The following is a 72,089-nucleotide window of genomic DNA, read 5'->3' on the forward strand; positions in this document are numbered from 1 at the left end:
CAATAAATATGATCTCTCCATCTCAACCTCTATGTACTTAAGTCTTCCATCATAAATGATCTTTTCATCATCACCATCAAATTTTCTAGATTGAATCTCAACCCTTGATTCCATGCCACCTCACTCTTGGCCTTGGAAAGTCTATTAATAGAGCCACTTCTAGCATGTAAATCATCTCTTGTTTTTGCATCAAACTAATGCTTAATTTCATCTATCTTGTGCATCCATTTAGTATCATTTAGCTTATTTAGCATCCTTTTAGCCTAACATCTTGTTTATATCATGTTTATATCTATATTTTAGCTTCATACTAGCTTGCATATCTTGCATTTAGCCCTCATGTTAGCTTAATTTCACATCATCCTAGTAATCTCATTCTCTAAGTCATCATTTAGTTGAATCTTGTGCATAATTTAAGAGCACTAACAATGCAGATTCACTAAATCCTTGGGGATAGGGGACAATGGGATGCTCTTGAAAGATTTTTGTATATTCTTGCTTATATGCTTTATTTGAATCTCTTGAAATAATGTCTCATTGGTATACTAGGTGCATAACCCTCCTTTTTGTGTGTACAATATTCTCTTTGATAATCCTTTCAATATTGCCTTGGTTGTTCCTCAAATTCAAAATTCATTCTTTGTCGTGGCATGAATATAGAACATATGATATTTCAAGAAAATTAATATATGCATTATAATTTAAATAATATTAATATTGTAGATAAAAACTTAATATATTATGATTGTGAAAAAAGTTATAAATACAATATTTCACACAACGATATATATAATTGATGCGATTATTAAAGAAAAAATCCAAAAAAGATTTTTAATCATACATCCAATTAAATCTACATATTTTATGTATACATTTTATCGATATATGTAAGAGATATACAAATAAAAATATACATATGAAATTATCCAATTGACATCCTAAAGTGCAATATAAATTATAGTATAACAAATTAGCCAATTTCATCACATTCATAATGCTCGAGTTTTATAAGCCTATTGTGAATGAGTATGATTGAGAATTACAAAAAGGATCTCAAGGATTTAATATGTAACAATAGTAAAATACAAAATGTATCACATATTTTGTGGAAAGTTTGGAAATCATTGCATTTGGAGCCATGTGATATTTCAACTTAATCCTTTGAGAGAAAACTTTTTGTTTGATCTTGTTTGGAAACTCTACACTTAGTCTTCTTCGAACTTGACTAAAGTATCCTTTCTCTTCATCATATAACCCATACCTTCTTCACACATTTTCATATGAAGAGATGATATGAACTCTTGTATGATAAATGTTGTTGTATGAACCACTGGGGATGTTTCCCAAAAAGTGCATTGCAGATCTTTGACAAAATTTTCTATGCTGGCCATTATCTTATCACTGGAGTCCTTGATCTTGTTCAACTTGTCCTTGCATTTTTTAAGTGTCTTCATCCTTAATTTTCTAGGTTTGAACCATTAAGGCATCAACTCTTCATCTTATTTCTAAAAAATAGTCAACTTGGCCAATTCAGTGTAAGCAGTGGCATTCATTTTTTCAAAAATTTGGATGCGCTCATCCCACATCAACAATTATTTATCAATTGTTTTTATCAATTCAATTGTTAGATTGGTATAATTACTAATGATGTGACAAGTTTGTACTTTTTTCATTATTACTCTTTCACCAAGAGCCTCCAATCCTTTTCTCCATTTTGTAATTACATTCAGAACTCCTTCTGGGTTTGTTTGTTGAGGATCCTTGTTTAATGCACCCAACAAATTTAGAGAAGGTGTAGCTAAATCTATAGGTCCAACCAACTGATTGATAAATGAAGTTAGTTGTGCCACTTGATATTTTAATTCTTCTTTTGTGTTTTCATCTTTCTTCATCCTTTCAAGTATGGTTGAGATGGCTAACTGTAGTGATTCCTTCTCATTTTCTCTGGTTAAAAATCCCAAGTTAACTTGCTCCATTGTGTAGTCTGCAACTATCATCTCTATTTCTAATTTGTCAACCACAAGCAAGGCTATGTTAGCTATTCTCACATTTTGATCATCTACTATTTTTTGTGTAGTCTCCTTGATCTCTTATTGCTCTATTGGGTTTTAAATAATTCTACTATTGATGAAAAATCTTCTTCCTTGTCTACATATGTTCTATTTCTATTTTGTACAACATGATTAAGTCAAAGTGGAAGACTTGGCAATGCAAGTTTTGAAGAATGTTGAGGAGTGGAATGTTCACAAGAAGAAGATGGTATTGAAGGAGAGTAATGAGTTGGTGAAACATGTGGTGGAGATAGTGGATTTGACACGTGTTGGGGAGATGATGGAGGTGAAGGATGCAAAGTAGAATTTGTTGACATCAACGGAGATGGTGTAGCTGATATCTTTTTGAGGAGATGATGCAGGTGAAGGATGTAAAGGTGATTTTGGGGACATTACCTTACGAGAAGTTTTTCTAGCAAATGATTTTCTTCTTATGAGAGGGACATTATCTTCTTGACTATCACTCCCACTTTCTTGCACAGGAATATTTTTTTCTTCATCTGTTTTTCTCTTTGTTGCACAAAACATAGATTCACTTTTGTCTTCCACTTCTTGTAATGTTGGAGTTGAACATAGTCCCTATTCTGGATTTTTCAATAGTTTCTCATAGGATAACATAAGAGAAGCCACTCCATTGACTCGACTACAACATTTATAGATCTTCTACAATAGACCAATCCACTCCATCTATTGGTTTATCATAAATCCTCTCTATGTTGTATTTTGAATTTAAAAGGTTTCCATCATCTTCCAAATCTTCTAGTATTTGACCAAAATTATTTCCTCTCGTCATGTTTACACTTAATCTAGAAAATATTTGATTCTTACTTCATGGTCATCCAAATAGTTATCCCAATGATCCTCAATGGTAGGTTCATGTTCAAAGTGTGCTCCTATTATTGGACTCATTCTCCCATTTAGATCAAATCTTGTTCTCACATATCCAAGTAAATCAATGGCTAGAGGAGCCATATCAAGTTCAAATGTCTTTTTTGCTTGCATGTTTGGACAAGAGTATACACTGACCTTGATGGGGAACACAGATGCTGACTTATGCTTGTTGGAAATCAACTTATAAATCTCTACCACTTGTCTATAAATCTCTAGCAATAATCTATTTGAGGGGTACCTTGGTAGCTTGTAAGGTTCTTTTTCATAGCCAACAAATCTAATGTATGTGAATGTTTTAAATTGCACATACCAATTTGCCAAATTGACTAATGCCATTGTTGCTTCCAAAGATAACCTTTTTCCCAAATCATTATCAAGTGTCCTTATTATATGGAAAATGAAAGCATCATTAACTATGTAGTAGTTTTTCTCGCTTTTTTTTAGCTCAAGTTTTGGATAATGTTGATAATTTTTTTGTCTCTAAAGTAGATGTTTCCAACTCTTTTCAACCCTGGAAAGTTGGCTTGATAAGGCAATAAATACACTAAATAATAATTCCTTAAAAACTTCTTGGTCTCAATCATGTTCATTAATTGTTGATGCAAGTTATCACTTGTTGGAATAATGTCGCAAATATATGTGCTTGGGAGATGTTTGTAAAATGTGTTGTCTGAGACAATGATGTAGTGAATTTTAGTGAGTTAGTTTGTTTACCATGATGAAGATCAGAGCTTGCAGATTAATCAGTTTGTAGAGAGTTGTCTATAGTTGATTCGGTTCAATCCTTAAAGGTCTGCATGAAGATTTGATTGAGTTATGGGTATCTGTGTTTTGGTCATTTTTTCAATTGTTCAGTGGTGACAAAGTGTTAGTATTTTGATCTACATTTCTCTACATTCTAATATCTTTTTTAGCGGATTTGGTGGTATGTTTGGGATGTTGGTGTGTCTCCTCAATTCAAATGGTTCATGGTTTGGAGGTCCCCAAGTGATTTTTCAAGGTTGACAATCATTGTAGTTAGTGTTCTTGAGGTCCGATATGAAGATGTTGGTGATTCTAGTAATTTCTGTTGATGTAGATGTTGCTATGGTAATCCATGATTTTTGTGGATATCTCTTGATCATGTGCCTTTTGTGTTGGTGGTCGTCATTGATCATTGATCTTATAATTGATGATTTTCTTTGGTATATTGGTGTTCTTCGTCTTCTTGGTCGATCAAATGTTTGTAATGTGTTGCGGATGTTCAAGGCACAATTCTTGGAGGTGTAGCCTATTCAAGGAGATTGATTTGGGTCTGTGCCATGTCTTGACTGACATTACTTGGTCTGCATGTGATATTGTATTGAGTGTGATTAGATTTTTGTAATTAGATGGTGAGTGTTGGGCCAACCTTAGAGAAATTATAACAAGGTTGATGCCATGTATAAATAAGTGTAATAATATTGTATTCACGATGATGGAGAGAGTGTGGATGAGTGTATGCACACTGAATGTATACATATTTTGAAGGTAGAGAAGAAGTGCGAAGAAGAAAGTTGTTTTGTGCTTCAATAAAATTGAATCAGATATTAAAGAGATGTTGTTTTCCAGATGATTATTTCTAGATGTGATCTGTGACTATTTGTACAAGTATTGAGCCTTTTTATTTTGAGCAGTGAGCTGTAGGTAGTATGCCTAAATGCATGTGCATTCCCCATTGTAATACTTCTAATAGAGAAATACCTATTTTGTGGGTTCATCCCCACCATGGTTTTTCCCTTGACCCAGATTACACATCAAAATTATTGGTGTTATGTGTATTTATAATTTATGCTTTCATGTTTAATTATCAAATCTAAGAATAAGTTTAATTTGTGTAAGTTTTTGTGAAAAATGATTCACTCCCCTCTCCCTCTTAGTTGTCTACCCTATTTCCATCAATTGGTATTAGAGAAAGGTTCCTTCAAAGAAGCTTAATCATTTGAGGTGATCCAGGATGGAAACTTTACAAGCATAGTTTGAGATTTGATGGTACCAACTACTCTCTTTGGAAGAGTCACATGGAGTGTCATCTAACATGCATTAGTGAACCTTATTGGGATATTACTAAAATCAAGTATACCATTCCTACAAATGGTCCTTCAACTCCAGATGAGATCAAAAGTGTTGAATAAAATATTAGGGCTAAGGAAGCATTGTTGAGTTCTTTAACTAACTCTGAGATGACAAATTCTATGGAATTGCAGACTACTCATGAGATTTGGAAGAATTTGGAAACCATGTATGAAGGTGACAGTTATGTGAAGATTGCCAAGTTGGAAATTTGAAAGGGAAAATATAAGATGTTGAGGAAGAGAGAAGATGAGAACATCACTTCTTACATGCGAAAGGTGAATGATCTTGTGTGCAATATCATATGTGCCAGTGGAAAGTTGGAAGATCTAGAGATTGTTGCTAAAGTGCTCAGATCTTTATCTGCATCCTACAAGCATAAATTTGTTTCTATTGAGCAGATCAGTACCATGATAGATGTAACCAGGGACATGTTGACTGGTATGCTTTTAGCCTTTGAGATGAGTGAGTTTTGTGATTCTCTTCCTAAGGTAGAATCTACATCCAAAGCTACTATTTCCACAAAGGATAAGCAGAGATATGATCCAAGATAAATTTCTTCAAGGGTGTCTATATATGAGAATGAGAGGAAGGAAATTGAAGATGAAGAGCGGGAGCTTGAGGAGCTTGAAGCCCTTATTGCCAAGAGATTACCCAAAGGAGCTGATAAATATGAAGGAAAAATGCCTTTTAAATGTTTTTTCTTGAAACAAGATACGTCATTTTGCCTCAAGGTGTTTGGAAAGAGTTCCTAAGTGAAGACATAAAAAACCTATATTTTAGAAGAGGTGTTATTATGTTGCTGATGAAGGTGTGACAAATGGTGAATCTGATAAAACAGGTTCAAGTGATAATGAATGGGTGTTTATTTCTATCAAGGAAGATGATCGAATACCTACTAATTCTGCTAGCTGCATGAATGTGGTAAGAGCTTTAGCTGCACAAATTTAAGAGAAAGATGAATGGGTGATTGACAATGGATGCACTCTCACCATATGACAGGTGATAAGAGTAAGTTTTTGAGTTTGGAAAAGTATGAAGCTGGCGTTGTGAAGTTTGGTGATGATAAAGATAGTATAATCCATGTTAGAGGATCCATTTCTCTTGATGGTAATCACAATACTGATGATGTCTTATATATAGAAGGTCTAAAGCATAATATATTGAGTGTTGGAAAGATGGTTGACAAGGGATATGATCTTCAATTCAAGAATGGCAAGTGTATAATCTTGGGTAGTTCTGGAATTGAGATTGCATTAGGTACAAAGACTAAAGGTAATATCTTTCATTTAAATAATTCTAGTAAAACAAGTTTGATTGCTCAGGTTGATGAAAGTTGGTTCTGGCATATAAGAATGTGTCAAGTGATTTTTGATAGCATTATCAAGATAAGTGTAATGCGAAGAGAAAATAACTAAACTAACTAACAAATAGAGAATTTTTTTTAAATCATCTTATGTAGGGGAAAAAGCGAGACTAGGCTAACATGTCCTAATCCTACCTTTTGACACACATTATGGAATACGAAAGAGCCTAGAGGTATCACACAATTGGCTACTTCTTTTTGGTGAAAGAGAGAGCCACAGGCTACCTATGAGGATTTCTATTCCTTTGTTGTAATTAAAAGTTAAAATTATGCAAGTTCAATTCCCAACCCCAAAATGCAAGTATGAACTAATAACAAGATTGCAGAATTGAAGTTAAACAATGGAAAGCTACAAACACAAGGACAAGACAAGAACGTAGATGCGTACCCGGGGTTAAAATATGAGTGAAAATGTTTGGGACGGGGGCGCTGGTGCCACTGTCCTGATTCTGTTCCTGAAATTGCACCTAAAACTGCTACTTTGCAACCTGGAAAACTGTCGGATATGCTAAAAATTGCTGTCTATCAGGAGGACTAGGGCACCCAGCGCCCCTATCCTAGGGACCAGGGCGCCTAGTGCCCCTATCCCGGTAGGACCAGGGCGCCCCACGCCCCTATCCTGGCAGGACCAGGGCACCCCACGCCCCTGTCCTAGTCTTCTGCTCTGAAACTTGGTGTATGGTTCAGCCTCTGTCTGCTTCTTTCGGATCTGCAACTTGCGGTGTCGTCTGAATCCCGAAATCTGCACTTATATCTGAAAAGGTGTTTTGGGCGGCTATATAGGGTTTTTCCTTAGTCAAACCCCCGCTTTGGTGATTTCCACCTCCACGAATAGCCAAGTTGTATTGTAAAAGTAGTGTGTGTGCAGACCTTGTGTGTGTGCAAGATCCTAAAATGCAAGTAAGCAAACTAGAGCAACCTAGAAAGTAAACCCTAATTGCTTGTAAATGATAATGTAAATGCTCCAAATCGAGATGTAAAGAGATCTAAAGCATGAATGCAAGTGATATAATGAGACTTATGCAAAAACATGAAAACAACATGAAATCATACCCAACCCCAAGGGAGGGGTACAAGCCAATCTTCAGTCGGTGATCCCTTATTGCTCTTCAATGCCTTCAAAGCCCTAAATGGATGAATGAAATTGATAGATGCTTGATAGATGGATGTTGAATGTTGTTGAAGTCTTCAAAGATTGGCTCTTTCGCTGCATAGAAGGTCTTGAAAACAAATTTCAGATCCTCTCAAATGAAGAAAGAGAGCTCTTATATATGAAACCCTAGGTCTTAATTCCAACTTTTGGCCGACCTAGAGTTTGAATATCCCACCAATTTCTTGGGGTTAAGCTTTATTTTATGATTGGATCGCGCTCCTAAAATTTCAGGAAAAATGTTCGGGACCGTGTGCACTCCGGGCGCCATGGTCCCGGCAACTTTTCACCAAATTTTCAAGGCCGTCGGATATGATGATTTTAGAGAGAATCCCGAAGTTACAGGTGATTTCGAGATGTTTTGACCCCCGAAATCAAGCGCCCAAGTTCAAAATAGGGCCTAATTAGGGTTTTTGATTAAATGATGTATTAGAGGAATAAAATGAAAGGGGCACATTTTAATGAAAGGGCCCAACTTTACGATGTGGAGGATGATGAAATAGGACCTTAGACCTAATTAATTTGATTAATTAAGTGGTAAAGGAGAAATGCAATGCAAAATGCAAACTGCGCCAAGGCAGGTGCTAAACTAGGTATGAAATTGTACTGCTTTAGCAATTGCGTACAATTTACGACGCTACATTTAGCCCCCACTTTAGCGGTCATATGAGTACTACGTGCATATGCAAGCTAAAGTACAGGAAAGTAAACATTATTTGAAAAAGGATATATCCATAAGTCTGTCGAACGAAGCCCCCAGTGGTATCTGCAGTACACAGTTAGGAACCGCACCATACAAAACACACGTTAGATCACAAAATCACCTAATGCTTACTAAGGAAAGTAATGAAATTTGTGAGTAGCTATATGCCCCCCCTGTTTCGGCTTGCTTGTTAGGGAGGTGAAATAGGGTAGCATGTTTACTTACAACAAATTGTGTGAGCGATTATTGATGAGAGATGTTCACTACAAAGGCTTCATCAGGGCACATTATGGAACATCAAGGGAGTAAGGGAACGAAAATATGATTCCTACACAACAAACGGTTTGAAAATCGCATCTCCCAAACTCAAGTTATGACAAAATGAGTGATAGAGGAAAATTAGGGTTTTGAAAGTAAAGGTAAAGAAGTGAAAGTATATACCTTGAAAGTGACTATTGCATTTCTCACTTTGTTGATTCTGAGTATTGTTCATTGCAGTGGAGCCCACATAGCCATCATCATGCCTTCACGATGACCGGAGCATCCCATGAGGATTGAGATCATGCGACAGGCCGTGATCGACGACGAGCCATTGGACGAGGTGAGTTGACTAAACTTTGACTTTGACTTTCTGCATTTCTGTTGACTCTGATTTTCTGTGATCGAATGCAGGCCCTGGAATCTGACCCTGGGTCCCACCCAGGGCGCCATGGTCCCATCAGGGCGCCATGGTCCCTGAAAGGCACCATGGTCCTTTCAGGGTGCCATGGTCCCTATGGGGCACCATGGTCCCTAAAGGGCGCCATGGTCCTCTCAGGGTGCCATGGTCCCCTCAAGGCGCCATGGTCCTCTCAGGGCACCATGGTCCTAATCAGGACTTGGCGAGGGTGAGCTTTCAATGTTCGACAATTTTTGCTTTTGGCATAGATGATTGTGATGATTGATTACTGATTACACTGACATTTTCTGAATTGCAGGGTCTCCCATACATGAGAGAGCATATGGCGGGGCAGATTCTTCATAGTTTGCGAGATCAGATTCCCCGGCTAACTCAAGCAGAGAGAGACACATTATCTATAGTATGTTTGTGGTATATGATTCTTATGTCGGCCATTCGATTTCATCCTGCGATGCTGATGGCACTCATGGAGCGATGGGATCCTGACACATGTACATTCCAGCTTCCATTAGGGGAGATGATAGTGACACTTGAGGATGTGTACCGCATACTTTGCCTACCGATCAGAGGAGCTACCATTACATATGCAACCAATTGGTCAGTAGAGGATCATCAGAGGGAGTAGGTATACTGCATAGGGAGAGTCATGCCGAGTGAGACGAGAGGTCACATCATGGTCAGGTGGCTCTTACATCCTATAGGAGAGGTGCCCCTCATGAGATGTCTTATGATAGCCATCATTGCACTAGCCATCTGCCCTAATGGGCGAGGTACACACATGCATGGGGGTCTCACATGGTGCATCAGGGCTATGGAGAGACATAGGAGAGTATACGCCTGGGGTCAGAGTATGCTTGCACATCTCTATCACAACCTCAAGGAGTATGTCTTTGGACAGGGTTGCAGCTTGATGACATGCACACTTCTGCAGGTGTGGATATTCGAGCACTTTACATGCACCAGGCCTGTCGGCTATCCAATGAGTGTGGCTAGCGAGCGACCTAGGGTATTTGCTTATCCACTTACCAGCGAGTGGAGATTTGGGGATCTACTATATTAGAGAGTGACATTTGATAGATTGACAGCTGAGGTGACTGTATGGAGACCATATCTACGGATGCACAGATGGGATGGGATGGAGAGACAGCTAGCATGCTCATAGAGGAACTGCCTACTAAGAGGACGATATCCACATATCATAGTCCCATTCTATTTTGATCGAGTACGGAGGTAGTTTGGGCTAGAGCAGTGTGTTCCAGCTGATGTACCCATCTACACTCGACACTCACGACTCCTTCCCAGACCCAGAGCAGTAGTGAGACCTACGATAGATGATATCGAGATCACAGATATAGAGGGGTCCGACCAGGATGTGGTTACTGATTATGCCGCAGATCCCGGAGCATAGAGCAGGTATCTCTCATGGTTTGTGAGGACATACCCGGGGCCTATCTTTCCACCAGATCACCCGACAGGCCATGCAGGTCCATGGAGACATGGAGACCGAGATGAGGATCAGGGATCCAGATCAGAGGAGCCAGAGGAGGAAGAGGGTCATGAGGAGGTAGGAGATCCTGATCCACCCATAGGAGATCGGCCTAGTGCCGAGGAGGAGGAGGAAGGAGAGGAGGATGACACAGATAGAGATGATGATGAGGAGAACGAGGATGTGGATGAGGATGAGGATGACGAGGAGGAGGAGGATAGAGATGATGAGGAGGAGTCAGATGCAGCTCCCCACCATTCAGGAGATGATACCATAGCCTTGGATCCTCCTCTTATTCCCCAAAAGGGGGAACATGAGGCGATACGGAGACCTGTACCCATCGTGCATAGATCATTCGAGCGTGGGGAGCCTAGTAGTTCCCAGTCACAGATGCTACCATATCATGATCCCTACTGGCATGAGGGAGATCCAGGTATAGTAGGTTTATATTGCTTGATTAATGTTTTGATGATATAAAATGATATTAATACAAAATCTGTTCTACTGCTATAGCTAATGTGCAGGAGTGGCATTCCTTGATCCAGCAAGCAGTGACAGATATCTCCATGATGGCATAGATCCCTAGTTCCTCACAGGTTTCCTGTAGGCCTCAAGGGAACGCGGGTTGGCATGATGACTTGTTTTCCCCATTTCGAGTACAGGTGGAGATATGGAGGGAGAGAGAGAGAGTCCTATCAGAGAACCTTCAGTGGGCATAGCGTGATCTAGCAGTAGCTCAGGCCGAGGCTACCTCGTATCACATGATCCTTATGGATAGGGATCGTAGGAGTTCCTCACGGAGCCATTCACGGTCTATATCACGCTATACACCTATGGGTCCACCTGCACGGCCGGATCAGGAGGGAGCATCTAGTCGTCACTCTCCAGCCACCAGCCCTAAGGATAGGAGATGATCTTATGATGTAGAGTAGGTCACATTTTGGATGTATAGTGACATACCTTTGTATATTGATCCACATATATATATATATACATGCTTCTTTGTCTCAAATGTGTTATCTTTAACGCCTAAAACAATGTGTATTTTGATTAAAGTTAATACATTTGGTAGATGTACATGTATGTTCTGAATTTAATTTTCATGTGATTGATTTCTCAATGCTCCATGATTAAATTGATACATGTGTGACTTAATAAAAATAAAATATTTAATCAAGTACTACATTGATGATAGAGAAGAAATATGTGTTAAGCCTAAGAATCATATAAGTAACATGATACAACTCTACTTAACACATAAAGACATTGTATAATATGCCAACATAATGAAAATTTAAATCTTTTGCAATTTACATAAATGAATTCAAGACAAACCATAAAGTAAAGAAACACGCTTGTCAGGAACAAAGCAATATAGATTAAACAAAAATCATTTAATTCTATTTGCTTTAACAAAGATATGCTAACATATTATCCAATTCTGAAGAACTGCAAAGAAGATACATGAAATAAAAGATAGGAAATGAGGAATTAAGCATAGTATCTATGCAAGTGCATAGCATTTATAGGTTCTTTAAGAGGCGTACCATCTACACCCACTATTTTATAAGCACCTGATCCATAATCTTCAATAACAATATACGGTCCAAGCCAATTAGGACTAAATTTTCCCTTTTCTTCAAGTAAGGCATTCACATTGCGCTGATTCTCATAGAGAACTAAGTCACCCACTGAGAAGGAACGTTGAATAACCTTATCATTATAGCTTCATTGTAGAGTTTTGTGATATGCTTGAGTATGCTCAAGAGCATTTATACGCTGTTCATCAAGCATCTCAAGCTGTTGAAGTCTTTGTTCTCTATAAGCATCATCATCTACTATACCTTTGAGAGAAACTCTAAGTGATGGAATCTCTAATTCTAAAGGCATAATAGCATCAACACCATAAACAATATTAAAAGGAGTGGTTCCTGTAGCAATTCGTACAGTCATTCGGTAGGCCCAAAGAGCATAGATTAGCTGAGTACTCCAATCCTTACCATGCTTATTCATGTTTTTGTGAAGAATTTGTTCAATTATCTTATTGGATGATTCGGCTTGACCATTTGATTGAGGATAGTATGGTGTAGAAAATCGATGTTTCATATGATACTTCACGAGGAATTTCTTCACGTCCTTGTTCTTAAATGATGTCCCATTATCAGAGATTATAGTGGAAGGTATCCCAAATAGAGAAATAATGTTTTCTAGAAGAAATCGACAAATCACTTCAGTAGTAGTAGAGCGAAGGGGAATAGCTTCTACCCACTTTGTAAAGTAATCTGTTGTGGTTATAATGAAAGTATGTCCTTGAGATGAAGGAGGAGAGATTTTACCGATGAGATCCAACCCCCATGCAGAGAAAAGCCAAGAAGCTACATGAGAATGAAGTTCTTGGGCAGGAGCATGAATCAAATTATTTTGTTGTTGACATTGATGACATTTCTTAACAAATGAAAAAGAATCCTGCTGCATAGTTTGCGAATAATATCCCATACGGAGCAACCTTTGAACCAAGGATTTGCCTCCAAAATGCCCCCCACAGGCACTTGAATGCGTCTCTTCAAGAGCAATAGGGATTTCCGATTTGTTAAGACAGCGAAGGAGAATACCGTTATAACCCCTTCGGTAAAGAACATTAGAAAGAATGATATATCTAGCAGATAGCTTGTGGATTCTAGCCCTAGTGTTCCTATTGGCGGAATCAGGAAAGGTACCATCGGTCAAGTATCTTACGATATGCGAATACCATTCATCTAAGTCTATAAAGTCATAATATGTCACCAGGCTAGAATCATCTATAATAGCTAGAGAAATAAGGTTGTGAATAACAAATTTAAGATCAACCACAGGGTCCTCTAAAGATACCAGAGAAGCCACACATGCCATTGCATCCGCATGTCGATTATCTTTTCGAGGAACAGGTTCCATGGTGTAAGAATCAAATTTTTGTAACAAAGAGATAGCAAGGTCTTTATATTGTGATAATTTGTCTTGTTTTGCTTGATACAGTCCTGTTACTTGTCTTATAATCAGTTGAGAATCTCCAAAAATATGTATGTGTTTTACATTCAAAGCCAAGGCTGCCTTTATTCCTGTTATAAGAGCCTCATACTCAGCAATGTTATTGGTACATAGGAAATTGAGACGATAAGATAAGGGAATGGACTTCTTTGTAGGAGAAATCAAAACAACACCTGCCTCCGATCCCATACGACACTTAGAGCCATCAAAGTATAACTCCCAAGTTTCATCTTTCTCTGTACAAAGAATGAAGTCGTCAGGAAAAGACTCAGGGTTAGGGAAGGAGAAAGGTGAAGGGGCCTCAACTAAGTGATTGGTCAACGCTTGCCCTTTAATTTCTCTTTGTGAAACAAATTTAAGGTCAAATTCAGTTAACATCATAACCCACTTAGCTAGGCATCCTGATAAATCAGTTTTAGAGAAAAGATGCTTCAAAGGATCAAACTTTACCATGACGTGGACTTCTGAATTTAAAAGATAATGTCTCAATTTCTGAGTCGCAAACACCAAGGCCAAGCATTGTCTTTCTATCGTAGAATATCGGGTCTCATAATCGAGTAAGGTACGACTTATATAATAAAATGGACACTCCTTACCATCTTTATCATGTTGTGCCAATAATGCTGCGAGAGCATGAGAGGAAGCAACTATATAAAGAAGAACGGGTTTAGAAGGTTTGGCTGGTTGAAGGATAGGAGGATTAGCCAAATATACTTTTAAATCTTCAAATGCTTGCTGACAATCTTCGTTCCATTGAAAAGTGATATTCTTTTTGAGAAGTTGAGTAAAAGGAAAAGTACGATCTGCAAGTTGAGATACAAACCTATGAATAGCTTGAATCTTTCCTTGTAAGCTTTTGAGTTGAGACACATTTCTAGGAGGTGGCATGTTGACAATAGCATCTATTTTATTAGTATCCACCTCAATCCCATGATGCAAAACTATGAATCCTAATAGTTTTCCACTATCCACACCAAAGACGCATTTTTGGGGATTCAAGCGCATGTGATATTTATGAATCCTTTCAAAGATTTGACGAAGGATCTTAATATGATCTATGCGGAGAATGGATTTGGTTAAAATATCATCAACATAATCTTCTAAAATCTTATGCATGTAATCATGAAAGATAAGGGTCATCGCTCACTAATAAGTTGCCCCGACATTTTTAAGTCCGAAAGGCATCATTACCCAATAAAATATACCCCAAGGAGTGGTGAAAGCCGTTTTGAATTGATCTTGAGGATTAATGAAAATTTGATTGTATCTTGAAAACCCATCTATGAAGGATAACAAAGCACGTCCTGCTGTAGAATCAACTATCATGTCAATGTTTGGGAGGGGAAAATCATCTTTCAAAGAAGCTTTATTTAAATCTCGAAAGTCAGTACACATTCTTATTTTATTATCTGATTTAGCCACAGTGACAATATTTGAAATCCATGGGGAATAATCAATAGGGTGGATAAATCTAGCCTCCAATAATTTTTCAATCTCAACCTTAACAAGCAAAGCTACCTTAGGATTCATTTTTTGAATCTTTTGTTTCACGGGCTTAGCATCAAGAACTAAGACGATATTATGAGTGACAATCTTAGGATCTATACCAGGCGTGTCAGAATATGTCCAAGCAAAGATCTCAGGGAATTCACGCAATAAATCTTCATATTGCTTTTGTTCTTCTTCGTCCAGAAATTTTCCAATTTTAATAACTTTTTCTTCATTGCCAGAATCCATCTTAACATCAATGGTGTTGCTTATAAGAAGATTACTTTGTTGAGGAGTATCCTTTAATTGAGGAAATTCTTTCACAATCTCATCGTTATCAGTCTCTTTTCCAAAATAGGCTTTAGTGTTCAAACAATAAGGGAATCCCCTATTGTGATGATAACGAGGAAGAGTATCATATGCTCCTAAAAACTCAACTAAAGCATCATCGGTAGGAAAGACATCCAAAGCACAGGCACATGAAGGATCAATATACTCAGGGTGTCTCATTGGTAGAGATGTAGAAATAACATTAACACTAATACATGGTCTCTTAGAAGCTTTAGTGCGTTTGCAGGGATTATAACCAAGTCCAAAGGCATAATCATAAAGATTATTCTCTAGAGGAACCTTTATCCCTTGTTCGTGAGAATATGAAAACCATGACCATAATGATCAGCCATTTCAGAAAGAGAAGGTGGTTTTTCATAAGACAAAGAATCAAACTCTTCAGAATTAGAAGTGTGAGGAGAAGAAGTTTGAGAAGCGGCCACAAAATTATTGCTCATAGGTTTAGGTAAGATTGATTGATTTTTAGCTTCTTCCTTCTTTTCAATTTTAAGCTCTCTATAAGGAACCTTATATTCACCTACAAAGGTGGGATTAAAATCAAGAGATCCCCAATCATCTTCTGCGAGAACCTTCTCAGGATCAAAATCCTTCTTATGTGTAGATTCAAGTCGAGAAGAATCTTCTTCAGGAGCTCCAGACTCATCCAAAGAATTTTGATCATCAGAGAGTGAGGATTCATCGATAGGTATCTTTTTTAAAGAGTCATCACTAGATGAGGAAGGCTTAGAAGAACCCCCTTTGGAAGTAGATGTTTGTAAACAAGCTTGGAAATTTTTATGACCTATCAAGGTATATGCCTTATTGTTATAAATAAATTTAACTTGTCTATGCAATGTAGAGGGGACAGCTTGCATACTATGAATCCAAGGTCTCCCTAATAGCAAGTTGTATGTTAGATTTCCCGACATAACATGGATAGGAGTAGGCAAAGTAACAGGCCCCACTGTGATGGGTAAGGTGATAATACCTAATGAAGTCTTAGCCACATTATCAAAGCCTCGAATAGGACGAGAGTCGGGCTCAATTAGGGATGTATCCACATTCATCTTATGCAAGAGATTAATGCTACACACATTAAGACCAGAGCCATTATCTACTAGTGTTCGTCTTATAGCAGTATCATTTATGATAACCACAATCATCAAAGGATCATATTGATGTTGAATTTCACTAGTAGGTAACTCATCTTGAGTAAACACAATATGAGCTTTAGGATTCATCACAGAGTTAACCAAAGACACTACATTACTAGATGGTGGAGGAACATTCAAATCTTTCAAGGCATCTTGTAACATTCTGTGATGAGCAGAAGAAGTTTGAATCAAATCCCAAAGGGATATCTTAGCAGGGGTAGCTTTAAGTTGTTCTATGAGATCGTATTCCTTGCCAAGAATTTGTGAAATACATGGAGCTTGCGGAAGAATTGGTTGAGGATTAGGAAGAGAAAATGGAGTAACAGGAGGAGGGTTAGGCTGCCTATTATTTCTAGTATGATAAGTATGGGCAACCACATGATAACTCTCTCTAGTTAATTGCTTGGCATAACTATAAGGACTTATAGGTTTTCTTCCTTGTACAGTGATGATAGGTTTATTCGGAGTAAGAAAGGAATCATAAAATCCTTGGATAGTAAGGAGAGGTGATTTAGGAACCTGAAAGGTGGGAGAAGGACAAGCACCTTGGACTTCAAAGAGAGGCTTATTATGCTCATTCAGGTTTATCATGTTAACTAATTTAGAAGTTTTGTTCTTGTTTAGAGATTTCGATAAAGCCACAAAGTCATCAAGAGCATCATCCAACAAAGCATGATCATATCTATTAAAAGGTTTATCTTTTGATTCAAAAGGAGACATCTCTTCATAGAGGGGATCATTGAAAACAACCATGTTACTAGATTTAGTGGAAGAGTTGATAGGAATGTACCCTTGAGAGGAATCATTCAACTTATCTTTCTCATCACAACGAAATGGCATAGTAACAAGGTTTATGAGTTTTTGGTAAAATGAAGGTTTGACATCTTTAGGTTTCAAAAACTCATTTAAAGCTTCATCTAATTCATCTTGGCTATACTCATAATCGGCATAATTGCATACATCATCATAAATATGAACATCTTGCAAATAAAAATCCGACATTTTGAAATAAAAGTTGCATAAAACTTAGACACACAATGCAAAGAAACAAAGAAGCACACTCTTTTTTTTTTTTTTTTGAAAATGGACTTAAATGAAACACGCTAAATCTAGATCTAGATCTAACAAATGCAATGCAAGAGAAAGAAATAATAAGGATTCACATCGGGTTCACCAAAATGTGTAGGGGAAAAAGCGAGACTAGGCTAACATGTCCTAATCCTACCTTTTGACACACATTATGGAATACGAAAGAGCCTAGAGGTATCACACAATTGGCTACTTCTTTTTGGCGAAAGAGAGAGCCACGGGCTACCTATTAGGATTTCTATTCCTTTGTTGTAATTGAAAGGTAAAATTATGCAAGTTCAATTCCCAACCCCAAAATGCAAGTATGAACTAATAACAAGATTGGAGAATTGAAGTTAAACAATGGAAAGATGCAAACACAAGGACAAGACAAGAATGCAGATGCGTACCTAGAGTTAAAATCTGAGTGAAAATGTTCGGGATGGGGGCGCGGGCACCACTGTCCTAATTTTGTTCCTGAAACTGCTACTTTGCAACTTGGAAAACTGTCGGAGATGCTAAAAATTGCTATCTGTCAGGAGGACCAGGGCGCCCAGCGCCCCTATCCCAGGGACCAGGGCACCTAGCGCCCCTATCCTGGTAGGACAAGGGCGTCCCATGACCCTGTCCTGGTCTTCTACTCTGAAACTTGGTGTATGGTTTAGTCTCCGTCTGCTTCTTTTGGATCTGCAACTTGCGGCATCGTCTGAATCCCGAAATCTGCACTTATATCTGAAAAATGTGTTTTGGGCAGCTATATAGGGTTTTGCCTTAGTAAAACCCCCACTTTGGTGATTTCCACCTCCACGAATAGCCAAGTTGTATTGTAAAAGTAGTGTGTGTGCAGACCTTGTGTGTGTGCAAGATCCTAAAATGCAAGTAAGCAAACTAGAGCAACCTAGAAAGTAAACCCTAATTGCTTGTAAATGATAATGTAAATGCTCCAAATCGAGATGTAAAGAGATCTAAAGCATGAATGCAAGTGATATAATGAGACTTATGCAAAGACATGAAAACAACATGAAATCATACCCAACCCCAAGGGAGGGGTACAAGCAAATCTTCAGTCGATGATCCCTTATTGCTCTTCAATGCCTTCAAAGCCCTAAATGGATGAATGAAATTGATAGATTCTTGATAGATGGATGTTGAATGTTGTTGAAGTCTTCAAAGATCTGCTCTTTCGCTGCATAGAAGGTCCTGAAAACAAAATTCAGATCCTCTCAAATGAAGAAAGAGAGCTCTTATATATGAAACCCTAGGTCTTAATTCCAACTTTTGGCCAACCTAGAGATTGAATATCCCACCAATTTCTTGGGGTTAAGCTTTATTTTATGATTGGATCACGCTCCTAAAATTTTGGAAAAAATGTTCGGGACCGTGTTCACTTCGGGCGCCATGGTCTCGGCAACTTTTCACCAAATTTTCAGGGCCGTCGGATATGATGATTTTAGAGAGAATCCCAAAGTTACAGGTGATTTCGAGATGTTTTGACCCCCGAAATCAAGCCCCCAAGTTCAAAATAGGGCCAAATTAGGGTTTTTGATTAAATGATGTATTGGAGGAATAAAATGAAAGGGGCACATTTTAATGAAAGGGCCCAACTTTATGATGTGGAGGATGATGAAATAGGACCTTAGACCTAATTAATTTGATTAATTAAGTGCTAAAGGAGAAATGCAACACAAAATGCAAACTGCGCCAAGGCAGGTGCTAAACTAGGTGTGAAATTGTACTGCTTTAGCAAGTGCGTACAATTTACGATGCTACACATCTATAAATGCAACATAGTAAACTCTCATAAATCACAAAAATAGATTATCTCCATAAGATTGCATAAAACATCATGAATACAACTTTTAACACAAGTGGAAATAACATAATAATCATTAACATGTATATCCATTCATTCTTTCCCTAGGGTATCTTAATGTCACTACTTACTAGAAACATCTCAATAACAAATCTACATCTTGAAATCATTAAAAATAATTTCATTAAATGTCTACTCAATACTTATTTCCATCATTAGATTATGATCTACCAATACATAACCTTATAACCCCATCATTTATTTAAGTCCATTTTAAAGTACCGAACCAAATGTTCCTAATTTCTATAATGTTCATCATGAAATTTCTTACATATTTCTCCTACAAATGGAACTAGATAATTTCCTTAAGACTTTCCTTCACACAATGCATCAAGATTACTAACCATACACATATACAAGATTATAACAAGAAGTTCTACTCTTATTTCCAACTAGGAACTAATGCTATTAATATAAATAAGAATCATTTGACATAACAGGATGGACTAAATCTAAACATTCAATATTTAATCTATCATAAGACTTCATACCCAACATAATGAACATTTCGACAACATGAACCATATGATAATAAATCATCTTATTTCATTACAAGATCATAGTCTTTACATCATCATATCCTATTACATAAGAGTACATGGTACAAGTACATAGTATTCCTTACATTTATATTTACATCATGAATTCATTATACCATCTCAAATACATAGAAATCAACTCCACCACTATCTGCATAAGGAGGAATCATAGAATCCATAGCCACACACGCTAGTACCAAAGATGTACATCCCAATGGAAGAAGGCATAAAACCACCCGACCATGTGGAACCAAATAGGAGCCACCCTCAGTAATAGGAGATGACATGGGGTTCCAATTCACACTCAACACCTAGGCTGACACTTAACAACTAAGGACTCAACATGACAACCACAAGATAACATCCAAGGATCAAAGATCAAATCTCATCTTATGACTAAATCATAAGTAAATAAACTCTTAGAGGCATAATAAACAATAAGGTATAAGGATAATGGACACATGTAGGGAAGAGTGTCTTCACATGCTATCCTTGAAAAGAAGAGCATAAAATATAAATATATGAATATAAGGATCTCCACCCAACACTATGTGATCTCCACTTGCACCCCTAATAGACATGTGGAACCATCTCAACATATAAGTGTAGACACCTTAAAATGGTCAACGCTTGCAGGGTCATACTTTAACATTTGCGCATTGCCTCATTTTAGAGTTTTCGCATCGCATTAACATTTCTCCTATGTTACGCACTTGGTCTTTATCATTTGCGGGCATTCAGTCATTCTTCTACATTCTTCATCTGTCTCGCTTTCGAATTTGGTCTTGTCGACAACAAGCTTCAATCATGATTTTGGTCGATCTTTGTCCTTGTCAATCTTATCATATTGCGATCGATTCATCATTGATCCTTGTCCTTTTCAATCATGTCAATTTGGATCAATTTGTCATTGTTCCTCGTCAATTGGCACATTTTCTCAATCAAATCATTTATCAATTCAAAATCATAATCGAGTCAATTATCTTTCATCAAGACCTAATTCATCTTCTAGGGTTTCGTGATTTAATCATTTAACCTTGTGTGTCTCATTTCTTCCTTTAGGATTAATAAATTGTTTATTTATCCTAAGTCTTCTCATTGCAATTAAATGTTCATTTAATTGGCTAATTATTCCTCTTTGTAAATTAATTAATAAATGACAAATTATTAATTAATTTACCTAATTCCTAGATTCCTCAATTTCCTAATTTCTTAATTTTCTAATTCCTAATTTCAATTTCCTCCTATTTTTGTAAATTAATTAATGAATGAGAAATTATTAATTAATTTACCTAATTTGCATCAATTCCTAATTTCCAAGTCATCATTTCTAACCTAATTTTCTAATTTCTCCTAAATTCCTAAATGTCTATTTCTACTTCAAATTCATGTCATAAATCCTTACATAGCAATTTGTCATAAATTGTCATAAACCCTTGCATAGCAATTTGTCATAGACATGTCATAATTTTTCTATTCTTGATTTGAATTTCCATTCGAATCACTATCATGCTAATCTTGTCATCTCTCCAATTCTTCTATAAATTGGATGAATTTCTTCAATCTTGGCTAATAATGAGAATAATTGGTAATCAGACTATCGAATTTACGCTTCTAGTACTCTTGATCAATAATCAATGTCAATCTTGCTTTCAATTATGTATGTGCATTTGTAGGTGAGATCCACAACCAAACCATTTGAAGAGGAAAGAAGAACAATGGAGCCGCATGAAGGAGCATTCAAATCACATCTTTGGTTTGCATAATCTTTTCTTTTGAATGTTTTTATTTTATGTCTCTATTGAGTGTTGTTTAGGATAGATTCATTGCAATGAATGTTTTTTTGTGATTGAGCTAATGACTATTACGTTTATCTTTTTTGTGATGATTTCCTATTTCCTATGCTACATTAATTGGTGAACCCAACGTGAACACTAACCATCTAACCTCTTTATTGTGTCTTTGAGTGCTTTTGAGTTGATTTGCAGGCCAAAAAACCCAAAAACAGGGCAGTGCAGGGCTTTCTGGAGACTTCTGCGCCTGTGTCAGACAACTTGCGCCTATGTTATGCATTCTACGCTTGTGTTAGAGACATTCTGCGCTTGTGTCATGGGTTCTACACCTATGTCATGACTTCTGCGCCTGTGTAAAGTCCAGATCAGAGGTAAAAATGCAGTGTTTTATTTGAAATTTGTTTAGTTTTTGCATTCTGTTTTCTGTGCTTTGGATTTTGGTACTAATTATCTGTGCAGAATATTGGCATATGCATGGCAAAGACAATAAATCAAACTACTAACATGTGTTATGCAGAATCGATAGTCAAAGACAACAAATCAAACTTCTAACTTGGGTTTTGCAGGTTGCCTTGGGAAAACAATCAAACTTTGTGTTTGTATTTAATTTTTAGGCACCTAGTGATTTCTAAATAGGTTGGAATGAACATTTGTTTGCTTTGATTGTTGGGTGTGACATTGGAGTAGGAGAGTATGCTCTCATCCTTTTAGGGTGATCAGAAAACCAGATCTTCGATACCATGCTTTTGTCTTTGATTGTGTGTCTCCTTTAGAGGGCCTGTCTTCCTGACCACTTTGCTTTTGCAAGTAAGTGATAATCGTGAGAAGGGAATGACCCAAAGTGAGTACGGCTAGAATACCTTGGCATTCTAACTCACTATAAAAAAATACCCGATGAGCGAAAGCTTTGAAGGAAGCGTTACGTGGGAATTGCAGTTACTTGGGAAGTGATGACCCTTGAACTCTTTCTCATATCAACATCTAAGTAGGGCCTCTTGGTCTAAATCGTGCTTGTGCAACTACATTTGTTTGGTATCTTGATGGGCTTAATGTCTCAATCACGCTTGCGTGACATCAAGGAGTAATGCTTAACAGAAATCCCTACTAAACACCTTGTTTTTAGAGGCCAAAAACCCTTCTAGTTGCTTGAGAAGGACAAGTTCGGATACTTGGAAGAGATACTAAGTTCGCCATGGGGAGATTTCCATGGGAACTGATGCTTGGCTGCCCTGAGAAGTGAGTGCCGTGGAGGGGAGCCCGTGGGGTCAAGCATCTATGTATTCTCCTTGAATCCCATAATGAGTCTACCTCTCAAGTACCTAATGTCTTTGCCTACCATAAGAAATGTGGAAATGAGCATGATTGTCTTGAGTCTAAGTTGCAATATCTTGTATTCTTTGGTTGTCAAAAGTTGAATTGCATCCCATTTCAAAAAACAAAAACAAATTGATCCAACATAAGATTAAACACAAGAGACATTCATCCAACAAAAGTTCAAGCTCAAAACACCTTCAAACATGGTTGTCAAAAATTTTTCAAAATCTTGTCTCAACATTCATGTCACTTACATTTAGGTTCATCCTAGGTTGCATTTTGCAAAAGTCATTGTCAAGTACCAAGGTTAGGTGTCACCTAAGTCATATTCCTTTGCATATCAATAAGAGTCATCCATTTGCATATGTCCTCTTGCATTAAAGTCATACCATTGTCATACATTCATATTTTCATACCCAAGGTATCTTCATTAAGCTTAGGTCATTATCATATCATATTAAGGTCACTTGCATATTAATTGTCCCTTTGCATATAGTGCCAAAACTAGGTTTTGTCATACTTCAATAATCCAAATCTTTGATAAACCCTAAGTCATTGATAGGAAGTCTAGACCTTATCAAACCTTTTGTCCTTTTGTCATCAATGTCATTTCGTCAAACCTAGCTTAGTATCCAAGCATATAGGGGAGACATTGTCATCTTGTCCTTTTGTCACTTGGTCCTTTTGTCCTTTGAGGTCTAGACATCATTTCAATTTCCTAAGGGTCTCTTTTAGATTTGCATTCAAAAGTTTGTCAAAATCTTGAAAAAAAACCAAAAACATAGGTTGCACTCTTGCCATAGATTGCATTATCATCTATTTAGTTTGCATTTAGTTGCATATCACAATTTATCCTTGAAAAATTCCAAAAATATTGCATTTGCATAGTGACATGTCTATTGAATCAAGGTTCCAAGCACCAATGATGCAACAAAGTTTGACATATCAACCGACAATGCAATCACAATTCTATCCAACCCAACAACAAGGCAATATTGATCAAATTTTTAATGATGAAACAAGTCTCCAAATACAAAAACTAGAGGAGAAACTAGCTCAAGAAAATGAGATTTTGGAACAAAGAGTGAAAAACATTGCGAAGAATAGATCACAAATGTCCAAAATGTTTCAAAAACTTCTAGGTAAAAATCCAAATATTGAGCCAATTGATGTAAGGTCTCTTATCGAATGATCAAACATACCAGCTCTCCTCTCCCAAATAGAGATGATGAAACAATTTCAAGAAAAGAGACAACATCAATTTCAACATTATGTGCCTCCACAACAAGAACAAGAAGGTGTTTACTATCAATCTGATTTTCAACCAATACAACCAATGGTTCAACCAATTGTTCAACATATACAACCAATACAACCAATGGTCCAATTTCAACAACATGTCCAACCAACTATACAATGTCAACAAATGGTTCAACCAATGGTGGAATATCAATGTCAACAACAACAACCAAACATTCAAAAACAAAGGTTGCAGCACACACCAACCCAAGTTTCAAACATGTCAGAACAATTAAACCAAGTCCAATATCAAAACATGACATCAAACCAAAAACAAATTCAAATTCCAGATCCAATCATGTCAAAACCTCGAAAGAAAGGTGGCTTTATTGCAATGATCTTAGGGAAATTACCAAGTGATTTCTTTGAGGAAGATAAAGATAATACACTTATGTCTAGCAATGCCTCACCCCCTCACAAACAAATTGACTCTCCAGTGGCATCTATCCCTACACCTCTAAAAGTTTCACAAGAACCTTCCATATTGTCCTCATCAAATAATACACCCAAGGATGCAATTATCCAAGAGCTATCCATAATTGATTGCCAAGATAATCCAATTCATGATGCACATCCTTGTCATGTTTCAGAAATACAAGACCCAATGCCACCATGCATTTTATTGCCATTACCTATTTTAGAGGACCCCATTCAAAGTCCCTCTTCCTCATGTTTAAGCATTGATTCCTTGCCAAAATCCATCACAAATGTTCAAAATGCATTTCCTTCATGCCAAAATATTGAGCCCTTGTCAGAATCCTCCATGCATATCCAAAGTCCAACCCCATGTCAAGAGGATAATTTAGAGCATGAAGAAACATGTCCTAAGGAAAATCAAGATCAAGATCCTGAAACCTTATCATCCCATCCAATTGTTGACCAAGACTCCATCTTCCTAGACACTCACGATGATTCCCCTATTCTTGTCCATCCTATCCAAAGTCCTATTGACACTCCATTCCTTGAGCAAGATCAAGATATCCCAGTCCATCCAATCCCAAATGATCCCCTTCCATTTCATGAAAAAAATGTCCTTTCAAATCCCATTGACATTCCACTTCCTGAGAAAGATCAAGATATCCTTTCCATCCTTTCCGATGATCCCATTGAAAGTCAAGAGCAAAGCACCTTTAAAGAGGATTCCAATGATCTTCCTCCTTGTCAAGATCAAATCATTCCTTCAGATCCTCCACAAGATCCACTTGTTCCTCCATCTCCTTGTCCTAATCCAGCATATCCACTCCAAGATCGCATTTCTTGTGATGATCCCATTATTTCTTCCATTCCATCTCTTGAAGAGCCTGTCATTGAACCATGTCCACTACACAATCCTAGTCCCCCTCATGATCCTAATCCTCCTCATGATTCTAACATGTTAGTGCAAGATGTTCATGAACCCTCAACATGCATAATGGGTTCTTCCACTTTGGTGCAATCCGATCCACTTCAAGATCTCATTATTTCTCTCATATCATATCCACCTCGTAATGGACTCGTGTCTTCTTCTCAAAGAAAAGAGTATCCTACAAGTCAAGATATTCATAAAGGCAAAGGAGTAGACCTTCATGAGCAAGAACCCCTCCATATCAAAGAATATACTAATGGTCATGGCTACAAAGCTCACACTCAAGGCATTGGTATCCCTTCAAAGTCAAAATCCAAATGTCCACCTTCCCCATCATCGCTTCCATCCATTCTAGGTCCCTATATCCCTCCATCTCCTATGCAAGGTCAGCAAAGGCACACATCTTGGAGAACCTTCCATCCATCCCACATGCCTCCATATCATTCCCATTCACATCAACATTCATTCCCTCTTCCAAGCAATTTGGATGCCAAGTATAAAAGTCATAAGTCTAGCAATCCACATGAATTCAAGGATCAACATGTCCAATATAATCGACATGTCAAAACAAAGAACAAAATGATCTATAAAGAAAAAGAAAAATCCAAAAGATCACAAAGGCCCACTGAGCAAAATAAAGCAAAGTCAAAATCTATATGGGTTCCTAAATCCCTTGTGCAAGCAATGCACTCCAAGGAACCACAAAAGCATGAAAAATCAAAAACCATGTGGATCCCTTGAAGCACAAAATCCTAAAGAAACATCCAACTTGGCATCCAAAGTTGCTATTCCTCCATCCAAACCTCTCAAATCTATTCCTCCATCACCTTCTTCATCCATTTTGGGCCCTTATGTTCCAAAATCCCAAGTTGTTCTTCCATCCAAATCTCACAATCTGAAATACATTTGTCCTCCATCAGTCCATCACCCCTCAAGGTGTGTGCCAATGTTGATCTTGCCTTCATCTCCATCCACTGAAGCCCAATTCTTCCAATACTCTACCTATTATCCAATGCATATTTTCCATCCTTCCGTCCCTTTGATCCAATCCTTTGCATAAATCCTTGCCTTAGTTTCATCTCTTTTTCCATGTCCTTATCCTACCAACGTCTTTGAGCATACTTTTAAAGGTCATGGTCCATTTTTTTTTTTTCAAGGCTACTATACAAACAAAAAGACGCTTGAGTCCTTCTTCCATCCCCTATCATGTGTCCATCTTCTATTGAAAATGTCAAAATAAGAAAAAAAAAAATTGAAAAAAAAAAAAAGAAAAAAAAAGACAAAAGAAAAAAAGTAAAGAAAAATAATTCGTCCACTGGTGAAAACCTGGCAAACGGGCACTTTGGGCAAGTACCATGATGAAAACCTAGCAAATAGGCATCATGCGTAATTTATGAACTTCTTGTACACCACACTTGGGGGCAGGTTTCCTCCTTCATATCCTATTGCCCTTCATTATCCTATCGAACCCCTATCATTACCCTTCATATCCTATTGTCTAATTTTCCCTTTCCATCTTTTGATCTTGACAAGGCTGAGGATCTTCATGAGCATCATGCATCTTGTTTGCAGCTTTCAGTCTATCATAGCTTTTGGTCTTTATCCATTTGCTTATTATAACCTTTCATCCATATTCCCTATCTTATTGCAACTTTCTGCCACTATCCCTTAGCTAATCCCAACCTTCAGTCCATGTCCCTTAGCCATTCTTGGTCTTGCTTATCCTATCCATATCTTATCACTATCCATACACTTTTTTTGTCCCTTGATCTTGATCTGACATAAGGACCCAAAATTTAAACATAGTTTGAAAAACCTCTTGACATGTCCCTCATGCCATGTCACTGCTTTACATTGTCATATCCAGTCTCTTGTCCCATCACGCAATAGCCCTTGAAAATTGCATCTGTATTATCTCCATAATAAAAGGCCTTTGTCTTCCCTCTATCCACCATCATTTTAGCAAGCCTATTTATTAACCTGTCATATTCCTTTCCTTGCTAGACACTGGGGGCAAAATCATAAAAATTGAAAAATGTTCTGAAATAATCCAAAAAATTGAAAAATGTCCTGAAAAAATCCCTAAAAAGTCATAAAGGTCCTGAAAAAAATGCACAAAAACATTTCAAAACATTAAAATCCAAAAAAAAAAGCATTTTGTCAATAAAGGATCTCTTTTTGTGTATAAGACAAATCACTGAGCATACATCCAACGACACGCAATTAAACACTGTGCTTTAATGAAATCACGCTTAAACAGATGAACTTTTCAATCAAACCAGACATTCAAACTGATCAAAATTGTCATATCACTCGAACATCAGCTTCAAAATCATTTTTCCTTGTCTCTACTATCATGTGTCTTATACAGGGTGTGGTATACTCGAAACCAGACTGTGTCCTGTCTTAGACGGGGTACTGCATGTCCTGAAACTAGACAACATGATCATCCTATCAGCACTTTCAACTTTTGACAATGAAGATCAAGATGTTTGTTTGATTTGTTGGAATTTGTGCATCTTATCTTTGGCTTCGATCATGTTCCTATGTTGCTCGATGATGTCACTGAGTGATTTAGAGTGACCGGGATGGATCATGGTCCCTTTTCTTGATTGTGATTGTTGTTTGTCTGTGATGTGTCTGTCTTTTGCAAAAAGGGTTGCATTTCAGCTCTGGCCTTCAATTCCATGATGCCATGCATCCATTTTGCTACATAAAAATAAAGGTTCTCACCTACAAAGTGCATTACTAAAAGCAAGTTTTTCTTCGTCTCTCACAGTCCTCCGTCTCGTTTTCTTCTCACTAACATTTCTTTCGTCAGTTCAGATAGTCAGTTCGGTCTAGTGCTCTAATTTCCCCATGCATATGCTGCCTGCATCCATTTGGTTAGTACATTTGCATTACATTCGCACCATATCAAGCATTTTATCCATTTCATATTATAAATGCATCAAAAACACATAAACAAAAAACATATCCATACATGTTCCACAATTCATACATCAACAGTGCATAAGTCATCCATACATGGAAAATAACATCAGTCATCACACATTACATCCCATCATATCGATGCATATCATATCATATGTCAAAATAATATCGGAGTACAAAATTGGACTATTTGTCCTAAGTATGGCCCGCAGGCTGACTATATAATGTCAAACTACATAATGTCCACTGTTTGTCATAAGGAGCACGTGCCTCTGTCATTGGGTTCTCCCTCTATCCTCCTCATCCCTACCATGTCTCAAGTCCTGCTAATATATCTCTGTCTGTGCTTTTGAGTCTATGTCGTAACATGAAGTAGTCAGGTCGGTTCTCCCGCGTGATCAACGGATACTGTCGACTCTGCATCACAATTGGGGCACATTTTGTCAGTTTTAGGGTTTGTTCCTACGGGTTGCATTTCCTCATTTTCATGTCCACATCAAGGTGTTTTTCATCTACTCTGACCTATCCTACCCTTATCCCCCCTTTTCAGATCATTTGCATGCCATTTTTGACCAATCTAGGGTTCCCAATGCACAACTGTGCCTCTGTGATGACTCCTGCGCCTGTGTCGTGTAACCTACACTTGTGTCATGTAACCTGTGCTTTTGTACCTTACACAAGTGTAGAAGACCTCACACAAGCGCAGAAGACCTTACACAAGCGCAGAAGACCCTACACAAGCGCAGAAGTCAGTTTCTGTATCTCCTGTGGGCCCCGCAATGTCCCGCAAGCAAGTCAAATTCATGAAATTGAAAACATGGGTATTTGAGATACATATCACTGCTCCCACATCGTCCAGTCATTTGTATGTGTGTACATGTTCTTCAAGGTGATCTACCATTTGAATGTTCACCATCTCTCTACAAGTGTCCTTTTCCAGAGCAACAAATCCTCTTCTTGGGCTAGTGCAAATGAGCAATTTTCACTCTCTTGGTCCCATTTATAGATATTTTCTAGTGCATAGATGGATGTGTGTCCTCTCCATCTTATGTTGATTGCGGTCTTGTGCACCTTAAATTGCTTGTCCTTCATGTCTCCAATCTTCGATTGTCAGTCCGTTCGATCCTATCATTTTTATCGATCAATTGGCCTCTTTTTTGCATGTTTCCGGCCAATTCCTCAAGGGGGCATGTATATGTCATTGTCATTGTCTGGGGTATTTTCATTACTGTTCTTTGAAACAACACTTAAAATCGCATTGTCTCAAAGAGGGGCAAAATGTAGACACCTAAAAATGGTCAACGCTTGCAGGGTCATACTTTAACATTTGCGCATTGCCTCATTTTAGAGTTTTTGCATCGCATTAACACTTCTCCTATGTTACGCACTTGGTCTTTATCATTTGCGGGCATCGAGTCATTCTTCTACATTCTTCATCTGTCTCACTTTCAAATTTGGTCTTGTCGACAGCAAGCTTCAATCATGATTTTGGTCGATCTTTGTCCTTGTCAATCTTGTCATATTGCGATCGATTCATCATTGATCCTTGTCCTTTTCAATCATGTCAATTTGGATCAATTTGTTATTGTTCCTCGTCAATTGGTGCATTTTCTCAATCAAATCATTTATCAATTCAAATCATAATCAAGTCAATTATCTTTCATCAAGACCTAATTCATCTTCTAGGGTTTCGTGATTTAATCATTTAACCTTGTGTGTCTCATTTCTTCCTTTAGGATTAATAAATTGTTTATTTATACTAAGTCTTCTCATTGCAATTAAATGTTCATTTAATTGGCTAATTATTCCTCTTTGTGAATTAATTAATAAATAACAAATTATTAATTAATTTACCTAATTCCTAAATTCCTCAATTTCCTAATTTCTTAATTTTCTAATTCCTAATTTCAATTTCCTCCTATTTTTGTAGATAAATTAATGAATGAGAAATTATTAATTAATTGACCTAATTTGCATCAATTCCTAATTTCCAAGTCATCATTTCTAACCTAATTTTCTAATTTCTCCTAAATTCCTAAACGTCTATTTCTATTTCAAATTCATGTCATAAATCCTTACATAGCAATTTGTCATAAATTGTCATAAACCCTTGCATAGCAATTTGTCATAGACATGTCATAATTTTGCTATTCTTGATTTGAATTTCCATTTGAATCACTATCATGCTAATCTTGTCATCTCTCCAATTCTTCTATAAATTGGATGAATTTCTTCAATCTTGGCTAATAATGAGAATAATTGGTAATCAGACTATCGAATTTACGCTTCTAGTACTCTTGATCAATAATCAATGTCAATCTTTCTTTCAATTATGTATGTGCACTTGTAGGTGAGATCCACAACCAAACCATTTGAAGAGGAAAGAAGAACAATGGAGCCGCATGAAGGAGCATTCAAATCACATCTTTGGTTTGTATAATCTTTTCTTTTGAATGTTTTTATTTTATGTCTCTATTGAGTGTTGTTTAGGATAGATTCATTGCAATGAATGTTTTTTTGTGATTAAGCTAATGACTATTATGTTTATCTTGTTTGTGATGATTTCCTATTTCCTATGCTGCAATAAGCATTCAAGGGAGTTTGGCTTACCATCTCCATCGTCTACCCAAGCTCATCCCAAGAATCTCAACTCAAGGTTATGAGGTGGGGTACAAAAACAACAGATTCAATATCTTGATTATGTGAATTCCTAATTACCCAAACCCTCTAGTCAATTATTATGGTTATCATTTACAATTAATCATAAATTGTTCATGTGGTTCCATGACAAGTCTAGACCCTTTCCTAGTGGTCTATTGCTCAAGACCCCATTCCTACACATGCAAGAGCCCACTCTCCCAACCATGGCCCATAACCTTAGGGGAAACACACATCAAAGTAACATCACAACAGCATCACAAAAATGTCATGAAGGCTCACAAATGATATAAACATAGTCACAACATCACTGATACAATCTGAAACACAAGATGATGCATAAGCTCAAAGTCTAAGCAAGAGCCTCTACCAAAACACTGCAATAATAAACCAAATCATAAACATGAAATCAAAGGACAATCCAAAAAAAATTCCAATCCTCAATAATAAGGCAATAACATCACATTTGAGCTCTCATAAACATTCCTCAACAATAAGGCATTCTTCCTCTCCCTGGAGCTATATAACAGATAGTCATAAGCCTCAATGGAAAGGCACAAAAACTCTTGCTGAAGAAAAAACTCACCATGCAAGAATCAATATGACATCATAGACAACTCTAAAAAACTCAATGCAATCCCAAAATGCCTCTAGAAAAAGCACAAAATCTGAAAAACCAACCATACTGGACAAAACTACCAAATCCTACACCCCTGGAGCAATTCAGTGCTCTCAAGAGATAGGTTAGCACATTTGGGAGACCTATTAGCATTCCCATCACATACTCTATTGTTCTAGGTCTTAGGTTTAGCATTTTGAGTCTGAAGAGTAGCCTTTTGGGTTTAGTATGCAAAAAGCATCAAAAACAGATAAAATAGGTTAAGTAACTTGCCCAAAATTACATAAGGGATCACAAAGGACTATGAGACACTCCTCTAAGGTGTGAGAGGATGAAATTTCACTAAAAAAATACAAGAACAAGACATTATGAACATACAACAAGAGATTTACATCAATCTCCAGCCACAATCACACATAGATGTGCCTAGAACTTCATCAAAATTTCATAGTAACTTAGGTAATATGCAATAAGACCAAGAAAGATATAGAATAAAAATTCAAAGGAATTTTAATGCCTAAACAACACTCAATGCCAACCATAGGACAAACTATAACAAGATTGCAACTCATAGAACTCGGGAAATCAACTCTCGGCAAAGTCATAGACACTTCAAATCTTGCAAGTGAACATAGAAACTTGAGGAGATTCAAATGGAGACATAAAAAAATTCAAATATCCTTACACAAGCTCAATAATCTGAAATAAAATCAAAGAGAAAGAAGAACAAAGCTTCATTACAGGAAAATGCAGAAGATGCATTCCCAACAACACACACCATTCCAATATTTGTAATACTTCAAATATCATTTTCAATAATCTTAAAAATCCTCCCCAAAATCAAATTGAAAACTTAAAAATCAAATCAATTTCCACAAACAATCCTTCAACAATCACAGAGAAGACAATCTTTTAGAAATAAATTGCAGACAGAAGCAAAGCTCCAACCTAGAAATCACAATCCAAGGAAAGAACAATTGATGAAGTGCAATCAAATCCAGCAACTCCAAAATCTAGATCTTTAATGGAATATTCCAGCAATCCAATCCAAATTTCCAAATCTTGAAAAAAAAAATTGCAGAGATGCCAACATCGACAACGTACAAAAAACTCAATTAAATAGAAAATTAAACTCCAAACTATAGAAATCTACTAGCCAATCAAAACAGTTGATAAACTATATGTCATACCTACCTTTCACAATACCGAGGCAAATATTATTTAATAGTATTATTTACTTACCTCTATAAAATCGACCAATAAGGAAAGAGGGTAGGTAGACTTTATATTATATCCGGTTATGCAAATAATATTAAAGTAGTAATATAAATACAAATGGGATAATGATAATAAATCAAATCCCAATAATAGATAAATAAACAAAAGGCTTACATAAATAGAAACTAATAGATAAATATAAAAAGCATATCAATTATAAAACATAAACATTAAATAAATAATAAACAATAAATAATTAATAATTAATATAAATCAATTAAACATTAAATCAAATATATAAATTGAATAAATACAAAATATCAACAATAGAAAAATATCAAGTAATCACTTAACCAAATAAATAAATGATAGGCATACTAGAATAATTTAATTTAAACATTAATAAATTACATTAACAAATTATTAGTTAAATAATAACCACATGCTCACATCACCTCAAGCAACCCGACAAAGGATCAAAACTCGACACAAGACTCTAACCACCAACTTACGCCACACCACAACTAACCAAGTGAACAACTAAGCCTAGAGTATGAGAGGGAAATACATCAAATCTCCGACATCTTCCCATCAGGATAGGACACACTCAAACTTGTGGGACTAGGTGGATCCAATGTCTAGTTTCTGCAATCCTACAACCAACACAATACGATACATATATACATTGTGGTAAATAGGCAAGTGAAAGGAGAATCACAACACCATATCATGCTCGCAATGAGTGATCCATCCAATGTAAATCTATCCATCAAGTAATCTAGAATGCATCATCAATCATATAAGTCATCCAACATCATGAATCATATCAAATATCCATTATCATCAATAAGCACATATGAACTATCTAATATAGGTCCATCATCAATATGGTCTATAATGTATCCATCATCCGCATGAATCATCAAATAGAATTTGTTTGCATAAAGTATCTAGCATCATTAGTATCATCAAAAGTAAAGATAGAGTTATAGGTTGTCATCAAAACATCAACCATATGTATAAATAAGTCTATCAATGCATAAATAAAAATGTGACTCTAAGAAGGACACTACATCCTCCCCCTATTTGCCTAGGCTTACTCTTGGAATCTTGAGAAAAAATAGGGGTAAAGCTCTCTCATCTACAGAACATCCTTACATGTCGCTGAAGAATCATCACTTGGGTCCCATTTGACCCTTACCTTCTCTATGTCCCGACCCCTAAGGGTCAACCCTCGATGTTGAAGAATGCACATGTGCTCCAAAAAAAGCTACATGTCCTTGACCTGCAGTGAATGCCAATCCAAAACATGAGATATATCAGGATGATAAGGTCTCAATACACACACAAGAAACACATCATGGATATGGGACAAGCTGGGTGGCAAGGCAAGGTGATACGCTATAGGACCAATCCACTCCAAAATCTCAAAAGGTCCTACAAATCGAGGCGCCAACTTAGAGCCTTTTCCATAATGGATAAGACTCTTTCGTGGATGCACTCTCAAAAATACCTTGTCTCCTACTGAAATCTACCTATCCACATGATGAGAATCTACACATTTCTTCTGTCTATCCCATGTTGCTATCAAATGCTCTATAATATGCCTCACCTTTTTCTCCATGTCCTGCAACATCTCTAAACCAAGGAGTACTCTTTCCTCCAAGAAATCCTAACTTAAGGGTGTCTGACATGGTCTACCATATAATGGCTGGAAAGAGGAAATTTCAATCAAACTATGATAGTCGCTATAAGAAAACTCCACCAAATGAATGTAATCCCCCCATCTGGACTGCTAATCCATGACATACATCTACAACATATCATCCAACACCTGATTAGCCCTCTCTATTTGACCATCTGTCTTGAGATGATATGTCAAACTGAAGTTCAACTACGCTCCTAAGTCATGCTGAAGGGAAGTCTATAATGTTGAAGTGTACACTAGAACATGATCCAATATAATCTGTCGAGGAATACTATGCAACCTCACTACTGCTCCATGAAAATACGAGCCACTATCGCTACTGTATATGAAGATCTGATCAGCGAGAAATGTGCCACTTTGGTCAACCTATCAACAGTGACCATGATAGCATCATGACGATGTGAAGACATAGCCAAACCAACTATGAAATCTATAGATATAATATCCCATTTCCACTCTGGAACCAAGTTTGAATGAAACAAACCTACTGGATGTTGGTGCTCTCCTTTCACCCACTAACACTCTAAGCAACATGACACATAATCCGCTATAACTCTCCTCATACCTGCCCAATGATATAGGTATCACAAATTTGTGTGCTTCTTCTTGTCACAACCCTCCTTTATCACCCTTTTTGGATTTAAATACAAAACTCTATTATATTCCTTGGATAAATTATTGAATGAATATTGTAAGGGAATAAAAATAATAAACCACACACACATGGAAAATACATATATATTTTTAATTTTTTATTTAATTTCCCTCACCCAAATTAAGGCACATGTTGTAGGAGGAATAAGAAGCTTCTAGAGGCTTCTCCACCTCCTTGCATGTAACTCCTCCCACTAAGCCTAATCAATTTGCATGGAGGCCAAATTGGGAGAGAATCTCATTTTTTCAATTAAAAAATTAGGTAGTGGGAATTTGAAATTTCTTTTATAAAATAGGTACAAGTTTCAAAATGAGTGTTAGCTATTCCATAAGAAATTCTGCAAATTCTCCTTTGTAGTCCATTTTTCATTGCAGCCAAGATTTTGTTGGGAGGATTTCTCTTCAAATTGGAGGATCAAGGAAGACTCTACACCATTTTGCAAGCACCCAGGTTCCTTCAACTTAGTTTATGCATCTTATTTTTGTGGTAGATTAGATTGATTAAATTATTTATGAGAATGAAATTCATTTGTGTTTTGTTAAGAATTAGTTTTAGATTTTGTAGAGAATGAGAGTCATTGTTTAAATGAGATTCATTGTTTAAATTCTTGTAGAAATTTGTTTCAGATTTTGTAGAATGAGATTCATTGTTTAAATTCTTAGTTTCAGATTTTGTAGAGAATGAAATTCATTGTTTTAATTCTGATAAGAAATTAGTTTCAGATTGAAAGAAGTAGAGTAAATGGAAATTAGATTCATTGTCTTCAGTTTATTTTGATAAAAATTAGATCTCCCTGTGTGTACAAACAATTTTCTCTTTTCTCTGTGAACAAATCTCCCTGTGTGTATAAATAAATCATCTCCCTTCTCTGTGAACAGATCTCCCTGTGTGTACAAACAAATTTACTTCTTTATCTGTGAATGAATTTCCATGTAGGAAACAAAAGAAATGAAAGAAAAAGATATAAACTATTCCTTTCTCTGTGAAAGAATTTCCCTGTGTGAAAAACAAAAGAAATAAACTATTCCTTTCTCTGTGAAAGAATTTCTCTGTGTGAAAAACAAAAGAAATAAACTATTCCTTTCTCTGTGAAAGAATTTCCCTGTGTGAAAAACAAAAGAAATAAACTATTCCTTTCTCTGTGAAAGAATTTCTCTGTGTGAAAAACAAAGAAATAAACTATTCCTTTCTCTGTGAATGAATTTCCCTGTGTAGAAAACAAAGGAAATGGAAAAAAATCCCTCTGGTTACTGCTCCATTTTGTCCCTGAAATTAATCTACAAACATAGTTAATTACCTATTATTACCCTGCTCTGAATAATCTTCAATAATTTTTAAAGAAACAAATTTAATATACTCCTGTATAAGAAAAATGATAATGATAATACTATAATATATATATATATTTATATACATATATATATATATATATATATAAATAAACAAATAAATAACCAAAAAGCGAGAAAGCATTTCGAACTTCAAAATCTTCCCTCGAGCTCCGTAACGCACGGCGTTTTACGTCGGCCAGCATGCAGCGGTTACAATGTAACCGTCGCAGTAGTACGGGGGGGACCCGCGGGTCCCCTCATCTCTGCGGACCTGCGTATGCAGGGCCGCAGGGGTGATGGGACCCGTGGTCCCCACCCCGCACCCTATGTTATATCAAAAATAACAGTGCGTTAATTAAAGTTTGTTTTCTTCTTCCCTCTAAATTGTAATTTTACTTGGGGTTTTATTTTATAAATAGATTAATACTTTATGTTAATTGCTAAGTTATTAAATTTTAGTTGATAGTAATGACATTTAGGAATTAATACTTATGTCAATTACTAGGTTATTTAGTTAAATTTTTTAGTTGATAGTAATGGCATTTAGGAAATAATGTTTTTTTTTTATTATTTTGGTAAACTTTAAGATATTGTATTTCGACTTAGAAAAATTGGGCTAATATGTAGCAAGCTCATAATTAAATTGCCTTAGTAAGTTTTAAAATCGTAGACTATATCCTTTTAAAATTAAGTTACTCAACCCATTAAGAATCGTTGAGACACTTGATTGGTCTTTAACACAAATGCTTAAATTTAATCGTTATTTTGGATTCATAGCATGCGAATTATTTATAGAATAATTATATCTTCATGCAATTACTATTATGCAAGTTTCATTGTTATGCAAATTACACTTCAATTATTTACGCTTTCATTTTGTTATTCGTAGTTAGAAAACTAAATAAAGGAAGTTGGAAAACCAAAACTAGCAGCGTTCGGTATATATGGTGCCTCTGGGTCATGCTTACGGGTAATGCCATCATGTTGAACTACTGCACTTAACGCCTAATAAAGCTGCATTAACGACGTCTGTGGCATCATCCCTATAAATCGTCGGGGAGTAATAAGGGACATTTGGAAGTTAAAAATCCAAGGGGCGGGTAATCCCTCTTGGATCGATAATCTAATAAGATAACTTTTAAACGAATTTCACATCCGTTGAGATAAACCATAGTAAACCCCTCTTAGGGATGGTCAAGTTAAGAGCTCTCGTGAAATTTACTTTCTTTATTTATTATTTATTCATCTCGAAGGGATATTGGTGATTTGCAATTGGGTGACGCTCATGATAAGTATTAGGATCTAGTTATTTTGTTTAGGCCACAAGCAATAGGCCATCTTGAGCCTTTGCTTAAGTGCTACCATCGTGGGTAGCAACCGCAGAGAAACTGTCTGGGACACTGACCCTAGAAAGGGTTGCGTACCCACAAATCAGTTTACATCGAACCATAGATTAGAAAATAGAACTACATACTTTACGCCTTGATCCCGTGCCGAAGCGGGTATGTAGGCAGTCTTGGGACGGAGTTGTCCCTCGTACTCAGGCGTTCGTGGGTGGGGTCTAGGCTTGGTTGAGTAAGAATCCTAATTGAAAGATAAGATAATCAAACTTAATTCAATGCATACTCGGAAGGAATCCCGTATGGATTCGCTTGACTTCCCGAGGCTTTAAGCCAAATTCCGAGGCGGAATTCAAGCTTGTATTATTTTTTTTATTACTCCTAAGGACGGCGACCTCGGTGCATTCTTGTTAGAAGAATGTAGTACTTAGTGAGTGGCTCAGAACCCGAATGGTCCCGATGAGTCTAAGTCTCTGGCCAGAGCATCTCCTATCCCATTTGGATAGATGCCTACCCCGTATGGGTAGATGCCTATCCCGTATTGGATAGATGGAAATTTACGTCCCGTATGGACAATTGCCTAACCCGTATGGTTAGAAGCTCATCCCGAATGGATGAATGCCTAATCCTAATTGGATGGATGCCCAGAGTATGCAATTGAATAAAACATAATGTAAAAAAAAAAAATATACTCAATTTTTGTTGGATCAAATTTTGGTGGGTTATTACACTTCTTGACACCTATATGTGTTGAGTAAGGTGTACGATGGGCCTCTGATAAGATCAATTCTCATAGGCCATCTGAATTTGGAACATATATATGTCCTAAATTTCAAAGAAGACCATTGAACTCCAAAGAGTAACCTACATATCTGACATCCAAAGCTCTCCGTGATGCAATCTCTACTCTAACCTCCTGATACAAACTGTCCAAAGGAAGGGAACTAAGTATCCTACTCCTCGAGGCCACACTGAGAGTAATCACTAAAACCTCATGCCTCTTGTGACTCAAGGAATCTGTTACCACATTTTCCTTACCCTGAATGTATCTCACCTCAAAATCATACTCACTCAAGAACTTCATCCAATGCTGTTACCTAGTATTCAAGTTTTCCTATGTAAAAATGTAATGCAAACTATGGTGATCACTATGCAGCTCGAATTGATTCCCAAGAAGGAAATACCTCCAACAAACCAAAGCATGAACCACAACTGCTAGCTCTAAATCGTGAGGAGGGTAATTTAACTCATGATCCTTGAGCTTACATGACTTGTATGCTATCACTCTACCATCCTGCATAAGAATTACTTCAAGACCTTCCAAGGACGCATTCGTGCACACCACAAAATCATGCAAAGGATCTAACACTTCTAGAATAGGTAAAATAGTCATTGGCTTCTTAAGGATCCAAAAATCTATCTCACATTGATTTGACCACACAAACTTCTTCCCTTTCCTCTGAAGAGAAGTGATAGGGTGAGCAATCCTTGAGAAATCCTTAATTTTTTGATAATAACCTACAAGTCGCATGAAGCTATGAACCTCAAGTGGGTGCTGGCCAATCCACAATAGAATGGAGGGATCCACTGTGATACCCTCTCCTAAAATGACATGACCAAGATATATCTCACCTTTCTCTTGAAGAACTCACACTTCGCCAAATTTTTGTATAATTGATTATCTCATAGGCACTGCAAAACCTACCTCATCTGCTCCTCATGCTCCTCCATTGATCTCAAGAAAACCAATATATCATCTAAGAATAAAAGAACAAACCTATTGACATACGTCTTGAAAAATCAATTCATCAAGCTCATAAAAACTTATGGAGCATTAGTGAGACCAAAAGGTACCATTGTGAACTTATAGTGTCCATATCTAGTGCAGAATCTTGTACGATGAATATTTGCCTCGTGAATCCTTAGCTAGTGATACCTGGACTTAAGATCTATCTTGGAGAATATATTCAAGCATCCTTAATCTGATCAAACAAGTCATCAATCCTAGATAAAGGATATCGGTTCTTCACCATCACCTTATTAAGTTGTCTATAATCAATACACAACCTAAGAGATCCATATTTCTTCCTCACAAACAATACTAGTGCACCCCATGGAGAGACACAAGGGTGAATGAATCCCTCATCCAATAACTCCTCCAACTGCCATTTCAACTCACTCAACTCTTGAGCAATCATACAATAAGGAGTCTTAGATATAGGCTCTTCTCTTTGAACCAAATCTATCCGAAAATCAATGTCATGCTTCAGTGGCATACCGAGAATCCCACTAGGGAAAATGTAGTATCCCTTGGCTAATCTGACCCTGTTTCGCTTATTTGAACCCAAAGGAATATTGTCAAACACTTGACATACAATGTTTGAAGCTGTTGTTATGGATTTTTTAATTATCTTCTTTGGGCTTGTAGGCCGCAAAATAAGTAATGGAAAGCTTCTAACAATGCAAGGTTGTTATAGATATGATATACTAGTTGTTTTAGACCTTTACACACACATGTAATGACTGAAATTAACTAGTATAGCTAGTTGACATTAAGACAAACACTTGTCTTGCATCCCAATGTATACCTACAGCCATTAGGCATTTAAGCAAATAATTGGCATGAAAGCTAAGTGTTTGATCAATGTTGAATGTTACCATGAATGTGGAATATGCAACTTATATCTCCATTAAACATATGCAACCTCCAAGTATTTCATGATATAATCATAATAGAAAATGATGCAATGAAGTAATGATTATCTAGTACAATGACCATACATAGAAAACCTGAAATTTCAATGGTTGCCTTGGGGTATGAGTAGGATCATGGTGTGCGAAAATAGGCCCGTAAGTGCCAATGAAATTTCAGAAAATCAGAGTTATGAAACTTGATATGAAAATTTGAATAAGTTGTGAACATTATTTTTAAAATTTGTAAGAAGAGAATCTATACAAAATTGAATGTAGTTTCTAAGCTACTAATTGTTTTTTGAAAAAAAAAATCCTATTTGATGAAAATTTCAGGAAAAAGATAAGAAGTAGATGTATGTTTGACCACCCTAATCACAATCAAATCATAATATTTTTTTATAATATTTATATATAATTTTTAGACTCATGTCCGGATGTGACACATTTTTTTATAATTTTTTATAAAGTAAATAATTATTTATGAATTGTTTACTACAGCTTTTTCAGGAATTCAGAAACTCCTACATTTGACAGCCTTAACTTGGTCAAAACCTTATGAATTTTTTTAATTTTATTTTTCCCTATAGTAGACAAAGCATAGAATGTGATACGTGTTTAGGATTCAAAAAATCATTTGAAAGTTATGAGTGTTTTTCAATCAGTCTATCAATCAGGACTATTGTCAGAATTCATTTAGAAAATAAATAATAATTATTTATTAAAGTCGAAATAAGACAAGCCTTATATTGTTGGAAAGATGAGAACGTCCTTAAAAAAACCCTTTACATTTTATCAATTTTGGCTACAAAAAAAGTTGTTAGCCACCGATGTAAAGTCTGGAAAATCAAGGAATACTGAAAAAGACGTATTTTTAGTTGACTTTCCAAGCTTGTCACTTCCAAGCCAAATCCCAAAGAATTTCTGAGCAAAAAATTGAAATTTGAAATTTTAACAAGAAAAATCGGATATCCAATAAAATTGGATATTCGGTACAATCAGATATCCGATTTTAATAAGTAAATTCACTAACTAAATATGCACATAATTAATCTATTTTTTTTTAATATATTAATTTATAAATAAATTAGTATATGATATTATGGCGAGGGAGAGGAGGGAGTGGGGGAGAGAGAGAGATTAGGGGAGAGAGAAAGAAAGAGAGAGAGAGAGAGAGGGGGGGGATATAGAGAGAGAGAGATAGAGAGAGATAGAGAGATTAGGGGAGAGGGAGAGAGAGATTATGGGTCCTATGGTGTCCTAAGGGGTCATATTGTGTCCTACAACACCTTAGGACACCATATAACCCCTTAAGACACCAAATTGTGTCGTTATGGGTAATATTGTATTCTAAGGGGTCATATTATATCATATGACCTCTAAAAGATACCATATGACCCCTTAGGACATAGTATGACCCGTTACGACTCTATACGGTGTCGTTATGGGTCATATGACGCCTTATGACATGATATGGTGTTGTTATGAGTCATATGGTATCCTAAGGGGTCAAATTGTGTCCTACGACCCCTTAGGACATCATATAACCCCATAAGACACCATATTGTGTTGTTATGGGTCCTATGGTGTCGTAAGGGGTCATGGAACACCATATGACCCCTAAGGACAACATATGACCCCTTATGACACCATATTGGGTCGTTATGGGTCCTATGGTGTCTTAAGGGGTCATATTGTGTCCTACAACCCCTTAGGACACCATATGACACCTAAAGATACCCAATTGTGTTGTTAGGGGTCATATGGTGTCCTTATGGGTCATGTGAGACCATATGACCCCTAAGGACAACATAGGACCCCTTATGACACCATATTAGGTCGTTATGGGTCTTATGGTGTCCTAAGGGGTCATATTGTGTCCTATGACCCCTTAGGACACCATATGACCCCTTAAGACACCATATTGGGTCATTATGGGTCCTATAGTGTCCTAAGGGGTCATATTATGTCCTATGACACCTTAGGACACCATATGACCCCTTAAGACACCAAATTGTGTTGTTATGGGTCATATGGTGTCCTAAGGGGTCATGGGACACCATATGACCCCTAAGGACAACATACGATCCCTTATGATACCATATTAGGTTGTTATGAGTCATATGGTGTCTATAGGTGTCATATTGTGTCCTACGACCCCTTAGGACACCATATGACCCCTTAAGACACCAAATTATGTCATTATGGGTCAAGTTATGTCCTTAGGGGTCATGGGACACCATATGACCCCTAAGGTCAACATACGACCCCTAAGGACACCATATTCGGTCTTTATGGGTCCTATTATGTCCTAAGGGGTCATATTGTGTCGTATGACACCTTAGGACACCATATGACCATTTAAAACTCCATATTGGGTTGTTATGGGTCATATGGTTTCCTAAGGGGTCATATTGTATCCTACGACCTGTTAGGACTCTATATGACCCCTTAAGACACCAAATTGTGTTGTTATGGGTCATATGGTGTCCTAAGGGGTTGAGGGACACAATATGACCCCTAAGGACAATATAGGACCCCTTATGACACCATATTGGGTCTTTATGAGTCATATGGTATCCATGGGGGTTATATTATGTCCTACAACCCCTTAGGACACTATATGACCCCTTAAGACACCAAATTCTATCGTTATGGAACACATTGTGTCCTAAGGGGTCATGGGACACCATATGACCCCTAAAGTAAACATATGACCCCTTATGATACCATATTGGGTTGTTATGGGTCCAAAGGTGTCCTAAGGGGTCATATTATGTCCTATGACCCTTTAGGACACAATATGAAACCTTAAGACACCATATTGGGTCGTTATGTGTCCTATGGTGTCCTAAGGGGTCATATTGTTTCCTATGACCCCTTAGAACACAATATGACCCCTTAAGAGACCAAATTTTGTCATTATGGGTCATATGGTGTCTTAAGGGGTCATGGAAGACCATATGACCCCTAAGGAAAACATACGACCCCTTTTGACACCATATTTGGTTGTTATGAGTCATATCATGTCCATAGGGGTCATATTGTGTCCTACAACCCCTTAGGACACCATATGACCCCTTAAGATACCAAATTATGTCGTTATGGGTCATATTGTGTCCTAAGAGGTCATGGGACACCATATGACCCCTAAGGTCAATATATGACCCCTTATGACACCATATTGGGTCATTATGGGTCCTATGGTTTCCTAAGGGGTCATATTGTGTCCTATGACCCCTTAGGACACCATATGACCCATTAAGACACCATATTGGGTCATTATGGGTCATATGGTGTTCTAAGGTGTCATATTGTTTTCTACGACCCCTTAGGATATCATATGACCCCTTAAGACACCAAATAGTGTTGTTATGGGTGATATGGTGTCTTAAGGAGTCATGGGACACCATATGACCCCTAAGGATAACATACGACCACTTATGACAACATATTGGGTCGTTATGAGTCATATGGTGTCCATGGGGGCCATATTGTGTCCTATGACACCTTAGGACACCATATGACCCCTTAAGACACCAAATTTTGTTGATATGGGTCATATTGTGTCCTAGGGGATTATGGGACAACGTATGACCCCTAAGGTCAACATACAACCCCTTATGACACCATATTGGATCGTTAGGGGTCCTATGGTGTCCTAAGGGTTCATATTGTGTCCTATAAGCCCTTAGGACACCATATGACCCCTTAAGACACCATATTTGGTTGTTATGGGTCCTATGGTGACCTAAGGGGTTGTATTGCGTCCTATGACCCCTTAGGACACCATATGACCCCTTAAGAAACAAAATTGGGTCATTATGGGTCATATGGTGTCGTAAGTGGTCATGGGACATCATATAATGCCTAAGGAGAACATACGACCCCTAATGACACCATATTGGGTCGTTATGAGTCATATGGTGTCTGTGGGGGTCATATTGTGTCCTACCACCCCTTAGGACACCATATGAGCCCTTAAGACACCAAATTATGTCATTATGGGTCGTATTGTGTCTTAAGGGGTCATGGGAAACCATATGACTCCTAAGGTCAACATACGACCCTTTATGATACCTGTAGTCACACAAATCTGTCCAACTTAATTAAATAAATATTTGCTATTTATTTGATTAAAAATCCACTAGCCAGGAGTTAATTAATTAATATTTAATTAATTCATCTTCAAACATTCTTCTATTAATTAAGTAAATTATTCAATTTATTTTAATTAATTCATTAAAACCAAGTTCACAAATCAATTAAATAAATAAAATCTATTTATTTAATTAATTCCCCCTATTCCTCTTTTAAATAAATTAAATTAAACATTTATTTAAATCATTATCCCACCCCACTTCCATTTTCCTACAAATTCAACTTGCACACATTTATTGAAATAAATGAATTTTATTTTAATAAAATCCTATTTTCCCTCACCCACCAAATCCAATTGCATTCCTAAACCCCCTTCTAGATTCTTCTAACCCCTTCCTAATTAGCCTAATCCATCCCCTAATTATTGTCACATTCCTAAGCAAAATGGAGTCACTTCTCAAAGACTTCAAAAGTCTTTGAAAAGCATTTAATGCTTTGTGTGTTCAACAATTTAACCTACAAAGTCTTCCAAGACCACTAATGGCTCTTACATGACCATTTATGGCTCTTACATAACCATTTATAGTTATTTCAAACTTGTCTCTCCAAACATTTATTGCTTTGACCATGTTTATCCCTCTTGCCTTTTGCACAAGAGTTTATCCATTGGATAAAAGCTTTATTCTTTGAATAAAGAGTTTATTCATTCAACTAACCTTGACCTTAACTCCCAAGGTCATGTCGAGCATTTAATGCTTATTCCCTCTCCTCTCAACCTATCTCACATTGACACTTGTCATCTTGGGATTGGGTTGAAAGCCCTCACATGGATTGAAAATCATTCAATCCTGACCCTTGTTGAGATTGCTCAATCTCAACCATCCATTGCTCCATTTTCCCTATAAATAGAGCCCATTTCTTTATAATCTAGATCCAAAAAACTTTTATGCATTTAACCTATAGGCATTTTAGAGAGCATTTAGCATAGCAAACTAATATCTTGTTATTTTGGTTAAAATCAATCATTTTTAATAGCATCTAGTATTTTATCTTTTCATTTCACATTTGGAGCAAAATACTCAAATCTCAATCCTCCATAAGAATCCATAGTGCAAAAAGCTACTGAGAGCTACACTATTTTGGAACCTGGAGAGGAGAGGAACAAAGGAGAAGGAGCCAAGAGCATGTTAGGAGGCATTTTGAGATGCCTCATCATATTTGCTTATTTAGTTAAATATTCTTTCATGTTCTTAGTATCTCTTTTGATATGCCTATTTAGATTAGCTTTTGGTTAACTAACACTAACGATTTCTTGTGTCTTGTGTTGTTTGTCATTTTCTAACCTTGTCCATTTTGCAGTGCATCATTTGGTGAACCCGACATGAATCCGAACACCCAAGAGATCATTTTGTTTTAACCAATAACATGTTTGAATGTTGAAATTGTCACACAGGTTGTGCTTTAGCGCTATTGATCATGTTATAGCGCTATTGATACTTGTTGTTCTAGCACTATTGTTCTTACAATAGTGCTATTGTATCAAGTTTAGCGCTATTGACATGGTTTGAGTGTTTTTGACCCTGTTTTGGCGCTATTGACCCTGTTTAAGCGCTTTTGCCTTCTCTGTCTTTCTTTTTCTTTTAGCGCGTTTGTGTTAAATAGTGCTTTTGTTCAAACACGGACTAGTGCTATTGTAATAGAACATTGTAAAAGAAGACCTTGCAACCAAAAAAGTGAAAATTTTTAGGCTTGTGGAAGCCCCCCTTAGATATGGATTTTACTAACTGGTTGTTGCTTGTGCAGGTTTAAAAACTCACCTTTTAAAATCAAAAACTTTATTTTGGTTTTTTAAAACTTAAACAAACAAACTTTCCCTTGCTTTCCAGTTAGGATCACCTATTTCTTTGGTGCATTAAAACTGAATAAAACAACATTTGTTTTCTTACAAGTTAGGAAACACACTTTATTTGGTGCTTAAAATAAACAATTCCATTTTCTTGCATCAAACTAAAGAATTTACAATCCACACTTCAATTTTTGGTGCACATAAAATACACAATCAACTTGTTTAAAACCTTTTGTAAAGCGATTTTTCTTCATGCATACGTGCTTCAATTTCAGTTGACCAAGATTTCCAAAATTCTAGTTTACTCAAAACCTTTGCATTTGAAGTTAAAAAGAACACCATGAATGTTGGAGCAACATCTCCAAATAGTTAGAACACATTGCAATGATGGATTAAAAAGAACAAGTGAATTTCGTGCTTGGCACACTTGTGCAAAATGTTGGTCAAATGGTCCTACTTCTAACACACACTATCCTCTCCCTTGGCTTTCGTGGTCCTAGGTGCAAGAGAAAAGTGTTAGTAACACTCAATTTTTTTTTAATCTTTTTAAGAGAGGCCTGCCAAGAGACACATCACTCTTGAGAATGACCTCATGTGGTAAATCCTTCAAGCTACTATAAAAATCAGGTGAGAGCAAAAGTTGTAGCCTTGGGTATAGTTGTTCCTACAGTGTAACTAGCCAAAAGGACAAATGGGCCCCACCACTAGTTACAAGGCTCTTAAGTGAGTCACTGTAGAATGAACTTATGTCCAAAAACATCAAACATGACTAAACACCTTTAAGTAGTAGCCCACCTGTTCTATTGATTGAGGATATTTGTGATATAATTTAGTGCAAGAGCATAGATGGTTTTGCTCCCAAGATACTCACCATACATATTTCCTTGAGTAGAAACATAGCTTTTTGAAAAGTCACTTGTGGCTTAATAAAAGTGGTGACTCCCCCATCATAGGGATCATCTATTTGTTATACTCACGCAAGACTTAGTATATCACGTCCTTACCTACCATGGCGGGATTCATAAGGTATGTAGTACCAAAGTCAAAGAAATATCAAGATGTGGGCTAAATTTATCACAACTGGCCATTTGACCTTAGGGATAAAAAGTGTTTGAAGTGTGTTCATTTTAATCAAAAACCAAGTGCAAATTGACCTGACTTCAGGATTTGGAAATACACCTTAAAATACATCTAAAGGAAGGGTCATATAAAAGTCCAAGGATTGGGTTGATCTAGACCCATACTCATTTGTGCCTTTTAGGCAACATTCTTGTGTTTGTGTGCTTGCTTTGTTTTCTTGTCAAAGAAACATCAAAAGAAAAATCACTTCCAAAAAAACAAAGTATTCATCCAACCAAACATCTTTCAAAAAATAATACCAAAAACAAAGTGCAAACAACAAAGAATCAAACTTTATGACCATTCTTCACATCTTGCGAAAGAAGAAGCGTCATCAGAATATCAACTTGAAAAGAAGACCATTGAGCTCAAAGGCTTTGATCAAAAGGAGGAAATTTTTCTATATAAATAGACAAATCTTTATCTCCCATAGAGTTTTTCTATGTCACATGCGTCTCTACCTTCAAGGCAAAACAAACAAATTTGATTCAGAGTCATTGAACCGCAGAGCTTTTATGCAATATAGAGCTTTGAGTTATCACAAAAACCAAGGAGGTAAGATTAATCCAAACTTTTTCCCAAACGTCTATATCACATACAACATAGCTCAAGTAATACCACCAACACCCAAAAGGGAAGACGTAGAGTTTGTCCCATTTGTGACACAAAGCTTTTATTGAAGTTAAAAACATTTTTCATCCATTATCTCACTCATACATCATCAGTTCATCATCAATCCATTCCAACTCTCGAAACATTAAGAGGTTCTTGCCCCAAGTTCTCTTTTTAGATATTGCTTGAATCAAATGCATCACATCACTTTTTAGATTTTTTCTACATCTAGGATAAGCTTATCCTAAGAGACACATCTATGCAGGTTAAAACTAGTTCATGAGTGAATCCTCTCATTACTAGGTAGTTAAATCTGTAACACATCTCAGATTTCTCTACACCTTAGCACATCCAACCTTATCAAAAACAAACAAGCAATTCAAAGAAGGACTTTCGGTTACATCTACCTTTTAAGTGCTAGAGATCCACATGCAACACAATTCACCAACCATCAATCTCTCATTTCATCAAAAACTCATCATCATTTTCACACAACTTCAACAAAAGGTTGTAAACAAAATGGCCCAAACCCAATCACAGTCAAGGCAATGAGAAATAGAAATCGAAGAAGAAGAAGAGGAAAATCTCAATGAATTTCAAGAAGCACTTGGAGGTAATGCAAATGACAAAAACCCAAGCACTCCCACTCCTACAACAATAGAAAGGGCCTAGCATAACCCTCTCTTTAATAGACTTTTTGATGAAATACTTAGGAGCAATGCGGATGCTCACTTTTTAAAGCTCACTCAAGAAGGAGCAAAACTCCCCTCTAACTTTGATCTAGCCCAATTAAGACAAGCATCAGAATGACAAAGTCATCATGAAGAGGAAAGAGGTAGAGATCCCATCAGATATAACATTCCTCAAGGCAACCCACCACCTCCTCCTCCAAATGAAATGGAGGTGTTGCGGCAACAAGTCAAAAATCTCATCCAACACCTTCATAGTGGTGTCAAAACTAACCAATTATCACTCAATGACATCTGTCCCTATCCTTTTGATAGGAATCTTTATATGCCACCCTTTCCACAAGGATTTGAAACACCCAAATTCGAAAAATATAGAGGAAAGGGAGATCCTTGCGATCATGTCAGAGAATTTCATTCCGCTTGTCTTGAAGTGGCATATGAAGACACATACCTAATGCACCTTTTTCCCCAAAGCTTGGGAGGAACAACCACATCATGGTTTTCCCGACTATTAGGTGGCATTAGAACATTTGAGGAACTCATCCAGAAATTCCTCGCTCATTACTCTCATAACATTGAACGCGACATCACCATGGCTGATCTGTGCAACACTAAACAAAAACCAGGTGAACTATTCTCAGTATTCCTACACCAATGGCGTCAAATGTCTAGAAGACGTTCTCTTCAGTTACCGGAATGAGAACTAGTGGAAATATTCATTTACAACTTAAATGAAGAAATGGAATTTCACCTGGATGTCAAAGACACAAACTCTTTTAATGATATGATCACCAAGGGTTTGAAATGTGAGTAGGCCCTCATCAAGAAAGGACTTATCAAAATCTATAATGAATGAAAGCATAGTCCTCGCCCATGCTTCAATAGTGATAAACCAAGCTTATGGAACAAAAACAAGAACATCGTCAACGATGGGGTTGTGGATGCCAGGACTATAAAAAGTGCACAACTTGTGGTTTGGTTTGCAGGACAGAATCCTCCACCTCAAAATAACACAAATGTTCCTTCCAACCAAGGTCTCATCACATCTCACGATGAACGAAGACCTCATCAGCAAAAACAAAAATGAACATACACTCCCTTAGGGGAACCCATTGAAACAGTATTGCGACAACTCATTTCTCAAAATTTGGTCACTCTACCTAAAACATCAAACTATGAGCCTTAGGTCAAACCCGCATGGTGGCGAGATACTGAACACTGTGATTTCCACCAAGGGAGAGGACACAAAACAAGTAATTGTCACTGATTGAAAGATCTTATTCAGGATCTTACTGACCGGGGAGAAATTGAAATAGAAGGACATGACCCAAAAACAACAAGTAATGATCATTTGATGTTCAAAAATCCACTTCCATCACAAGATCAAAGGGGTCCTTCCACTTCTAGGAGAGGCACTGATACCACAGATTATACGCAGGCTGCATATAATTACACTGTAAATCATCTATATGATGCCAGTGAACAAGTTGCAACTATAACCATCAAAAATCCCAACTCCAATTGCAATGTTGTTACATGACGTGGCAAGGTCACCATAAAAGCAGCTCCACAAGGCACCACCTCCATCCCAAAGCAGTACAATCTTGTGGAACAATTAGACAAAACACCTATGCTTATATCCATTTTAGAGCTATTGCGCATATCACCATCTCATAAAACAATCTTGGATCAAGCACTCCAAGAGGCGTCAGTCCCTGCAAACCTGAATACAAACCAATTTCAAGCCATGGTTTTAAGTCTAAAGTCATCACCTTGTCTCACTTTTTCCGAAAGTGACAACTCTTCCTTCTAGCAACCTCATAACACTTTGCTACACATTAAAGGGTTTATCAACTAGCACAGGATCAAGTGAGTCTTGATCGATAATAGAGCAGGCCTAAATATTTGTACACTACAGTTGGTCAGAGCATTGGGATATGCAATAGAATTAGTGGATCCTCGTAAGAAGATCACAATCAAAGCTTATGACGATGCGGAGCGTTCATCCAAAGGAGCAGTGGTACTACCAATCTGAGTGGGCCCCATGGTAAAACACATCATCTATCAGGTTCTGGACCTTCCTCTGCCATACAACCTATTGTTAGGAAGACCTTGGATACATACTATGCAAGTCATTCCATCTACCTACCATCAATGTATCAAGTTCCCCCATAACGGTGTAGAGATCACAATCATGGGTGATGCAAATCCCTTTCCATATTGCCATAATATCAGGCATCAACTAGAGATCATCGTTCCTAATAATAGAGAAGCCATTTCCTCCATATCATATATAAGTCCCTCCTCTCTTGCCAGTTCAAACACCACTATACCAAAGCAAGAAAAGCTTAAGATGAAAATAGCAGAGGAAGGTCCTGGGGAATACAACTTGAGTCAACTCTTTTGTGTGGGACAAATGCCCACTTCTCCTAGAACACATGGTAAACCACAACAGTTACTCCAGCAACCACTAATCATGCCAGCATATGCTTTGAATCCTTTCTTCCTTGGAAAGAGTCAAGAAGAAGAAAACCAAGATGAGGACTTAGCGTAATGGATCTATAAAGATCCCATCACCACTGATATACCACAAGTTAAGCTTCCTATGGATCAATATGGAAAAGGTCTCCTCATTATGCAAAGAATGGGGTATGATGGTCAGAGTGCTTTGGGATATTGCAAACAAGGACGACATGAACCTCTACTGTCAGAATTCAAGCCCAAAGGTAATATAGGCCTAGGCTTTGAAAAAGAGATCTTTCCTAAACTCAAATTCAAAGGAAAACCCAGCAAACCATTATGTCAGCCTACTGCAAAAAGGACACCTTTCATTATCAAAGTAGCATCAAGCACCATCACAACTGCCCCACCAAGGCTCAAAATCCCAACACCACCATCTACAATACCAATCATCTCACCAATCAAATCAGTAATCCCATTCATAGCAGCCATCACATACATAGTATCATTAGCAGCACCAATTGTATCAGAACTCGCAACAACATCTATGGCACCAGCAGTTCCAACAGAAGCAATTGAGTCAACACTACCGATACTCCCTGTATTGGATTCATTGATCCCCATCATCCTTCCTACAACACCGATCATTTCATCTACAAAGGTACATCAACCAATCACACCTGCAGTATTTAACTCAAAGGACATCCTAGTATGGTATAGTGATCGGATGTTGGAAAGTGACTCAGAGACTGACTCACATGAATGGGAATTTGATTCTATATAGCTTAACACTTCAGATGAGGAAGACACATCACTACCTCCACCATGCAAAGACATCCCTGTTTACGGAGAATCATAGATAAAGACTTCTTGGGTTCCTGAGTTGGAAACACCTTCCACAGACCCTACGTCTCATCCTATGCCTGATTCTGATAGGGAGAGTACCATCAACGACCTTCACCACAATGTCTTAACCCTCTTTGATACATCTAACACACTTAACCTAATTGATAAAGTAATGCCCATTATTCACCCTAAACTCATTGAATGGAACCAACCAAATCCCCCATGTCTTGACTTCTTCCAAAACAATGAGGCTATCATTGACTTTTTGGAATTAAGGGATAACCTACCAAGTGGGGATCACAAAGTTGGATTCGCCATAGAACTAAATAGAGCAACATACTTCGGGGCATATGCCAAACCTTTCAGCTACAAAAATATAACAATAAAACATGGATCTTCCAGTGAAAACCACACTGTGGCACTATTTGATCCAACAAAAGTAAAAAGAAAGAGCGTATCCAATGGTGAAAACCTCTCTGAGGTGCCTGAGGATGAAGGGTTTGACATCCTCCCTGGTAGTACACAACAAGAATGATCAATGATTCTCATCGAGGAAACCAAAGAATACAATGTGGGGACTCCTGAAAATCCTCATCTCATACATCTGGCATCTCTTCTCACTCTAGATGAACAACCTAAATTTATAGAGTTCTTTCAACAGCGTCAGATCAACTTTGCATGGTCATATGTAGACATGCCTGGGCTTGATCCTGATTTAGTCATGCATCACCTCACCATAGCAAAAGGAGCCAAACCTGTCAAGCAGAAGCTTCGTAAGATGCATACTCAAATTGCAGTACTAGTCAAAATAGAACTCAAGAAACTCCTAGATGTTGGTTTCATTAGACCAATTGATTATGCAGAATGGATCTCCAACATTGTGCCTGTCGGCAAACCAAAAGGGGGCATCCACATTTGTACTGACTTTAGAGATCTGAATAAGGCATATCCTAAGGATGACTTCCCCCTACCAAATATCGACATCATAGTGGATCTGATAGTGGGACATGCCATGCTTTAACTCATGGATGGCTTTTCAGGATACAATCAAATAAAGATTGCACCAGAAGATCAACATAAGACAGCCTTCACATGTCCATGGGGCACATATTGCTGGAATGTAATGCCTTTCAGTCTCAAGAATGCGGGAGTGACCTATCAATGCACAATGACCACCATCTTCCATGACATGATGCATACTATGATGGAAGATTATGTTGATGACTTACTAGCAAAATCACTCACCAGAGAAGGGCATCTCCACATCTTAGATAAAATCTTTGATAGACTGGAACAATATCATGTTTGACTCAACCCAAAGAAATGTGTCTTTGGAGTAACCTTTGGGAAGCTTCTAGGATACATTGTCTCAAGAAAAGGTATTGAGGTCGACCCAGCAAAGGTAAAAGAAATCATGGGCATGCCACCACCAAAGAATATTAGTCAGCTAAGGACATTACAAGGGAGGCTTCAATCCATCTGAAGATTCATTGTACAATTGGCTGATAAGTGTCACCCATTCACACACCTACTACACAAGAACATCCGCTTTCAATGGGATGCCAAATGCCAGCAAGAATTCTAGATGCTCAAAGACTATCTCATGAATACATCATTGCTGATCCCACCAGATCCAAGTAGACCATTATTACTCTATATCTCAGCAACAAGTACAGCATTGGGTGTACTACTGGCACTGCATAATGCAGAAGGAAAACAGTGTGCTATTTACTACATCTCTCGAACACTGGTTGGCTATGAACTCAATTACACACCTATCAAGCGAGCTTGCCTAGCAGTAATCTTAGCAGCCACTAAATTGAGGCACTATCTATTAACACACAAAGTACAACTCATTGCAAAGATTGATCCACTCAAGTATTTACTCAGCAAAGTAGCATTGACAGGCCGCTTGGCCAAATGGGTGATGATTCTGAGTGAATTTGACATCAAGTATGTGGACCGTAAAGCTATCAAAGGACAAGTTATTGTAGATCAGTTAGCCGATGCACCCCTCCTAGGTGATCATCCTCTCATTTCCAATTTTCCAGACGAAGAGATATTCATGATCATGACAACACAACCATGGAAACTATACTTTGATGGTTAATACACTAGGCATGGCTCGGGGGCAGGCATTCTGTTTATCACACCTCAAGGTGATAGCATCTTGAAGTCTTACGAGCTCACATTTCCATGCACCAACAACATAGCAGAGTATGGGGCCTTGATCATAGGACTCGGGCTAGCCGTACAATGGAAATTACAAGAACTACAAGTATATGGCAACTCCCAACTGGTCATTCAACAAGCAACTGATGAATATCATACCAAGGATGATAAACTCATGCCATATAAGCAAATGGTGGACAATCTAAAAAACATCATTTACTACAATTTTCTTTGAGCAGATACCTAGAGATCAGAATCGAGCTACTGACGCTATGGCTACCATCGCATCTCTCCTAGATCTTCCACAAAATTCAACACGCTATGAGTTCTTGGTAGAACAGCTTTGGATTCCTACTTATGATATCCCCGAATCCAAAATGATAGGTTGCCTTGTCGGTTTTGAATCCCCATGGTATGGTGAATTCTACACCTATCTCCTCGATCACACCCTTCCTCCCAACCAATCGAATAACCAACGTAAAACCTTCATTCGCCAAACTGCTTGATATACCATTATTGCTGAAACCCTATACTGACGTAGTCTTGATGGTACTCTCCTTCGATGTCTAGAACAAGATGAGATAACAAAGGCCTTGGAAGAGGTACATGAAGGAATTTGTGGAACCCATGCAAGTGGTCCGTCACTAGCCGAGAAACTCCTGCGCAATGGATACTATTGGCCATCTATGGAAAAAGACTCCTACTACTTTGTTAGGAAGTGCAAGAAATGCCAAGTTCATGGCGACCTGATACATGCACTAGCACAAGAACTACAACCAATCATGACACCATGGCCTTTTTGTCAATGGGGCCTTGACCTTGTGGGTAAAATCCATCCATCTTCATCCAATAGCCACAAATTCATTATTACCGCCACTGAATATTTCACAAAGTGGATCGAAGCTGTTCCACTTACCCAAGTCACTGGCAAGCAGATCGCCTCATTCATCCTCAATTACATCATCTGCCAGTATGGTGTACCCATGTCCATCATCATAGATAATGGTCTTCCTTTCAAAAATCAGGATGTCCATGAACTTTGTGAGAAATTTCATATCCAACACCGCTTTTCCACTCCCTATTACCCACAAGGCAATGGTTAGGCTGAAGCATCAAATACGAACATATTAAGAATCCTCAAGAAATAGTCAATGATGCTGGTTGTGATTGGCATGTTCAACTGAATCCAGCACTATGGGCATATCGAACTAGCATTCGAACCCCTATAGGTGCAACTCCTTATTCATTGGTCTATGGTGCAGAAGCTATCTTGCTTATTGAGGTTGAGATACCATCACTACGGGTTTCCTTGCATAATCTCATTGATGACGAAGCCTATAGAGTATCCCATCTTCTGGACTTAGAGTTACTTGATGAGAAGTGACAAGCTGCATACAACCATCTCAAAGCCTATCAGCAGTGCATGAGCAAAAGTTATAATCATCGAGTTAGACCTCGTACATTTGAGGTAGGTGATCTTGTTCTCCGAGAGAATCCTCGCAACCAACCAAACAGAGAACATCAGGGCAAGTTTGAATCAAACTGGCTAGGCCCATATGTTGTCACTGTTGTATTTGGATCTGGGGCATATTAGTTGGCTACATCAGAAGGAGAACCACTCGTAGATCCAATCAACAACATGTAGCTCAAATAGTTTTATACCTAAGTTGTACATTAGGCTCCCCTGCATACTGGCGAAAATACCAAAAACATCTAGATAAATGTCTTGAAGAAAATTCAAAAATGTCAAAAAAATAAAGAAACATCATGCATCCAAATGGTGAACAAAACACTCTGGTGGCACCTTGGGTAAGTGCGATGGTGAAAACCTGGCAAACAGGTGCCACTTGTAAAGATTATGGCTCCAGTATCTTTCAGGCTCATTGCGATCACATTCATACATACACACATCCATCCATCTAAACCATGGCTTGTTATTTGATCTGTAATCAAAGAAAGTACTTCATACGTCTTGCATCCCACTTTTTCATAGTCATGTCTAAACTTGGGGGCAATACCCTTAAATCTAGTTGATGGAAGTGGATTCTACATTACTGGTGATTCATTGGGTAAAACATTCAAAACTGTTTCACAAAATCCAAAAACATTAAAAAAAAATGTCTCAAAAAATCCAAAAACATTCAAACATGTCTCTCAAAATCCAAAAACATTAAAAAATGTCTCACAAAATCCAAAAACATTCAAAACAAAACAAAATCCAAAAACAACAGAAAACATCGGAAATCACACAAAAACATGGCAACACATTGTACATACTCATCCGAACAGATGCAACACAAACATTGACAAATACTCGCACAATGATCACTTATCAAAAATTGACCAACACAATCAACATCAACAATCAAACTGTCTTCAACAAGGATGCATCCTTCCTTACCAAAACAAAGGCAAAAATGACATTTTCTTTGACAAGAAAATTATGTTAAGCTATCAAATACTTCGTTGATTTGTGAGTAATTCATTCATTTATTTGTATCAGGATCTTTCAACATTATTTTGTATTGTCTGCACATTATTTCCGATGAAGTACTGGGGCACGTACTAATGGTGTCTACGTGGGAAGTTCACCAAGCTACGTGATCTTATGCAAAATGTAGTCATAGATCATTACGACTTGCTGACTACAACGTATACCTCAACCATATGAGCATGAACCGTTACCAAGGATCCCTATTTTTTATTCTTTATGTATATACTATTTGTTTGCAGGTACAATTCTCTTCCTTTGGTTCCTCCTACCTCATCCAAATTGGATAAAGGTTTTATCTCTTATTACAGTATGAACTTGTCTCAGGATATGATCAGCCTAAGATCAAGGAGGACGATCCAAGTCATGCTTGAACGAAGATAATCCTTGTCTGTTCCACAAGCAATACTCTGGTTGACTTGACCCTTATATCAAGTCATTTGTATTAACTTGCTATATAAAATCCATGTAAGAAATACTCAGGTCATCTTGAATCATTATGTCAAGATGCTTGTATTCTCTTTCAACATTTTAAAGCTCAATGATGAAAATAAAGCACTATGGATCGTCATTTCATCTCATCTATTTATATATTGCATTCCGTTGCATATCACCCATCCATTCACTCATTCATATATAGGATTTATATGCAAATGTGACCATTAAGATGGTCTTGGATACAATCACGACCGAGTACTCTGATACATCATCAATGCATCATGCAAAGTCTCAAAAACCTTGCATATCATCGTCACATTTAGTTGCTTTTTGCATTAAGTACATTCTTGTCATTTTTAAATTAACATTGCATATAGTTCATTTGGTTTACTAACATTAGTTTTCATTAATCATTTGCATCATTGCATAAATCATAAATAATTAGATTCATTCATGGGATCACATTATCCTTGATTACATTACGCCATTTACTATGCATTCATTTAGTGTCAATTATCCATCATCATTTCATTTTCATTTATCATTTATCATTGCATACATTCATTTATCTATTCATTAGTGAAAAGGTGCATTCATTCATCCATTATTAAGTATCTTATTATGTTCATATTTAGGATTCATTCACATTGCATTCATTATCCTTTTTTAATTGCATTAATGTGCAGTTCTTAAAACCATGAGTTGCATTATCATCACATTATCATTTCTACTAAATCATATTTAAGCATTTAGAATCATAAAACCATTTGTTTCCATAAACACATTGGTTCATGTTATTTATATATCCATTATACATATGCATTCATTTAGACATTATCATATAAACATTTGTACTTTACATTTTGTTTATCCATATTACATTCATCTAAAAACATCTAGATGCATAGCCATACATAGAATCATTTATTCAAACATTGCATTAACATCATTATATCAAAATAGTAAACACCAAAATCCTGTTCATCAATCATCATAAGCATACCTCATCATCATGGCATTACATACATAAAGCATTACATCGAAATAAAATATGCACACATGTATAAACCTGCATTCATATGTCAGTATCCAACATCATAAATCATCATAAACACATGCATATAAGAAACATCTCATCAAATGCATGTAGGTACACATATCCATCTAAGCAATAAATCATCATCCTGCATAAACATCCATATAAATCAAATGTATATCATCAAAATAGGGGATCTCCTCATATATATCATCTCATATATCAGAGTACAATGAAGTCTACAAAATCAGCTACCAAGAGCCATCCAAGATACAATCCAAAAATAAACAATGATACAATACATATATGCAAAGATGCTCTCTCAGATGTCGCTCTGGCCCGATGTTGTACCACCATCGCCACCTACTCCCCCACTGGTCCTAGCACCACCTGATCTATCTCTCCATGGAGGCCCCATCAAACCCCCACTCACTCCTGCATCCCCTGATCTCTCCCTCCATAGAGGACCCATCACACCCCCACTGCTCTGCACCCTCTGTGATTGCTCTGATCTGGCCTACCGTATCTGCGAATAGCTAAGTGTTCGCTGACTAGCTAGCACCACCTGCTCATATAAACCCCACCAGTAGTCTATCTCAGCCTGTGCTTGCTGCATCTCCCTCATCACCTCCCCCATAGGCCCCTATGCTCCTACTCCAACCCGGACTCTCTCCTACAACTCTGTTAATCTCTCCATCGCACTATCCCTCTCCTGCAGCACTACAACTGGCTCTAACTCCCATGCAGATAGCTGCACATCTCTAGCCGCCACCTCCACCTCCAAGTCCTCTACTCGGGTCTGCAAATGTGCTATCGTATGATCCCTAAGATCTCCAGTGGCTCCCTCCCTGGTATCCATAGTAGCCTCACCTTTACCACCCTCTCTAGTAACTCTCTCCCCTCTGTCCATCAGGATCTCCCTCTCCATACCCCTACCACCCAATCTAACTCCTCCCTGTATCAATGGTCCCTATGATATCCGTAGTGGCAATCCACCTCTCCCTCTCAGTTGAATCCGAATCCCCAACCCACCACCTGCACCAGCACCAGCACCAACTCCACCACCACCTCCACCACCACCTCCTCCTCCTCCATCTCCACCATCTCCTCTGCCTCCTCCACCTGCCCTCGGTCCTCGACCTCCTACCCTCCTCTATCTCCATCCCCTCTCATCCTCAAAATCAGGCACCGGCTCTGCTAGATCGGATATCCGTAGAATTAGATGCATCGCCCGATATTGCATGTACTCGTCTGATACTCCTGCATCCACAACCCTCAATCATATGTCCCATGGTCTCGCCTGCAGTGTCTGAAACTCTACCAGTGCTTGGTCATATGGCAGCACTGGCCCCCATGCATATCTCTCTCGAATCACCCACGCATACTCCCCTGATCCACTAGGCAGTCCTTGCTGTCGTCCAAACTACCTCATCACTCTCCCCGACACCTATCTCTCTACATGGTATGAGGTCCTTCCAATGAAGAATCGGGTCATGAACACATAGGGCAGTGCCTCTACATCATCATCCCAGGTCTCACACTCCAGGTATGGTCACCATATAACTGCATCCAGATCATCTAATGCCTGCCTCCACCACTCTAACTTCCCCAGGTGGGGCTGACTCATCATACCGCTATACATAAACATATACGGCTAATCCACTATGTGGAACCTAAGACTCACTGATCGAGTCACTGGTAGGTGCTCCCATGCCCAGATATGTAGCAACATCACTCCCACTGCTAAGGAACCCCTTCCATAGTAAACCACCTCATGAAGCTCCTGATACAGGTGCGCTAGCATGCACAACCCCCAAGCAAATTGGGTCCCCTCAGTAATCATCATCTCGATCACCTACCCCCACCCCACGGCCAAACCATGTGATTGCCTATCTGGACACAGAAGTCCTCCCACAATGCCTAATAGAACTGCTAGTAGAGGCTCGTATAACGCAGCTATCTCCTCCCATGCAATGGAGCCATCATCAATAAACACATCCTCATCGAAGAACCTCTGTACTACAAGGGTCCCCTAGGATCTGTCATGCGTGACCAGCTACCCCCAAATCGGAATATGTAGGTTGCGCCAGACATCCTCCAGGGTCACTGTGATCTCCCCCTGTGCCAGATGAAAGGTGCACGTCTCGTTGTGCCACCGCTCTGCTAATGCCATAATCAATCCATGATTCATCCAAATCACAGGCATGTGCATCACCTCATACAATCCAGTCGTGGCAATGCAATCGATCTCCACCTCTATCAACCAATCCCGCAACCTCTGTGTCACCGGATGTCTCTTGCGTAACTGCAACATGCCTAGATCCTCCTACACTTGGGCATCCATCAATCATCATCAGTTGTTTTGTTTCTAACTTTCTTAAGTTTAAACCTAGACTATCAATAGATACTTTGATCAAGTATCTTCAGGTTTCAACAGGTAAGCAATCATAGCAACCTAGACTTCAAACAAGCATTTATCCTAGAAGTGACCTAGGTCTCATCAGGCTGCTATGGTTCAGAACAACTCCCACTTCACATTGCCATCCATCCATCCTTAGCATCGGGAGATTTTATTCATACAAACTGGGGCATCTATTTATCCTAAAACAAAAGTGCTATTTTACCAACAAAAGCACTAGTTTATCAACAATAGTGCTAAAACCCTAACAAAAGCGCTCAATCAGCTATCTAATAGCGCTCAAACTCCAAACGTGCTAGAACAACCTTGCAATAGCACTAATTCAGATCTATAGCACTCAATAGCGCTTATTAATCAATAGCACCTAAACATGCATACAATAACACTAAAACATTTCAAAAGCACTCAAACAATAGGACAATAGCGCCATTGTGGCACAGTAGCGCTAGTTAATTGGGTAATTGCGCCAAAACATAGTTTCAGCGCTATTGCTCCGACTCAACTTGGACTCAGCAAAAAGCGTATCAAAAATGCATAAAAATTCAAATTTCAAATTTGCGTACCACTGGTCCGTAGTCGTCTAGCCACTGGAATTGATGGACTCACTCAAATCGATGCTCTATAATAGGTACCGACATCTTGACTGCTGCTTGCTCCTTCCAAATGTCACTATCAGAGCTCTGGTTTCACACTGGTCGCGGTCAGAAATGATCATGTTTTCACCCCTTTCACCCCATTTAAACCCTTCGCCATCACCATAACTTCCCCCTCACTCACCGCCATGGTCCCTGTAAACTTCCCGAGCCTCCCATTTCTCCATTTTACCCCCGATTTCTTCTACTTTTCACCCATTTTCCTAACTTCTTTTCTTCTAGCACCCTGCCAATTTTCATTCTTTTTTGAGAGATCGCCCGATTTTTCAAAAAATTTCGGCCCATCTCTCGAGGGGGAATACCACCCATTAAATTAATATTTTATGGGGCATTTCTTCACATCAGTTTTTCTTTCTTTGAAACGACGCGATAAACCGCACCGTCTCAAAGAGGGGCAAATGTAGTCACACAAATCTGTCCAGCTTAATTAAATAAATATTTGCTATTTATTTGATTAAAAATCCACTAGCCAGGAGTTAATTAATTAATATTTAATTAATTCATCTTCAAACATTCTCCTATTAATTAAGTAAATTATTCAATTTATTTTAATTCATTCATTAAAACCAAATTCACAAATCAATTAAATAAATAAAATCTATTTATTTAATTAAATCCCCCTATTCCTCTTTTAAATAAATTAAATTAAACATTTATTTAAATCATTATCCCCCCCCCAACTTGCAATTTCCTACAAATGCAACTTGCACACATTTATTGAAATAAATGAATTTTATTTTAATAAAATCCTATTTTCTCTCCCCCACCAAATCCAATTGCATTCCTAAACCCCCTTCTAGATTCTTCTAACCCCTTCCTAATTAGCCTAATCCATCCCCTAATTATTGTCACATTCCTAAGCAAAGTGGAGTCACTTCTCAAAGACTTCAAGAGTCTTTGAAAAGCATTTAATGCTTTGTGTGTTCAACAATTTAACCTCCAAAGTCTTCCAAGACCACTAATGGCTCTTACATGACCATTTATGGCTCTTACATTACCATTTATGGTTATTTCAAACTTGTCTCTCCAAACATTTATTGCTTTGACCATGTTTATCCCTCTTGCCTTTTGCACAAGAGTTTATCCATTGGATAAAATCTTTATTCTTTGAATAAAGAGTTTATTCATTCAACTAACCTTGACCTTAACTCCCAAGGTCATGTCAAGCATTTAATGCTTATTCCCTCTCCTCTCAACCTATCGCACATTGACACTTGTCATCCTGGGATTGGGTTGAAAGCCCTCACATGGATAGAAAATCATTCAATCCTGACCCTTGTTGAGATTGCTCAATCTTAACCATCCATTGCTCCATTTTCCCTATAAATAGAGCCCATTTCTTCATAATCCGGATCCTGAAAACTTGTATGCATTTAACCTATAGGCATTTTAGAGAGCATTTAGCATAGCAAACTAATATCTTGTTATTTTGGTTAAAATCAATCATTTTTAATAGCATCTAGTATTTTAGCTTTTCATTTCACATTTGCAGCAAAATACTCAAATCTCAATCCTCCATAAGCATCCATAGTACAAAAAGCTGCTGAGAGCTACACTATTTTGGAACTTGGAGAGGAGAGGAACAAAGGAGAAGGAGCCAAGAGCATGTTTGGAGGCATTTGGAGATGGCTCATCATATTTGCTTATTTATTTAAATATTCTTTCATGTTCTTAGTATCTCTTTTGATATGCCTGTTTAGATTAGCTTTTGGTTAACTAACACTAACGATTTCTTATGTCTTGTGTTGTTTGTCATTTGCTAACCTTGTCCATTTTGCATAGCATCAATACCATATTAGGTCGTTATGGGTTTTATAGTTTCCTAAGGGGTCCTATTTGGTCCTACAACCCCTTAGGACACCATATGACCCCTTAAGACACCATATTGGTTCCTTATGGGTCCTATGGTTTACTAAGGGGTCATATTGTATCCGACGACCCCTTAGGACACCATATGACCCCTTAAGACACCAAATTGTGTTATTATGGGTCATATGGTGTCCTATGGGGTCATGGGACACCACATGACCCCTAAGGACAACATGCAACCCCTTCTGACACCATATTGGGTCGTTATGAGTCATATGGTGTCCATAGGGTTCATATTGTGTCTTATGATCCCTTAGGAGACCATATGACCCATGCAGACAAGATATTGGGTAGTTATGGGTCCTATGGTGTCCTAAGGGGTCATATTGTATCCTACAACCCCTTAGGACACCATATGACTCCTTAGGACACCAAATTGTGTTGTTAGGGGTCATCTGGTGTGCTAATGGGTCATGGGAACCCATATGACCCCTAAGGACAATATATGACCCCTTATGACACCATATTGGGTCATTATGGGTCCTATAGTGTCCTAAGGGGTCATATTGTGTCCTACAACCTTTTAGGACACCATATGACCCCTTAAGACACCATATTGGGTTGTTATGGGTCCTATGGTGTCCTAAGGGGTCATATTGTGTCCTACAACCCCTTAGGACACCATATGACCCCTTAAGACACCAAATTATGTCATTATGGGTCATATGGTGTCCTAAGGGGTCATGGGACACCATATGACCCCTAAGGACAACATACGAGCCCTTATGACACCATATATGAGTCATATGGTATCTATAGGGGTCATATTGTGTCCTACAACCCCTTAGGACACCATGTGACCCCTGAAGACACCAAAGTTTTTTCATTATGGGTCACATTATGTCCTAAGGGATCATATTGTGTCCTAAGGGGTCATGGGACAACATATGACCCCTAAGGACAACATATGACCCCTTATGACACCATTTTTTTTTGTTATGAGTCATATGGTGTCCTAAGGGGTCGTATTGTGTCCTTGGACCCCTTAGGACACCATATGACCCCTTTAGACAACAAATTATGTCTTTATGTTTCATATTGTGTCCTAAGGGGTCATGGGACACCATATGACCCCTTATGACACCATATTGAGTCGTTATGAGTCATATGCTATCCATAGGGGTCATATTGTGTTCTACGACCCCTAAGGACACTGTATGACTCCTTAAGACACCATATTCTGTCGTTATGGGTCTTATGGTGTCCTGAGGGGTTTTAATGTGTTCTATGATCCCTTAGGACACCATATGACCCCTTAAGACACCAAATTGTGTTGTTATGGGTTATATGGTGTCCTAAGGGGTCATGGGACACCACATGACCCCTAAGGACAACATATGACCCCTTATGACACCATATTGAGTCGTTATGAGTCATATGGTGTCCATAGGGATCATATTATGTCCTACAACCCCTTAGGATACCATATGACCCATTAAGACACCATATTGGGTCGTTATGGGTCTTGTGGTGTCCTAAGGGGTCATATTGTATCCTACGACCCCTTAGGACACTATACAACCCATTAAGACACCAAATTGTGTCATTATGGGTCATATGGTGTCCTAAGGGGTCATGGGAGACCATATGACCCCTAAGGACAACATACAACCCCTTATGGTCACTCACTCTCTCTCTCTCCCTCTCTCTCTCTCTCTCCCCCCTCTCTCTCTCTCCCTCTCCCATAATCTCTCTCTCTCTCTCTCTCTCTCTCTCTAAAATATGAGTAATAAAATCGGATATCAGATATCCAATTTCTGTCATTGCCATTAATGTGGAAATAGTAAAAAAAAAAGGTGGCAACGGGAAAAAAATTGGGACCACAAATCTATACATTAAAATCAGATATCCGATATAATTGATCTTTGTAAATAAAAAAGAGCCTTGTGGGCCATTTTGTGGATTCCAATGGCCCAAAGTCTTCACATTCTATTTTCTATGGATGATCACGGGTTTTAAGACAAGTTGAGATAAATTTGTGCTTTTGAGAGATTCTTAAAGTCAAATCTTACATTGTAAATCATTTAGGAGCATCTTTGTGGAGGTAAATAGGTGAGTAGTAGTGGTCGGAAGTCTAAACGCTAAAGAAAACTTTCAAATGACCAAATTGAAGTATAGACAAAGAGATAGAGAAGGTCATAGCAGGAGAAGACAAGGTATGTTAAATATTGCTAATGTTACTTCAAGTGAAGAGGAAATTGAATTTGAAAATGTTGAACAAGTTATTGAAAATGAAAATGTAGATTTTGAAAGTGAAAATTTTGAATATGTTGAAAATGTTGAAAGTGATAATGAAAATGGTCAACATGATGTGAGAATAGAAAGTGAAAATTTGGGAGTTGACAATGAACGTGTCCATAATTTTGGTGTAAATATGATTATTTTTGACATTGGAGGTGAAAACGTAGAAAATTTTGACATAGGAGGTGAACATGTGGAAAATTTTGACATTGGAGGTGAAAATGTGGAAAAATTTGACATTGAAGGTGGAATTGGTCAACCAAGTGAACATTATGTAACACCTAATTACTTTAGAAATGAAGACCCTTTCATGGATGAAAGACAAATTCAAAATCCAAGACCTTCAAGAACCCCAAAATGGTTATTTGAAATTGATGAGAACATTATTGCGAATCTTGAAGGAAAGAGGTCAACAAAAACCATTTGGTTGTGGGCTACATAACTTTTCAACCAAAATTTTAGCAATAAGACATTGACCTAGCAATGCCAACTCTTTGTTCAATTGCTAAAGATGATAAATATGACACCATTGCTAAACAAATTTAAGATTCATATGAATAAGAAGATGGAGACAAATTCTATTATTGCCAAAAATCTATTTGATGTTCTCAATTCTATTGGAAAGAATACCAAAGAAAGAGATAAGAGAGCTACTTGAAGAGTGATTACAACCTCCTTAGTAAGCCATCAATTGAGGAAGGCTATTCAAATGAGACAAACTTGTGTTGATATGAAGATAAACTATAAAACTTTGGATAGAGCACTTGCACGAAGACAAAGACTTGACGATCCACTTCAACATGATACATGGGCTTTTGGTGGGAGGCTTCCACATGTTGATAGAAAGTTGACTGACAATGTGAAGGAGGAGATTCAACAATTTTGGCACTCTAATTCTAGAGTGTCACCCAATGTAAAGGAAGTTTTGAAATTAAATCATCAACCGAGACTGCACATTGCATCCCAAACATTTCTTGGAATCAAGCCAAACAATGTACAATTTTTTTTGTGAAGTACATCCAGCTTTGCAAATATCACAAAGGGCTTTTGAATCTTTGAAGTCATTTTATTGTGTTCCTCTTAAGATTCATAATACTTGTTGTTGCAAGTACCATGTGGAGTTTTCAATGTACCATGAACTTTTATACCACATTCGTTCTACGATGCATACTAATGAGATGTTGTAGGAGTGTGGTACAATGCTATTTTCGAGATCATCAAGAGCCTTGCAAGATCTATTTTTATGCCCTAGAGATGATGGCTGCTATTTTTATAGAAATGATTGTTTGAATGAGAAGTGTTCAGAGTGTGGTGGGTTGTCAAAGTTTGTTTCATGTTTTCATGAGGGCAGCGAACATGAGTTTGGAAAGAATTATGTTGAGAAAAAAAGATATGAGACAATGAATTATACTTTGAAGAGTGGAGGTGAAGGTTCTAGATGCGAATTAGTCTCAAGAGAAGTGAGTGTTGTTGATTTTATTTTGGATTTTAAGGAAAATGTTTTCTACAAGTATGCAAGGCACACCCATAGGTCTCAGTGGTTGGATCAATAGTTCAGGATGTGTAAGAACTCTTTCCCAATTGGCACTATTGTATCGGTAGTTGATTTTGCAAAGAACTATACATTGCAACCACAAAATGAGGTACAGTCTTAGTACTACAATTCAATCCAGATTCCTACTTTTGTTCACATTACATATAGACATGCTCCTGATAGTACAAAAGATGACAGGAAAATAATCAAGGAGTATCATTTTTATATGAGTGATGATAGATCACACTCCTCCGAGTATGTGCAACATTCTTTTGAGAATTTTTTTGACTTATTGCATGATAAAGATATTGCAATTGATCAACATATCATATGGTCAGATAATTGTACGAGTGCTCAAGGGACGACGCTGGTAGGGTATGACCCCGAATATTTGACTAAGTGGGAGGGGAAAATAGGAGCATGCATAGAGTAATAATGCCTAACTGGACATGTCTTAGCCAACAGTTCGTTATCATGATGAGCAGAATGATAAATTGGCCACGTGACAACATTCGATTGAATGAGACTGAGGATTTTTTGCCAACCGAAAAAATGCTGCCCTAATAAAACCATAGAGAAAATTGAAAAACTGAGATAGGATTTTGTAGGGACCCCTCTCATGGACCTTTAGGTTCAAATGGATTGTTCGTAGGTGCCACAGATTCTGAGTAAGGGATCATCAAAGTTTGACAATTTTTAGCACTTAGGATGCTCAAGGGACGATGTCGGTAGGGTATGACCCCGAGAGTTTGATCAAGTGGGGGTGAAAAATTGGAGCATTCATAGGGTAATAATTCCTAACTAGAAATATCAGAGCCTATGGTTCATTATCATGATGAGCAGAACGAGAAATTGGCCACACGACAACATTCGATTGAATGAGACTGATGATTTTTTGCCAACCGAAAAAATGTTGCCCTAATACAATCGTAGGGAAACTTGAAAAATCGAGATAGGATTTTGTAGATACCCCTCTAGTGGATGTGTAGGTTCAAAGGGATCATTTGTAGGTGCCACAAATTCTGAGTTAGGGACCATCAAAGTTTGACAATTTTTAGTACTTAGGGTGCTCAACAGACGACGTCGGTAGGGTATGACCCTACGCTTTTGAATGAGTGGGGGGGGAAAAGGAGCATGAATAGGGTAATAATGCATAACTGGACATGTCAGAGCTAACAATTCATTATCATGATGAGATGAATAATAAATTGGCCACGCGACAACATTCAATTGAATGAGTGACAATTTTTTGCCAACTGAAAAAATATTGTCGTAATAAAACTATAGGGAAACCTGAAAAACCAAGATGGGATTTTACAAAGACCCCTCTCATGGACCCATAGGTTCAAAAATATTATTCACAGGTGCCACAGATTCTGAGTTAGGGCCCATCAAAGTTTTACAATTTTTAGCACTTAGGGTGCACAAGGGACGACGCCAGTAGGGTATGACTTTGAGTGTTTGACCGAGTGGGGGGGGGGAATAGGAGCATGCATAGGGTAATAATGCCTAACTCGACATGTCAGAGCTAATGGTTCGTTATCACGATGAGCAGAATGATAAATTGGCCATGCGACAACATTCGATTGAATGAGACTGATGATTTTTTCGCCAACCAAAAAAATGCTACCCTAATAAAACCATAGGGAAAATTGAAAAAAAAAGATAGGATTTTGTATGGAGCCCTCTCATGGACCTATAGATTCAAATGGATTGTTTGCAGCTGCCACAGATTCTGAGTTAGGGCCCGTCAAAGTTTGACAATTTTTAGCACTTAGGGTGCTCAAGGGACGCCGCCAGTAGGGTATGACTCTGAGAGTTCAACCGAGTGGGGGGGGGGAAATAGGAGCATGCATAGGGTAATAATTCCTAATTGGACATATAAGAGCCTATGGTTCATTATCACGATGATTAGAATGAGAAATTGGCCACACGACAACATTCGATTGACTGAGTGACGATTTTTTGCTAACCGAAAAAATGTTGCCCTAATAAAATTGTAGGGAAACTTGAAAAACCGAGATAGGATTTTGTAGGTACCCCTTTGGTGGACCTGTAGGTTCAAATAGGTCATTTGCAGGTGCCATAGATTCTGAGTTAGGGCCTATCAAAGTTTGACAATTTTTAGTACTTAGGGTGCTCAAGGGACGACGTCGGTAGGGTATGACCTTGAGCATTTGACCGAGTAGGGGGGGGGAAATAGGAGAATGAATAGGGTACTAATGCCTAACTAGACATGTCATAGTTGATGGTTTATTATCATGACGAGAAGAACGGGAAATTGGCCACGCGACAACATTCAATTGAATGAGTGACGATTTTTTTACTAACTGAAAAAATGTTGCCATAATAAAACTATAGGGAAACTTGAAAAACTGGGATAGGCTTTTGTAGGGACCCCTCTCATGGACTTGTAGCTTCAAATATATTATTTGGAGGTGCCATGGATTCTAATTTAGGGCCCATCAAAGTTTGACAATTTTTAGCACGTAGGGTGCTCAAGGAGCGACGCCAGTAGGGTATGTCCCTGAGCAATCGACCGAGTGGGGGGGAAAAATAGGAGCATGAATAGGGTAATAATTCCTAACTAGACATTTTAGAGCTGATAGTTAATTATCACAAGGAGCAGAACAAGAAATTGGGCAAGCAACAACATTTGATTGAATGAGACTGACGATTTTTTTGCCAACCAAAAAAATGCTGCCCTAATAAAACCATAGGGAAAATTGAAAAACCAAGATAGGATTTTGTAGGGACCCCTCTCATGGCCCCATAGGTTCAAAAATATCATTTGCAGGTGCCACAGGTTCTGAGTTAGAGCCCATCAAAGTTTAACAATTTTTAACACTTAGGGTGCTCAAGGGATGACGCTGGTAGTGGTATGACCCTGAGAATTTGACCGAGTGGGGGGGGGGGGGGGAAATAGGAGCATGCATAGGGTAATAGTGCTTAACTGGACATGTCTAATCCAATGGTTCATTATCACGATGATCAGAATGAGAAATTGGCCATGCAACAACAATCGATTGAATGAGACTGACGATTTTTTCACTAACTGAAAAATTACTGCCCTAATAAAACCGTAGGGAAACTTGAAATACCAAGATAGGATTTTGTAGGAACCCCTCTCATGGACCCATAGGTTCAAGCGGATCATTTTTAGGTGCCACAGATTTTGAGTTAGGGCCCATCAAAGTTTGACAATTTTTAGCACTTAGGGTGCTCAAGGGATGATGCCTGTAGGGTATGACCCCAAGAGTTCGACCAAATGGTGGAAGGGGGGGAAATAGGAGAATGCATAGGGTAATAATGCCTAACTAGATATGTCTAAGCTGACGGTTTGTTATCATGATGAGTAGAATGAGAAATTGGCAACACAACTACATTCGATTGAATGAGAGTGATGCTTTTTTTGCCAACCGAAAAAATGTTGCCCTAATAAAATCATAAGGAAACTTGAAAAAAAGAGATAAAATTTTGTAGGGACCCCTCTCATGGCCTCGTAGGTTCAAATGGATCATTCGTAGGTGCCATAGATTCCGAGTTAGGGCACATCAAAGTTTGACAATTTTTAGCCCTTAGGGTGTTCAAGGGATGACATTGGTATGGTATGACCCCGAGAGTTCGACCAAGTGGGGGGGAAAAATAGGAGCATGCATAGGGTATTAATGCGTAACTGGACGTGTCTGAGCTGACGGTTCATTATCATGATGCGCAAAATGAGAAATTGGCCACATGACAACATTCGATTGAATGAGATTGATGTTATTTTTGCCATCTGAAAAAATGTTGCCTTAATAAAACTGTAAGGAAACCTAAAAAACTATGATAGGATTCTGTAGAGACCTCTCTCGTGGACCCATAGGTTCAAATAGATTGTTTGCAGGTGCGACAGATTCTGAGTTAGGGCATGTCAAATTTTGACAATTTTAGCATTTAGGGTGCTCAAGGGATGACGCCAGTAGGGTATGACCCCGACCGTTCGACCAAGTGCGGGGGAAAAATAGGAGCATGCATACGGTAATAATTCCTAACTGGACATGTTAGAGCCAACGGTTCGTTATCACGATGAGCAGAACGAGAAACTGGCTACGCAACAACATTTGATTGAATGAGACTGACATTTTTTTTGCCAACCGAAAAAAATGTTGCCCTAATGAAACCATAGAGAAAATTGAAAAACCGAGATAGGCTTTTGTAGGAACCCCTCACGTGGCCCTATAGGTTCAAATGTATCATTTGCAGGTGCCATAGATTCTGAGCTAGGGCTCATCAAAGTTTGACAATTTTTAGCACTTAGGGTGCTCAAGGGACGACAGCAGTAGGGTATGACCGCGAGCGTTCGACCGAGTGGAGTGGGGGAATAGGAGTATGAATAGGGTAATAATGAATTGTATTTTATTGCTCATTAAATGAGTTGTATTGTATTGTTCATTAAATTAATTGTATTGTATTGTTCATTATACAAACAACACTTACGATGAAATGAAATGAATTGTATTGTTCATTAAATAACCATTATTAACCATTGTTAATTATTGGAATGAAGATTAAATATTTCCATGATAACACCATGCACAGATGAGCAACAATTTATATGATCAAATATCAACATCTGTATATATGAAAATGTCAAATGATTACAGGTGTATGTCCATACACAAATATGGCATAAACGCCAACTCAAACAAAATCTATGTTTACATACGTGAATGTATATCCATATACAAAATACACATTTCAACTAGACATGTAAGCATCCCAA

Source organism: Cryptomeria japonica, chromosome 4, assembly GCF_030272615.1.
Source record: "Cryptomeria japonica chromosome 4, Sugi_1.0, whole genome shotgun sequence".
Classification (NCBI taxonomy): Eukaryota; Viridiplantae; Streptophyta; class Pinopsida; order Cupressales; family Cupressaceae; genus Cryptomeria; species Cryptomeria japonica.